A 61604-nucleotide genomic window follows, 5' to 3' on the forward strand; every position below is an offset into this window, starting at 1 on the left:
CAGATATGAATAAATATGTTTACAAAACAAGGCGTAAAGGACGTTTAACTACTATATCACTACGTGTACAAACATTCACATCTACTTTACTTTCTACAAAAATACTATCTTTCTTCTTTGGTATTGAAGACAACCGAAACATAATAATTTTGACAAATTTGGCTAGTTTTACTTTTCAAATGGCAAGTATTAGTTGAATTGAATAATTTGGCCATATGTAATGCACTTGGTCTACTGGCCGTCAAGCTACTTGGTAAATACAATAATCTCTCTTTGTTGAAAAAGGGACAAACCAAAATATAATGAAATTCATCCCCTATATCGTCGGATGAACAGATAGTACAATGCAATTCATCTGTCAAGCTTGCATCAAACCTGCCCTTATTAACGGGTAATCCATTAGATCTACATCTGAATTTACTTAACGTAATATAATCTTTCTTACACAAGACCTGTAAATACTTCTCTAACATCAAGTTATCCATAAACATTCTATAATTTGTACAGATTCTATTTGACCATGTTGCTGCTCTCCACTCTTGAATAAACACATCAAAAAGTCTAGCTTTTGAGGTGTGTGAAATCCATGCAGCACTAAATCCACCCCCTTGTGCTAACCACACATTCCCTAGCCCTGCATAATAAAACATATTTGCGATAAATAATAACCATTGTGATTTTGACGGGGAGTGCATGTCTCCCTGTAAATGCAGCAGAAATTTGAAAATTGTACATGAGTGTTTGGTTTCTTTTCCCTTGACTAATCTCAACCAGAATCCAATCATTCGACATTTGATATGGTTCAAAAGAAAACAAAAAGTCTCCTGCAGAGTCCACAGCAGCTGCATGAAAAGATACAAATGTCAGCAAATGATTAACCATATCTTTACACGGTGAATTTTGTAGTGTAAAACAGTCTAAATCTTCGGGCAAATCATGCAAATTCGAAACTTTAATATGCTCAGATAAGACATATTGTAAGGTGCACGTCACGATTCCTACACCCACGAGTCATGCAGTCCACGAGACATACAGCCCACGAGTTATACAATCCACGAATCATACAGTCCTTAAGATCGACACTAGGCAAAGAAGTCTCATGACTAATGAGTAGTTCTACGTCCGACACCCGAGGCAAACAAGGTCCAAGAGACCGATATTACAGTCATGTAGATCATGGAGTTTTATATAAACATAAACATTATGATGTGTAGAAACAATAACGAAAATACCTTTGTTTATACATTCAATAGATTCTGGGGATAGATGTAAGGCATTCAAAAAATCTTATACAAATCATTCCATTTTCATGTAAATAGATATTATATTTGCTTTCAACATTCAGCACTGTAGTTAACATCTTCATGATTTAATTATAGATAGATCGAGGAGCCCTGTGGCATAGTGGATAACACTGCCGACTCCCAATCGGAAAAACCCGAGTTCGATTCCAGCTCAGTGCATACGTCCTTGGATAAGATGTTTTAACTCCAAATGTCCCTCTCGACCAAGGTGTATATAAAATGGGTATACCTGGCAATGCTGGGGTGATAATAGTGAAAGTGCCGTCTGGAAGAGCAGTAGCAACATAGAGGCTACCAACGAGGCCTTAGGCCTGATATTGATAATGATGATGATGATGATAATGATAATAATAATAATAATAATAATAATAATAATGATAATAATAATAATAATAACAATAATAATGATGATAATTATAATAATAATTGTTATTATTATCATTGTTATTATTATCATCATACTAAGTAGGCCCTGTTGTTATCATTATTATTGTTATCACGATTATCATTTATCATTGTCATTATCATTATTGAATTACTATCGTTCTTTATTTTTTCATTATGTAATTTTTTTTGAACTTTCCCGTACTCCGATGTCCGGAATGGTGTGTTCAAAGCTCATAATGTGACTTCTACACTGTCCATGAAAAAAAAAAAGTCGCAAAACCCATGACAAATCAAAGATTTTTTCCTTGATGAGCAAAGTGAACCCCTAGTCATTGACTTGCTTGCCAACGTAGGTATCATCATGCTTTTTTATTATCATTATTTTTTTCATTTCTCTTCCATCCCAGTCAACATGATGCGCCTACCAAAGCTACGGAGGGTAGTGGTACTGAAGTGCTTCGCGTTGCTAGGCGTGGCATCTTTCCTCATCACCTTAGCGACGTCGCGAACATCGTCCTCTCGCGGAGACGTCGGGGCGCTGGAGGATGCCTCAAGAGATGTAGTGGAGAGAACAAAAGGGCGACGCGATGGACTCGAAATAAGGGCGGGAATACGAAGCGAGAGTAACAACTTGATTGAGTCAGTTTTAAGATCAGGGTAGGTGTACTGCTTAAGATTCGGCGGGAAACGCATATATACGAGATGAGAACACGGAGTTATTCATTGTCAGCAACATAATCATCATTATGGCTATCATTACTATTCATCGTTATCGTTATTTTTATCACTATTACCTGATTCATCATCATCATTGCTACAATGAGAAACGTGTGTCAAGCTTTGAATAGAAAATTTTGATAATGCGGATTCGATAGTTCAGTTTATCCATGTATTCAAATTTACGCAAACCTTCAAGCCAAGGGTCTCTCTTACAAAACCAGACTGCTTGACAGGGGTTAGCCCAAGGCTTGATCAACACAACAACAATTAGCAATAGAGACTTCCAGTTCTAAAATGAATTGTGATAGTACGTCTATTTTACGTGTGGATGAAATAGCTTGTTGCTATTTCCTTAGAATAAAATATCCATACATTTTACGACACTATATAGCATAATTGAAGTAACCTAGCCTGACAATGTATTCTCGCTCCTACTACAATAGCAAAGGTGACCTGTGATAACTTTGAAGCCGCCGGAGATTTGGCCTTTTTTAACTTTTGATATCAAAAAGTATGTATACACAACGTGGCTGAACGTGCAATCCCATGTAATCAATAGTGTTAATTCTATATGTTACGTGAAAAGTAAACACGAGCTATGTTGTCAGAATGAAGCATGAACATAATTATCCTGTATGCTCTGTCATATTTGGATCCAGAGTGCACGTTTGCTCCGGGCTCATACAAGTTTCTTGTACATCTCATGAACACATTGATTTCTACATATACATTTTGTTACATGAATCCATGCACTAAGTACCGAAATGTTAGTAACACAGGGAAACGAGAAGCATTTCCCTCCCACCTTCCTGGTAATCTTGATCCTTGTCGCTTCATCTGACGAATTTGGAAAATCAATGAGGCAAAGACACTTTATTGTTTGCTGTGCTTTATGTTTGCTGTGCATACAATTCTCACTCCTCGGAAACAAGCACATGATCAAGGTTCACTTAAAACACGGGCCTTTCTCGTTGTTGGCACCTCTTGCCCATGCGCTACACATGAAGCTGATGCATTCCAATTCATTTGTTTATTGTGAAGGCTTGAACATCGCCGCATGGCCTTGGCGAATGATGTTGCACTCCCACAACAATCAAGTGAAGAAATGGGGAAGAAAAGGAAAAAAGAAAATCAATCCTAGCAAATGGGAAAAAAAGGAAATCAGTCCTAGCAAAAGGTTGTGACTTCAAGGAAAATACATTTCCAACCACTGCTCTGATTCATGCTGTTTATGACAATACTGGAACCAACCCTAAAAAGAGGGCTTGATGAGTTCGTCATGGTCGGTCATGGGTGCGTAAAAAGGCATGTGTATGCAGTGGCGTATCTAGGGGGGGGGGAGGCAATGGGGGCACGTGCCCCGGGCGCCACTCCTTGGGGACGAAAGAAAGGGGGGAAAAACGAAGGAGAAGAAGAAAAAAAGAAAAAATGAAGAAGAAGAAAAAAAAAGAAAAAAGAATAGAAGAACAAGAACAAGAACAAGAACAAGAAAAAAAAAAAACCTCTCCCGGAAGGGGGGAGGGCGGTTGGGAGGGAGAATGGTTGGGGGGGGGGCAGAAAACCAAATCAAACAAGATAAAAACAAAACGTGATGATGACGCGGACAAATTGACAATGTCTATTGTGTTCACACATGTCATTTTATATCTAGCAGGCAAATGTTTCACGAAGCAGCGGCTGCAATTTCTTTCGTTCAGAAGCGATCGCCAATTGGATCAACAGAAAGCGTCAACGGTTTCTAACAAACGGGGGGGGGGGGGAGCGCAAAAAAGAAACACAAATCAAACAAGATAAGAACAAAACATGATGATGACGCGGACAAAATGACAATGTCTATTGTCTTCACACATGTCATTTTATATCTAGCAGGCAAATGTTTCACGGAGCAGCGGCTGCAATTTCTTTCGTTCAGAAGCGATCGCCAATTGGATCAACAGAAAGCGTCAACGGTTTCTAACAAACGGGGGGTGGAAGCGCAAAAAAGAAACACAAATCAAACAAGATAAGAACAAAACATGACAATGTTTATTGTGTTCACACAAGAATTCCACGTTCTGTAAGCTGAAATACAAATATTTTCGGCTCGCTCGCTGCGCTCGCTCTCCAAAATTTATATAAAAAAGAAGGTAAGAACAAAACGTGATGATGACGCGGAAAAAATGACAATGTCTATTGTGTTCACACAATCGTCACGTCATTTTATATTTAGCTGGCAAAATTTTTCACGGAGCAGCGGCTGCAATTTCTTTCGTTCAGAAGCGATCGCCAGTTGGATCAGAAGAAGCCGCCAAAGGTTTCGAACATGGGGGGCGAAAAAAAAAACCCAAATCAAACAAGATAAGAACAAAAGGTAATGATGTCGTGGAAATATACAAATTTTGGCTCACTCGCTCGTACTAATTTAGAGTATTTTTTCAAGTCATCAGTTTGTTGGTATAAATCGTTATCTATAAGGCCGTCACTATATCTTGGTTATAATTGTAAGATTTAATAAGCAAAAAATGACAAGAGTTCCATGTTTTGTAGGCTGAAATACAAAAATTTTCGGCTCGCTCGCTGCGCTCGCTCGCCAAAATTTATCAAAAATTCATTACATTTAAATCAACCTCAAAAGACCCCTTTTAAGTGCTTGAAAAAGCACATCATGTGCCTTTTTTTTTAAAGTCCCTACCGGGGTGGGGTTGGGGTTAAACACTTTTTCAGAAATTAGGGGCGCAATTTTCGCGCTTGTCCCGGGCGCCGTTTTCCCTGTTATAGATACACCACTGTACAACGGGGTAGCCAGGATTTTATCTTAGGGGGGGCGGTTAGTCTGCGAGGGAGCGAAGCGACCGAGCCCGAGCGAGCGGAGCGAGCGAGGGGGGGGGGGGAGGGTGTGGGAGGGGGGTTTCCCCCCTCCCACGGTGAGAACTTTTTGCATTTTGATGTTGTAAATGGTGCAATTTGGTGCTTGTTTTTGCGCGTTTCATCGACGTGAAACAGTCCCACTTGTTTAAGGTAGCAGTTTATTTTGATGTAGATTATTATTGAACAATTTGCCTATAAAATGGTATAATTTAAATACACTTCTTGTATTGATTCTTTTCACTGAATATCATGAACGCGACTGAACCCGAGCGAGCGGAGCGAGCGAGGGGGGAGGGGAGGGTGTGGGAGGGGGTGTCCCCCCTCCCACGGTGAGAACTTTTTGCATTTTGATGTTGTAAATGGTGCAATTTGATGCATGTTTTTGCGCGTTTCATCGACGTGAAACAGTCCCACTTGTTTAAGGTAGCAGTTTATTTTGATGTAGATTATTATTGAACAATTTGCCTATAAAATGGTATCATTTAAATAATCTTCTTGTATTGATTCTTTTCACTGAATATCATGAACGCGACTGAACCCGAGCGAGCGGAGCGAGCAAGGGGGGGGGGGGAGGGGAGGGTGTGGGAGGGGGGTGTCCCCCCTCCCACGGTGAGAACTTTTTGCATTTTGATGTTGCAAATGGTGTAATTTGATGCATGTTTTCGCGCGTTTTATCGACGTGAAACAGTCCTACTTGTTCAAGGTAGCAGTATATTTTAGTGTAGATTATTATTGAACAATCTGCCTATAAAATGGTATGATTTAAATACATTTCTTGTATTAATTCTTTTCACTGAATATCATGAACGCGACTGAACCCGAGCGAGCGGAGCGAGCGAGGGGGGAGGGGAGGGTGTGGGAGGGGGGTGTCCCCCCTCCCACGGTAAGAACTTTTTGCATTTTGATGTTGCAAATGGTGCAATTTGATGCATGTTTTTGCGCGTTTTATCGACGTGAAACAGTAACACTTGTTTAAGGTAGCAGTATATTTTGATGTAGATTATCATTGAACAATTTGCCTATAAAATGGTATCATTTAAATAATCTTCTTGTATTTATTCTTTTCGCTGAATATCATGAACGCGACTGAACCCGAGCGAGCGGAGCAAACGAAGGAGGAGGGGAGGGTGTGGGAGGGGGGTGTCCCCCTCCCACGGTGAGAACTTTTTGCATTTTGATGTTGCAAATGGTGCAATTTGGTGCATGTTTTTGCGTGTGTTAACGAGTTGAAACAGTCCCACTTGTTTAACAATTTGCCTATAAAATGGTATCATTTAAATAATCTTCTTGTATTTATTCTTACACTGAATGTCATGAACGCTGTCTGTTCAGCAATCAAACAGAAAAAGCATGCACACGAGGGTGTAGATAGGGGCATATCCCCTCCCACACGAAGGTGATTTTGCGTTTTCAGACCTGAAATTCAGCGATCTGGTGCAAATTTTTGGTGCAATACTTTTTCATCGAAGTGTTAAAATCACGGAATTTAGCTCTTATTCCGAATGTGCACCATCTGTGTGTATGTATAAAGTCTAGTGAGGTAGAGCTTAGGGGAAGGGGGATTCCCCCGTTTTTAGAATTGAAATAAAGCGATCTGGGTATAGCCACAGTCTACTTCTATGCATGGCGGAAGGGGGGGGGGTAGGGGAGGGCGAGCAGGGAGGAGGCGTGGGCGAGTGTTATCTCCACCCTTCCCTTCCGATGGAGCTTTTGCCTTTTTAAGGTTGAAATTGAGATATCTCGTATACGCATATCTGATGGAATCAACATTTGGGAAATCACACACACACACACACAAAAAAAAAACCTACTGATGGGGGGAGGGGGAACTGAGGGAGGAAAGGGTCGATTAAAAGGGGAAATTCCTCTTATACATGAGGGAACCTTCAGTTTTTCGGAATATAAGTGATAAGTCTTGTGCACTCAGAATTATTCATAATTCTTTTGTAAATCTAAAAAGTGTACTAAGCTAGGGAAAGAGGCACAGAGGGGGAGGGTTTGGGAGGGGGATACCCCCTCCCAAGCACGAGAGATTTTGCATATTTTGCATTGAAATTCAACGATCTGGTGCACACTTTGAGTGAAATATTCACAAAAATATCGTATTTGATGAAAGGTTGCAAAGGAGACCCGCTTCATGTGCATGCATACAGTATACACGCATTTTTTTTTCCGCCTCCCAAATCCCCGGTCCAAATCTTAGGGGGGGGGGGGGGGCGACCGCCCCCATCGCCCCCCCCCCCCCCCCCTGGCTACGCCAGTGCCACTGTACAGTGTATGGGACTTGCGGTAGAGTTGTTGGTTATACAAATTGATTTTCTTTCAAAGTACAAAGTACTTTTTGTCTCTTCGATATCTGTGCCACCTCAGCCCACTCAAACTAAAACAAAAATCCCATACATAAAAAAATACATATATACGAGTGTCGGTAATAATCAAAGTTTTGCATGAGGCGTTTTATTTGAAGAACATTATCTCCTTTTGAATATGTATAAATTGATTATACTGGGTACAGACTTTCAGAATTTATATGTGATTGGGATGAGGAATTTAGGTGTTTTCACATCAGCCCGATAAAAATCCAAGCTCGAGATATTTTCCAATTTCCCAAGTCAGAAAATAGCGCACTATTTCGAAACATCGGGCTGATGTGAAAACGCCTGATAGGCTTTTTCAAAATTTATCAAAAATCACGATAGGCGTTTTCACATCAGCCCGATAAAAATCCAAGCTCGAGATATTTTTCGCAGAAAATAGTCAGCAAAATAGCGAACTATTTCGAAACATCGGGCTGATGTGAAAACGCCTAATGAACAAAGATGATGTCATATAGTCCATGGGCCAAGACCCGAAAATGGGTTGTTGGTACTACCTGAGGTGGCAAAACCTTTTTGGCCTCAGTTTGTTTGTCAGATATGCTTATCAAGCTATGATAGCATTTCCAAATGAGTATTATAGCTTAGTCATAATAAATGATTTTTTAACCAATTTGGTCCCGTTTTTATATCCCTATACTTCTGAATCGAAACTAACCGCTATTCAAAGAAGAGCGCTGTCTTCCGTATGTCCACAGCTGTCACGCGGTGCACTTAGTCTTTATCTAGACCAATGTACCGTTATCATATCTAAAGTTCCTCATAAAAGGGATTATCTATACTGTTTCTATACTACCCTCTCAACTAATACATCAGTTTTAAACAAAAATCACTCTGTTCATTTACAATATTATTCATTATAATGTATTGTAGTGTACCGTTAATATTGTTTTTGGATTATCTTTTATTGTTGGATGGAAATAAAGCGACATTGGCGTGGTGTTAGCGTTTTCACCGTAGCGTTTTCACCGGAAAATGATGAATAATTGAAAAATACGGTAAAATTCACGAGGAATTGTTTTGTTGTTGTTGTTGTTTTTAGATGAAAGGATATACACTGTATCATAAGCTTTGGATATTCTCTTCGCCGTCTTGAATAAAGACTAAGCGCTGTGGACATCATAACCTTTGAATATTCCCTTCGCTGCCTTGAATAAAGACTAAGCGCACCGCGTTAACAACAGAACAGCTGTGAACATACAGAAGACAGTGCTCTTCTTTGTATAGCGGTTAGTTTCGATTCAGAAGTATAGGGATATAACAACGAGACCAAATTGGTTAAAACTTCATTTATTATGACTAAGCTACTCATTTGGAAATGCTATCACAGCTTGATAAGCATATCTATGCCCGACAAACAAACTGACACCAAAAAGGTTTTGCCACCTCAGGTGGTACCAATATCTGGCCTGGCCCATGGACTAATATAGCAGCCTCACATATAATCTTGGGTGCATGGGGAAGCAGAACAAAAGAAAGCATGCTTAAATTCTACACAGGTGTTAAGCATGTGGTATTGTAATGGAATGGCATTCTACTCTCTAAAAAAAATCGAGTGAAAATATTCACTCTTAAAGAAGTGAATACAAAAAAGAGTGAATTTAGAGTGAAATTGGAGTGAATTTTGAGTGAAAATGTTCATTTTCACTCGTTTTGGAGTGACCTCAGGGATCACTCCTAAATCTTCGAGTGATCCCTGAGGTCACTCCGAAATGAGTGAAAATGAACATTTTCACTCAAAATTCGCTCCAATTGCACTCTAAATTCACTCTTTTTTGTATTCACTCCTTTAAGAGTGAATATTTTCACTCGATTTTTTTTAGAGAGTACATTACTGGAATATGTGAGCCTTCTATGGCCATCATCCTTGTTCAGTGTATTATGATTTGGGTTTTCGGGAGTATTCAAACCTGCTTAAAGACCACAAAATTCCAGAAATCTATACTGGGCACAATAGAATGGAGTATTGAAAGCTTCATGTCCTCTTGCTTTCAATAGGTGTTTTCACATCAACCCGATGTTTCGAAATAGCGCGCTATTTTCTGACTTGGGAAATTAACCCGATCACGAAATAGCGCGCTATTTGATAATGTGAACACAAATTAGCGCGCTAATTGTATCGCTCTGTTCGAGAAAATTTCTCGAGTCCAACTTGGGAAATTTCTGAAATAGCGGGATAGTAGCGTGCTATTTGATAATAGGCGTTTTCACATCAGCCCGATGTTTCGAAATAGCGCGCTTTTTTCTGAAAGGGGGAATAAAAAAATATCTCGAGCTTGGATCTTTATCGGGCTGATGTGAAAACGCCTATGGATAGCAAATTACGCCTAATGTGAAAACGACTCGAGAAATTAGCGCGATGCATCCCACCATGCCTAGAGTGTGTGACCCGATCAATCGAGGCAAACTGCACACAAATCATGAGGAATTTTTGAGAGGGCGCACACATTACTGATGCTGTTTGCACATACTCAGCTGTAGAATTAGCTCGAAAAAAATCGGGCTAATTCTCTTCGGGCTGATGTGAATAAGAAATGAAATAGCGCGCTAATTCGCAATCGCGAAAAATTTCTCGAGCTTGGATTCTTATCGGGCTGATTTGAAAACGCCTATTAATTTGCCTTCTTCGCCTTGGACTACTTAACATAACAATAGCCGTTTTCACATCAGCCCGATAAAAATCCAAGCTCGAGATATTTTACGCAGAAAATAGTCAACAAAATAGCGCGCTATTTCGAAACATCGGGCTGATGTGAAAACTCCTAATGTCGGAATTTCGGAGCTTGTGTATGGCGTTCCAAGTGCATCGTAGCACTGCCGACAAGCAGGGATAGCCTGGTGGTCGTGTCGCTTTGTTAAATCATAGATCAGCAGCTGCGATCTTACAAATTTCATTTGTAGAGAGAGACATATTGAAGAAAATTCACACCTAAACATGAAAGCAATTGACTTGACTTGACTTCAGTGCAGAGGACGGGGTGTCCCTTCGCTCCCCCCTACCATGCAGTTACCCTCCTCCATTCATATATTCCCTTGGGCCTGGCATTCAACCTCCTCTAATGGTAATCTAAGGTCTACTTGGATTTATTCCTTAAAACGTGTAATAGGGTGGGGATGTTGGCCTTGGTTTTGTGAGGTCCTTTTTATGGGTGCACGTCACGAGACCGACACCTACGAAACATACAGCCCAAGAGTCATACAACCCATGAGTCAAACAGCCCACGAGTTATACGGCCCATGAGTCACACAGCCCATGAGTCACACGGCCCATGAGTTTTACACTAAGCAAACAAAGCTCCGAGACCAACAGATTAAGCCCCGTGTTGTAATGTCGAACTAATGGGCTGTTTTTAACTAGTATCGAACTTTCGTATAGCGTCGAACGCATGGGCTGTATGATTCCTAGGCTGAATGACTCGCTGACCTTTTTTTTCCAAATGTTGAATTCTTGGGCTGTATGACTCGTGGGTGTCGGTCTCGTGATATGACCAAGTTTCTATATGCTTGGAGTGGGAGACAATGGTTCGGCATCCGGACAACGTGACCAAACCATTCACGCGTTGTTTGGAAACTTAATCGTATATCGTGTTCGGAATGTTGAGCCTCTGCCTTTTCTCGTCTTCATTCACACGGTCAATCAAGTGTATTCCTACAATGGTTCGGAGGCATCTCCTCTTCGTATGTACTGTCCAACACCCCTTAGTAGGGGCCAACCGGACAGGGGGTGCGCTGGTGTTAAAGTTGCGCGGAGAGAGAAGTGTGGGGTTTAGTTGCTTTGCTCCTGGATGTATTGTAGGGTTGCTGCTTTAAAAGAGTCCTTGCTTGTGATGTTAGAAACTGTTGTTGGGAGTGAGTTCCAGTCTGTGATTGTTCTTGGAATAAACGAGTATTTATAACAGTTTTTGTTCGTGGCGATTGGGATGAAGCTTGTAGTGGATGATCCGGAGAACCCTTCGGACCGGACGCAGGGCTTTTCGAACTGGGATGGATAGGCGACCCGCAAGCGCTTCGCGGAATGTGGTAATGCGGCCTACTCTGCGTCGATGTTTCAGCAGCTCCCAGCCCAGCTCACGCTTCATTTTTGTAACACTACTGTGTCTAGAGTTCAAAATACATCGCGTTGACGTGCGTCGGCTTGTCGTAAGGTGCATCACTCTGCCTCATAGATAGCAAATTAAGGGAAAGATGAGGGCTCTGGATATTCTCACTTTGAGTGACCTTAAGATGCCACGATTGGTCCATACAGTATTCTTAAGCCTGTCAAATGCCCAAGCTGCAAGTTTTGTGTACCTTTTAATGTCAGCCTTAACAGATGGTGCATTGCCTCCTCGGTAGAAGAAGTCTAGTACTTTGAGAACTATTAATTGTGATGTTTCAACTGTGCTCAGTCATCGTTTTGTATATTATTGGGTTAATTGTCATTCTCCATTTGCTCCATGTCTTCTCCAGTTCATTGGTAGAGATCTGTAGCTTGTCAAAGAAAATTAATATCAATGAGGGTGGTGTCATCTGTGCAGCGCGTTTTGATGATGAGCAACTAACCGGTTGGAGATTTTTTTCCATTTATCACCACAGCACACTATGTTTGTTTATACATAGCCCCAATCAGGTCAACTAATACTTGATCCGTTCCAGTGTAAAGGCCCCGTCACACTACAGCGAATGCCCAACGAATGCCAAGCGAAAGCCCAATGAATTCGAAAATGTGAAACCCATGTAGATACCATTGACAGCAGGCATCCTTCTATAACTCCAGTTACTACTCGGAACCGGTTGGAGATTTTTTTCCATTTATCACCACAGCACACTATCTTTGTTTATACATAGCCCCAATCAGGTCAACTAATGCTTGATCCATTCCAGTGTAAAGGCCCCGTCACACTACAGCGAATGCCCAACGAATGCCAAGCGAAAGCCCAATGAATTCGAAAATGTGAAGACAGTTTGCATGTGTGACGTTCTTTGAATTCATTAGCTATTCATAGGGATTCGCAGAGATACGCTGGAGATTTTGGACGTGTTTAAAAAATAAAATCGGTTCCAGCGTATCTCTGCGAATCCCGACGAATAGCTAATGAATACAAAGAACGCCAAGCATGTTACGAACTATTCTAGTATTACCAATGGATGTTAACATATCTTCAAATTTTCAAATTTATTGGACATACGTTGGGCATTCGTTGGGCATTCGCTGTAGTGTGACGGGGCCTTACCCGAAAGGCCTTCCAGAGGGCTCATAGTCACATGGAGCCAAATGCAGCCAAGTATAAAAATGCGCCTTTTGTTAGCCTTCTGGACGATCTGGCGAACGAAAAAACTCAGCATCTCTGGGGCCTCTTAGGCCACAGAATCCACACGGCTTGGTCAGATAGTAGTCCATGGTTTCCATTACCTTATTTTCAAATGTTCTGCAGAAAACATTCCCAGGAAAAGAGAGAAGGGTGATGGCTGTGTAGATGACAAGATCCCGGTTGTCTCCCGCCTTGTACACTGGGGTGATAAAACCTTTTCTCCAGTCCTCATCAACAGTATTTCTTTCTGACCACACTATATTCATGAACTTCAGGAGTTGTTTTTCTCATTGGTTCTCCAGGAGTGTTTAGCGTTTTTGCAGACATTCTGCCTAAGCCGCAGGCCTTGTTGTTTTTAAGGGCTGCATTGCCTTTTCCAACTTTTGAATCAGTAGGGGGTGTATCTGTAATTGTTGCAAATACTGTCATCCCTTCCAAATCCCATGGAAAGTGTGTAAATCATTTTAAATGTGTATAAAGAGCCAACTTCAGTGATGACTATTCTTTCTCAGAGTCAAATTATTGCTAAACGGGAACATTAATGCCGCCAGAAATTACTGAAAAAGGAAGTTATACCTATGATAATCAGTTGTGGTGTCAATAATTATGTCTCTTGTTTTGGTTAGCCTCATTACCAATGTCGTTGTAACTTGTAACGGGACATTTTGCATTGTCTACCTCGCAGGTTCTTGAGACGTGATAGAGAAGTCGGAGGAACGTCTCAGGGCAAGCAGCACGAAGAAGCCCAAGAATTGTCTAGAGGATTGAAGCAAGACGACCCATACTCTCACACGCACGTGCTAGGCGGAGCTGGTGACGCAGCAGGATCACCTCTCGAGCCAGTGCTACGTTCCCATGACGGAGAACAGGAATCCAAGGTACGCGGGCAGGAAGACGTCGAAGGGAAGGATACGGTTGCGAGGCGGGAATCCGTTGCAGACGGGAGGGAAGATCCTAATGTCATAGCCGACGAAGAACCTCGAGCGAAAGTAAGTTTGGAGCGCGGCGATGACAATAACCTTTTAGTCCCACAACGAAAAGTTGCAGCAGTTGAGCCGCCGAAAGTGGCTGCGAAAGCCAAGCCTCGGAAGGTGGATCCTGCCCGAAAGGCACACTCGTCGACGATGCTGAAGAAAAAACAGGTACGGCTGATTCGGAAAACCATCCGGAACGGGAAGGTGATCAAACAAGAGCAGATCGGTGTGAAAACCTTGATCGTCGACGAAAAAGGAAATCCCGTCGAAAATCAGCGCGCTGCCTACGATGAAATATGGTACAGCGACATACTCAAGGGGAGCTATCGAGCCATGACGGTACAAATAGCCAACGTCACAAGCAACGAGTGAGTTCTGACCGCAGTATAACCCTCAAATTTTCGCAAAGAAACACTACAGGAAAGGTTTCATAGGGAGTTTAAACAATCTGCTTACCTGTTCCACTCCTTTCTTATGTTGTTTGTGTAGTGAAACGCCAATGTAATGGTGCGTCCGTTGCCCCACGTTTAAAAATCAAGAGGGTAGAGTTTTGGAAAACAGTGAAAAAAAAGTTCGTATTTGAACTGGTTTTATTTGTTGCCATACAGAAATATCTGGATATTAGGATTTAACAAGTGAAGGTAATGCATTTTAAGTGCAAGTGTGCCTGAAACTTTGTTTAGCAAACGGAGAAAATGGGGAGATCACATTCGCACTTCACTGCACCTATATTTATTATCAGAGACCCTGGGGTCTAGTGCTCACATGAGTATCACACGTTTACCTTCTACGCATTCTTGCAAACTATTACCATAAAAACATAGCGAACTTGTAGCAATGTTGGAGTGTGGGTGTCATGGTGTCAGCTTCATCCTGACAAGTTTATACAGTAGAAAATTTTAACTTGCATTTTCAAAATGTGAACCCCCCTTATGGAACAAACACAGTTTTACCACACTGTGTTCACATAGTTAACTATGTGTAAAATGTGTGAAAATACTATGTTCACAGTGTTTTCCACAATGTCAAATTACAAACTATGTGGTTCACCACATACAACTCACATAGTCATACACAGTTACCACAGGTTGCCACAAAATGGTCACAGTGTGTCCCATGCTGTAGTATGTGGGCATGGTGTGTTCATAGAGTCGTCATGAGTGGTTCATCTCCTACTTTTCACATAGTAGTATACAGATATCACAGCTACCACATGATAGTCACAGTGTGCTACACATTTCAGTCTGTGGGGAAGATTGCGTTCACGTAAAGTGCACGTTCACCACATGCTAATCTCATAGAAATTACAGTTACCACAGCTTACCATAATGATCACAGTATGTCACAAACTTTAATGTGTGAAATTTCTGTTTCCACAGAGTTGCCACAGTGTGGAATTCTAGTCTATGTTGTTCCTCATCGAAAGTTGCATAGTTTTCACTGCTACCACAGCTTGCCACACAAAAAAAAAAAACACACACACATTTGTGTCACATATTGCAGTATGTAGGAATATTGTGTCCGCCGAATTGTAATAGTGTAAAATTCTAGATCACGTGGTTTCTCACCAAAAAAGTCATACAGTGACTCGTCACCACAGCTTACCACAAAATAACCCAGAACTTTTCACATGTTGCAGCATGTTGAAATGTATAGTGTTGCTGATTTGTCACGGTAGACCGACCCAAAAGTGAATGGGGAGGGCCTGTACGTCATAAAAAAGAAGAAATAATTATGATAATTGTATGGCTGGGGAAAAACATTCATTTACAATTTACATGGGACACAGGATACTCATGTGGTATTTTGGGACATATATCACAGAGACAATACCACACAGGAGTACCGTATTTTTACATCAAAACCAGTATATCGCCCAGCAGTACCACATAGCGATACCACCAGGCAAAACCCCACAAAATACAATGAAAAGTAGGGACCACTACAGAAAAATACCACAGGATATTCTTGTGTGTGTGTTTGTTTGTTTGGTTTTTTTTTTGACATGCTATGCCACGTGACTATCACAGGACAATACCACACAGCAATACCACACAAGAGTACCAACTGGAATTAAAAAACAACAACAACAAAACGCATATTCCAGAATCTGATTAATAGGTGAGTTATGCAGTAAATTATGACAATTGATTTAAGCAGTACTTAAACTGTCCTATGCCTTGGTGTACAGCATGTGATACTTCATGTAGAATTTCTGTGGCATTCCTGTGGTATTCCTGGAGTACAGATTCGAAGTTTTTATGATGGGATTTCTTTGAACTACTGTCTAAAAATGTTATGTTATACCCAATGTCATGAATTTTGTTATGACAAGGTAATTTCATATCTTAATAACAGTTTTATCTATTCGGTAGCCGTGCCTTCATACAATACAAATAAATGACCTATACGGTATATATATATATATATATATATATTGATACACCCGATGACTTTATGGTGACTAACACAGTATGGTGGATTGTGTGGTGAATGCCATTTTGCCGGTTTGATTCACAGTGTGGATGAAACTTTTAGAGAAACAAATTTCAAAGTTCCGGAATGCAATAGCGAGTTTTGTCGAGCCTCATATATTTTATAACATACAACACGTCTGAGGGTAGTCCTGCTTGCATGGGCACCTTGATCAGGAACGCGTTCTACATCAACAGGGTGTAAAGAATATGCCATTTTGTAACTTCAGGTGATGGATCATTCGTGTCAATGCCAGTGCTTATAAATCCGCCGTAGCTTCGACAATTCCTCTTTGCTACCAAAACGCACTGCTTCCAAATTCTTTGCTGAGGAAAACCTCTTCGATGGCAAGGCTTATTTATGGCGCTTGTTTGCGTTACACAAGATACTCTACGAAAATCTCCATTATGCTGTGATATCGTTACCTGAAATCTACCTCTTTTTGCCATGTTTGAATGAACGTCCTTATATCGGATTTGATTCTACAAGTCATAACGATACGTATCATGATAAATGAAGGTCAAATATTAGAATAAGATTATTGATGTCGCGTAATGTCACTCTATTTTAAAGTTAGAGTCAGACTATAGATATGGAAAAGAGACGTAAAAAGGTGATAGCATTTTTTTCTATTTATTTGTGTGTGTGTGTGTATGTATGTATGTCCATGACTCTGTGTGTGTCCATATAATCCCACATGTTATGATACAGAACGTACTTGACGGAGGAGCTTTGGAAGTTCGATGACCCGGACTCGGAGAGGCTCTTTCTGTACAGCAAACTGCTGCAGCATGACTGGCGCGTCAACAGGACAAGTCTAGAACTCATCAGGTTGGTTGATTGCAATCTACACTCAGCAAAAAAAAGAAAAAGAAAAAAGTGAACACTTTCAATTTCATCTTTCTCATAGATTGTTTGGTTGATAGTAATGTTTTATGTACCATGTTAAAGGTAATCTAATTGGCTATCAACCTAGTAGGTCTATAAAATGGGAAGCTTTACGGATGAGTGAACACTTTCGTTTTTCTTTTCCAAGGCACAAAAGTAAAAATTGCAAAAATGAACAAGTTGTTATTCAAGCGTATATGTGCTCTTCCATTGTAACAATGAGAACAAAAGACAAATTCAAAACAACGAGAAATGCAAATCAACTTGCAAAATCAACCTATGAACTCAACACTGTCTCTGTAACCCTCCAAAGACAAAAAAAAAAGGGGGGAAAAAGGTAATAGACCAGGAGCTGGCTGCTGGTCAATTTACCCCATCAAGCCCAAAAGGTTTGACCCCTCAAAGTTACTGGGGCCACCCCCCTCATTACAAAACTGGGCGTCAGCCTGATACCTGAGGGCGGGGTCGTCCCCCAGGGACCCCCCCAAAATGGCCCCCGGCGGGTGTAATTTACCCCATGGAGCCCATGGACCAAACCTGGTCTAAAAGAATGGCCTAGGGGTGTACATAATAAAAATATAAAAACTGACAAAATATCTGGTCGGGAAAGGGGTTGCCAGACCGTCCCCCCCTGGGCCCCCCCTGGCGGGTGTAATTTACCCCACGCAGCCCATGCACCAAACTTGGTCTAATGAAAGTACTATGGGTGTACATAATGAAAATATAAAAACTGACACGATATCTGGTTGGGAAAGGGGTTGCCAGATCCCCCCCCCCCCCCCACCGCCCATTACGCCCCTTCGTGGGTTTAATTTAGCCAACAGCACCCATGGATCAAATTTGGCTGGGGGAAAGTAGGCCCCACTATGGGTGTGCAAAAAATAAAGATAAAAGCTGACAAAATATCTCACTTACAAAGAGTAATCAAACATATCCCCTACCTTTGCTACCCCCCCCCCCCCCATTTTTTAGTGTGAAGGGCCTATACGGTTTGGAGAGGTATGAATGAGCGTGTCATAAAAAGTAATAAATGGATCAATATCTACACTAGAAACATACTCAGACAGTGCAGACCTTTGCCAAGCAGCTCATTTCCACCCATCCACACATGCTAAAAACTGCCAAATTTCCCATATAAAAGCCTTTTGCTTTTAAATGCCATCAACTTCCAGCTGTGTGGTAGTGCATTATACCTTGAGCACATGCCTTTACCTTTAGTGCGCATGTATGCAAACCTCAAATTCATGCAGCTTGAACTCCCAATTCCATTGATCTCATCTGCCATAAGATAAAAATCATCAAAATTTCATAAAGATTCCCGGATCACTACCAAAATTTATATTTATCATCTGTTTTTAAAATGTAATTGTGTTATTATCATCTTTTCATACAAGTTTCATCCAAATGTGTTCTCAACCTTTCAAGTTGTTTTGCATACAAACAATAATGCAGACAATACTATATATAAGTAACATAAAACCTCAAGTGGCAGAAATAATTACAACTGTATCCAACATCCTACAGTTCAACTGTGTTACCATGCATGTGGAGCAAGCTCAGATGTACAACAGTACAAGAACTGTATACCTGTGATACAAAATTGTACATGCAGTGGGTGCATAGGCCATAGTGTGGTTAATTGCATGCATATATTTGTATGTTGTATACATTTTACTTGTTGCATGCAATTATACATTTCGAAGATCGGCAACACGTGTATCATCAGTCTGCAAACAATAAAAAGGCGGTGTTTTCCTGACCTTGGTAAGTGAACTGGGCTTTCCTATTGTAGGTACTATCATGGAGCTACAAACAATTTTGTAGCTCCATGGTACTATACTGGTAGGCCCCTATGACAGTAGTACATGTATTTCATCACTGGATGACAATTGGTGTCAGTAACAGTGCAAACAAAGAAAGGTCAAGAGTCTAGATCTTGGACTAGATCTAAGTCTCAAATATGCTATGATATGGCTAGATATCTAACGTTAGACCTACATTTCCTATACATGCTATAGCTTGTAGAGTACCTAGTACTATTTGGCGAAACCAAATGAACTGGAACAGGGGATGGATTATCAGTGAGATGTAGTGTATCATGAGTCATAACTGAGAAACCAATAAATAGTGTCAAAGTGTCAAAGGTGTGCATTGCTTTAAATTTGCATAGAACACTTAAACCCTGAATTTGTTCAAGTCACTGCACTTCCTATCATTCACAGCTAGAGTCAAAAAGGCAGAATTATACTACATTTCAATTTCTCTATCTAATAGACAACTTTGACTTTAGGATTAGAAATAGCCTTATTAATAGCTATATGTATCATAAGTGTTGAAGATGCAGATGTTCCAGTGAATGAATACTTGCAGAATTGGGTATGAAGATTAGGCCAATAATCTGAAACTCTCTTTAAATATAGCAAAAGAAATAACAAACAGCCTGATTAAAGTTGCAAATATTGTGATACCAATGTCTTAACAAGCTACAGTACATGCAGCATGTCTACCATGCCAGAAACATGGACAGAGAGCCTTAAGATTGAAGAGCTGTGCCCAAATGAAGCCTCAAATTGCTTAAATTGCAAATCAAAACCATTGGTAGTAAGATAATATTTTAAATACCTGCAAAAATATAGGAATCTGTACCAAAGGTCATTCACTTACACCTCTGTTAGAGCCAAAGCTATAATTGTGCATTGCTACGGTATTTATGCTCAACTCTGAGTTTGTTTACACTGATGTATGAGGCAAAAGTACACATAAGCTTGTTTTCACTTCAGTTGCATGGGCGTCACCAGGGGGGGTGCGTTGGGTGCGAACGCACCCCCCTTCAGACCCTAAAAAAAAAAAAAAAAAAAAAAAAAAAAAAAAAAAAAACTTCAGTCTTCGAGCGACCTCAACGCCGGACCCTAAATAAATATGGTTGTTTATCTATTTATTCATTTTTTTAAATTTTGCATCGGGGACAAAAAAAAAAAAAAAATAGTGGGCAAAAACAATTCGCACCCCTGGTTCTGGCAGCACTGATTTTATGCATATCTACTAGTACAAGTGTATACTATTTAGATAGATTTTGGACATCCTTCCCATGCTTGGTCACTTCGACGCCACCCCGCTGGTCATACCTCCCCCAGTCATGAACATAAACCGACACCCTTGACTACCAGTGGCGGATCCAGGGGGAGGGACGCACCGGGCGTCCCCCCCCCCCCCCCCCGCCCCCTCTTAATTTCCAAAGTGAAAAAGTATAGCTACAAACGGCAGTTTTGGAACTGTAAAATGTCAAAATTTTCAAGCTCGCTCACTCACTGTTATGCCAAAAAAAAAAAAAAAAATATATATATATATATAGCTTTAGAAACGGCAGTTTTTGGACTGTAAAATGTCACAATTTTCAGGCTCGCTCGCTCCGCTCGCTCGCATTTAAATTCTCCTGATATTGCTGCCAGTAATTGCCAGCAGCTGCGCACGGTGCGTCCCCCTTAATTTCGAAAGCAAAAAAAGATATAGCTTCAAACGGCAGTTTTTTTTACTGTAAAATGTCAAAATTTTCAAGCTCGCTCGCATTTAATCTTTATGCAATTCCCCTGATGTTACTGCCAGTAATTGTCTGCAGTTGCGCCCGTTGCGCCCTGCACCCCTCCTTTATCTCCAAAGCGAAAATATATGGCTAAGAACGGCAGTTTTTGGACTGTAAAATGTAAAATTTTCAAGCTCGCTCTCTTCGCTCGCTCGCATTTAATCGTTATGCAATTCACCTGATGTTGCTGCAAGTAATTGCCAGCAGTTCCGCCCGGTGTGGGTGCGACCCCCTCCCTTGATTTCCAAAGCGAAAAAATACGGCTAAGAACGGCAGCTTTTTGACTGTAAAATGTAAAATTTTCAAGCTCGCTCGCTCGCTCGCTCGCATTTAATTGTTATGCAATTCTCCTGATGTTACTGCCAGTAATTACCGGCAGTTGCGCCCGTTGCGCCCTGCACCCCTCCTTTATCTCCAAAGCGAAAAAATATGGCTAAGAACGGCAGTTTTTGGACTGTAAAATGTAAAATTTTCAAGCTCGCTCTCTTCGCTCGCTCGCATTTAATCGTTATGCAATTCACCTGATGTTGCTGCAAAAATAATTGCCAGCAGTTCCGCCCGGTGCGCCCCCCTCCCTTGATTTCCAAAGCGAAAAAATACGGCTAAGAACGGCAGCTTTTTGACTGTAAAATGTAAAATTTTCAAGCTCGCTCTCTCCGCTCGCTCGCATGTAATCGTTATGCTCTCCTGATATTGCTGCCAGTAATTGCTAGGGGTTGCGCCAGATGCGCCCCCCTTAAATTCCAAAGCGAAAAAAATATAGCAACAAACGGCAGGTGTTTTTTTTTCTCTAAAATGTCAAAATATTCAAGCTCGCTCGCTCCGCTCGCTCGCATTTAATTGTTATGCCTTTCTCCTGATGTTGCTGCCAGTAATTGCTGGCAGTTGCGCCCGGTGTGCCCTCCCCCCTTAATTTCCAAGGCAAAAAAATATGGCTACAAACGGCAATTTTGGGACTGTAAAATGTCAAAATTTTGAAGCTCGCTCGCTCCGCTCGCTCGCATGTAATCGTTAAGCCATTCTCCCGATATTGCTGCCAGTAATTTTTTGTTTCACACCGTCATTCCATAATCCATTTATAGTGGGACAACCCCCTCCCACAACCTCCCCTTGCTCGTTCCGCTTGTTCGGGCTCGGTCGCGTTCATGACATCAGTGCAAGAATTATTACTAGAAGTTTATTTGAATTATACCATTTATAGGCAAATTGTTCAATAACAATTTACTTCAAAATGTACTGATACCTTAAACAAGTGGGACTGTTTCAAGTCGATAAAACACGCAAAATACCTGAATCAAATTGCACCATTTACAACATCAAAATGCAAAAAGTGTTCACCGTGGGAGGGGGACACTCCCTCCCACATCCTCCCCCTCGCTCACTCCTCTCGCTCTTGCTTGACCGCGTTCATGATATTCAGTGTAAATATTAAAACAGGAAGTTTATTTGGATGATACTATTTTATAGGTAAATTGTTCGATATTAATCTGCATCAAAATATACTGCTTTACTTTAAACAAGTGGGACTGTTTCAAGTCGATAAAACAAGCAAAACATGCATCAAATCCCCCCTCGCTCTCTCCGCTTGCTCGGGCTCGGTTGCGTTCATGACATCAGTGTAAGAATCAATACAAGAGGTTTATTGAAATGATTTATAGGCACATTGTTCAACAACAAATTCCATCAAAAGGACTGTTTCAAGTCGATAAAAACACGCAAAAAGCCTGCATCAAATTGCACCATTTACAACATCAAAATGCAAGAAAAGTTCTCATCGTGGGAGGGGGGGGGGTGGACAACAGGCACTTCCACACCCTCCCCCCCCCCCCTTGCTCGCTCCCTCGCATGCTAACACACACCCCCCCCCCCCCCCCCCCAAGATGAAATCCTAGCTACGCCGGTGCCCTTTCCCCGCTTGGTTTCCCTCAAAAACAGTAAAAGTCTAGGGATTGAGAGCTTCCTATATTCCAAATGTCTGTCAAAAAAAAAAATAAAAAATAAAAAATCTCGTTACATTAGGGTCAAAACGCACCCCCCTTGAAAAAAAGCTGGTGACGCCCCTGAGTTGTTTGTTTTCTATACCTTGTGCAGCTCTCATAGTTTACAGGTACAAACCTTTGTTGGTTGTCAATGAGTCTGCACAAAGACTACTACATGCACCACACTGGCACTGCAGCCTCTCCTGGGAGAGGCTACAACACAGGGAATGCAAGAATTCATTCACTGGAACATCTGCATCTTCAATATAGCAATTAATAGGGCTATTTCTAATCCTAAAGTCAAAGTTGTCTATTAGATAGAGAAATTGAAATGTAGTATAATTCTGTCTTTTTGACTCTAGCTATGAATGATAGGAAGTGCAGTGACTTGAACAAATTCAGGGTTTAAGTGTTCTATGCAAATTTAAAGCAATGCACACCTTTGACACTTAAACCTATATAGGCTGAGAACATTGATGTTCTATTTATTGGTTTCTCAGTTATGACTCATGATACACTACATCTCACTGATAATCCATCCCCTGTTCCAGTTCATTTGGTTTCGCCAAATAGTACTAGGTACTCTACAAGCTATAGCATGTATAGGAAATATAGGTCTAACGTTAGATATCTAGCCATATCATAGCATATTTGAGACTTAGATCTAGTCCAATAGAAGATCTAGACTCTTGACCTTTCTTTGTTTGCTCTGTTACTGACACCAATTGTCATCCAGTGATGAAATACATGTACTACTGTCATAGGGGCCTACCAGTATAGTACCTACAATAGGAAAGCCCAGTTCACTTACCAAGGTCAGGAAAACACCGCCTTTTTATTGTTTGCAGACTGATGATACACGTGTTGCCGATCTTCGAAATGTATAATTGCATGCAACAAGTAAAATGTATACAACATACAAATATTTGCATGCAATTAACCACACTATGGCCTATGCACCCACTGCATGTACAACTTTGTATCACAGGTATACAGTTTCTTGTACTGTTGTACATGAGCTTGCTCCACATGCATGGTAACACAGTTGAACTGTAGGATGTTGGATACAGTTGTAATTATTTCTGCCACTTGAGGTTTTATGTTACTTATATATAGTATTGTCTGCATTATTGTTTGTATGCAAAACAACTTGAAAGGTTGAGAACACATTTGGATGAAACTTGTATGAAAAGATGATAATAACACAATTACATTTTAAAAACAGATGATAAATATAAATTTTGGTAGTGATCCGGGAATCTTTATGAAATTTTGATGATTTTTATCTTATGGCAGATGAGATCAATGGAATTGGGAGTTCAAGCTGCATGAATTTGAGGTTTGCATACATGCGCACTAAAGGTAAAGGCATGTGCTCAAGGTATAATGCACTACCACACAGCTGGAAGTTGATGGCATTTAAAAGCAAAAGGCTTTTATATGGGAAATTTGGCAGTTTTTAGCATGTGTGGATGGGTGGAAATGAGCTGCTTGGCAAAGGTCTGCACTGTCTGAGTATGTTTCTAGTGTAGATATTGATAACTCCTTTCTTTTGGGGGAGGGAGTGGGATGGGGCATGTGGATATATGTACACACATAATGCTTCTGTTGTCATAACTTCATCTTAATTCAAGAAGTTCCATTTATTACTTTTTATAACACGCTCATTCATACCTCTCCAAACCGTATAGGCCCTTCACACTAAAAAATGGGGGGGGGGTAGCAAAGGTAGGGGATATGTTTGATTACTCTTTGTAAGTGAGATATTTTGTCAGCTTTTATCTTTATTTTTTGCACACCCATAGTGGGGCCTACTTTCCCCCAGCCAAATTTGATCCATGGGTGCTGTTGGCTAAATTAAACCCACGAAGGGGCGTAATGGGCGGTGGGGGGGGGGGGGGGTGAGGGGATCTGGCAACCCCTTTCCCAACCAGATATCGTGTCAGTTTTTATATTTTCATTATGTACACCCATAGTACTTTCATTGGACCAAGTTTGGTGCATGGGCTGCGTGGGGTAAATTACACCCGCCAGGGGGGGGCCCAGGGGGGGACGGTCTGGCAACCCCTTTCCCGACCAGATATTTTGTCAGTTTTTATATTTTTATTATGTACACCCCTAGGCCATTCTTTTAGACCAGGTTTGGTCCATGGGCTCCATGGGGTAAATTACACCCGCCGGGGGCCATTTTGGGGGGTCCCTGGGGGACGACCCCGCCCTCAGGTATCAGGCTGACGCCCAGTTTTGTAATGAGGGGGGTGGCCCCAGTAACTTTGAGGGGTCAAACCTTTTGGGCTTGATGGGGTAAATTGACCAGCAGCCAGCTCCTGGTCTATAATGGAGGAAAATGATAAATCTTCTGTCGATTCCATAGCCAAAAGACATAAGACGCAATGGTAACAAAGATTAAATATTTTTCCAAATTAAGAAAATTTGAAATAATATTTGCTTCCTGACTTTGTCTCATGCATTCTTAACTTCCTTAATTAAAAAGGAAGTGAAAAAATTCTTTGCATTTTATCACACTTGCAGCTAATTACTCCCTATTCCATTTAGAGTTTGAGTTGACAAAAAAAAATCATTTGTTCCCCTTTAGTTTCCCACACTTTGTTTTTGTTTGAGAATATAAAGAGAAATAAGGAAACGGAAACTTATTTCTGCTATTTCACTCATGTCTGTCAATGCGTTAAATTGGTCTTTTGTAATCATTTCAGTATGTCAATTTGTTAACTTTTTGATTTTCTGCCTTGGAGGTCTGAGGACAGAAACAAACGTGTTCACTTATGCGCAAAGATTCCTTTTGTATAACCTTCCAGACTGATACCTAATCAAATAACCTTTAAGGCCGTGTCACACCAGCCTTGCGTGCGACTTGTTTAGAACAATTTTGACTACCCGGAGATCCCCGTAGATGATCCGCACATGACAGTACCTAGCATGTATCTCAAAAGTAGTCGCCCGGAGGTGCGCACGCATATATATATATTTTTTTTTTTTTACCCGCAACCGTGTTTAAGCCCTGTCACACCTTTCCGGGCAAGCTACTCGGGCTTGTTACGTGTAGAGATTTTCTAGCATACCGGACATTCCTGAGGGCGGAAAAGGATTTGTGCGAGTCAGCGCATGTGTCTTACTTGCTGGACGCGTTATACTTGCGAGTATACTGTGTGACCTTTGTACCAGTCGCGTGGGGGCTGACAACTCAGTGAAGGAATTCCTCTAATGGAATGGCTGAAATCTCACAGAATTTCATTATCTTGGCTGCATACGGGACTGCGAAGTACCTGCGTGGGAATTGCCTGGGAAGTACTGCCGCTAAGGGTCTCCTACTGGCGTTCTGCGTGGACCTCTACGGGCATTCCCGCGACTCACCCGGAAAAAGTTTTGGTCATGCTCAAAACTTGGCTGCGGTTAAATCGGACTTGCGTGAGCAACTCCGGGCAACTACGCGCTAGATAATGTCAGGTGCGGACCAACTGCGGAGAGCTCCGGGGAGTAAATTTGTTTCCCCGCAAATCAAGCCGCAGAAGTTCCCCCGTACGGTATGACAAGGCATGAATGAAAATTGCAAACATTCTTGTTCTTCTACGTGCTGGAAACTACCTCCTCGCCACAAGCCCGCGTAGCTTGCCCGGAATGGTGTGACACGGCATTTAGTATTGTGTATGACACAATGATTTTTATCAAACATTTCTATTTAAAAAAATGAACTGGAATAAATGTTTACTTTCGTCTTCTTCTTCTTCTTCTTCTTTCTTTTTTTTTTTTTTTTTTGCAGAAAGTATATACATAAAACTGGTAACAACGGAACTTTCAAAGTGCCCTACCGGCTATGTTAGTCTTTCGTAAACCAAGGAGGTTCAAGAGAATGGAGTCACGGCTGTCCTATTTCCTTTGAATCCATGTTCGATGCCGTCAGTCGTATGTTCCAAACTAGGTCTGCAGAGACTCCAACTCTCCCATTTTCGACGGGAGATCTCCCGCCGAAAACCCATTTTTGCAAAATCTCCCGTTCTCCCGTTTGAGATTTAATTTCTCTCCCCCCCCCCCCCCCCTGGCTCTTTATCTCCCGTTGGAAGGGATTTCTTACTTATTTCTATCGTATGTTGAAAAAATAAGCCTTAGATAGCACAAGAGAGCATCTAGAACCTATAGGAACTTCGCGCTTCGCACACATCAAGTTGGGGTCTCCCGTTCGCTAGGGGTTTCAGGCGGGAGAATCTCCAGATCAGAAGGTGTTTTGGGTTGGAGTCTCTGGGTCTGTCGCGCATTGACTCGTGTCTCATTGCATAATTACCAGCCACTTTCTAATTTGAGAGTTTATGTTTTATTTCCTTTTTTTTCTTATCTACCTACTGGAAAGAACACAGTGTCCCACAGTGTGAGAAACACAGTGTGAACACAGTGTGAAATCCCTTCACACTGTTAAATTCGAGCATTTTAACAGTGTGAACACAATCTGAGTCATCAATTCACTATGTGACACCAAGCATTACTATGTGAACACTGTGAAAACCGCACCACAGTGTGACATCATCTTCACACTGTTAAATTCGAGCGCTTTCACTCAGTCGACTATGTGATCACACTGTGAGCACTCTGTGGGACCAAGGAGGTTCAAGAGATGGAGTAGCAACATTTATTCCCTTTGATACCATGTTTGATGCCGCCACTAAGAAATATTTGAAGTATGTGCTAAACTGAAGCTACCTCACAGATAGGAAGACAATTGATTCATGTGGTATTGCATCATGACTCGTCACTCTCAAGTGGAAGATTATGTCTTTATGATCGTAATTACTTTTTGCTGTCCCTTTTTATGAAACATGAGCGGTACATAAAGGTATATAGACACAGGCAGGTGACAAGATGCGCAAATAAAAATTCCGCAAAAAATGATGAAATAAGAATCAAAATTACCCGACTTTACATATTTTTACACTAATCTTACATATAAATAAATAAAGAACTACCCTTGAAGATTATACCATATCAGTTTCACTTGTCGGAAGTGATCGGAAAGATGATAAAATTGACTTTCCAGTAAGGGTACAGTTCACAAATTTTCACAACGTACGGCTCAGATTTACACTTTTTGACAGAATCCTGGACACGTTTTTCATATGCCTTATCATGAGCTGAAATTTAATTTCCTTTGATACAAAAAAAAAAAAATATGTATATAGTCTACATTATGTTAGCGTTCCAAATGAATCATCTCTGTCCTCGGAAAGACGGCGGCATCGAACCCCGATCATCAAAGTCACAAATGCACCTGTGGAATTCTTTTGTACGTCAAAAGAAAACTGACAGCAGTTTGAATGTTTAGAGCCTGTTGGAACTCCATTTCTCAAACTTCATCGGTGGGACAGTGTGTTCTTTCCAGTATGGTATTGAAACCTATCTATTAAGACCGGCATTCCATGAGGGTACAGTTTTAAACATATTCACATAATACATCTCTGATTTACACTTTTGCACATATTTCTAGACCGGACTGAAATTTGTTTTATATGCTTTATCAACTGAGATTTCACTTCTTTTAATAGATAAACAAGCAAAATATCACCAACAATAATTATGTTAAAGTTCAAAATGAACATGATTAATTTTTAGACTGTTCAGCAATACGGTGGCATCGAACGTCGATCATCAAAGGTACAAACGCACATGTGGAATTCTTTTTTACATCGATAGAAAACTGAAGACTGTTTGAGTAATTACAGCCAGTGAGAAGTCCATCTCGAAAACCTCCTTGGTTAGACGTGGTGACGTGTGCGTACCGCACGCACAGTGTCACCTTTGTTGCAAACTGCCAAACTAGAAAACACCCACAGAAGAGTCTACATACATGTTTTTGTTCGCTTGTGTGTGTTTTTATGTTTCTTTGCTTTCTTTCGTTCAACTCAACACATTTTTTCTTCGTGCACGTATAAAAGGTATGTGCATACAGTAACCAACTTTGCCAGAGTTGGCATAATAAGCCAGTTCGAAGGTAGATTACGGGCACATTAGTACAAATGACCTTTCTTTTTTTCCTCAGTCGATTAGGGGCATTTTCACTCGTTTTCAGAGCGACATTATGTACAATCTCATGTTGAAGAAGAATAGCTCTTTCAGACATTTGACTTGGTTGACCCGTGTCACCTTTTTTTAGTCCTCATGTAAAATCAAGGGGTGCGACTTTTTGTTGGCTTTTTTTTTTGTCATATGATACAAATATAGTATATATGTAACATAGGCCTCGTGATTTATTATGTAACATAATGAACCATAATATTCCGAAAACATGGATATTCTCAAGTAGTTTTATTTGTTTTGTTCCTTTTTATATGTGTTTATATCTTTTATTCTTTTCAGTTGAGATGATTAAGGTAACATGCTGATATTTTACCTTCCCTTTTGCAAACAAGAACAAAAAATGTGGAATCAATCATGAATGATTCTCAGTGGATTCTTTTTATCAGTTTTTGTTTTTGCCTTTGTTAACGTGATGTGAAATCCTTTTTCACATAATCACCTATATTGTATTTATATGCTGACACTATTCTGATTTCCGTGAAATGGCACATTTCCTTTTATTTCCATTCTTTATATACCCTCGACAATCCCTCTGTCTTACAGATTTGTTGGGTCCCATGTCCCTGTGATTGTTGCTATATAATAAGTCGAACTTGATGTCCCTGTCAATGTCAGTGTCCGTATTTCCTTGTCTTTGTTTCTGTTATTGTCTATATGCGTCTGTTTCTGTCTTTGTCCTTACCTCGGTTTTTTATTTCTATTTACTATGATACTTGTTGTTGTTGTTGTTGTGGTTGTTGTTCATTTTCCATCTGTGAAGATGGCTGGCTAGCCCATATTCAGCTACTAAGCTGGTCTTCCATGGGGTCCAGTTGGTTGTGGGGTGGGACCACTTCACCGGGTGAGACACCCTGTTCTTTGCGATGAATGAATGAAGCGGGATCTTTTACTACATATTACTGAATGTAATATTAATTTATAGTAAAGGCACACAAGTTTTTGTACTTCTAGAGATGTGCCCTAGCATTTCAAATTGACCGCATGTTACTTATACAAACATATAATATTCATATTTGCTGGGAATAAACCTGAACCTCATTAACATTTTGCGTATCATGTGAAAGAATAAGCTTATTTCAGGCCGAAATGATACAGTAGGCCTACATATTATAGTGCCGTTATGTTCAATTCAAATTCAATTGGGAATGGTGACTGGGGTACATGTTTGTCGGCCTATACATTGCGCACCTGCTTTATTCTGATTCATGTTCATTCATAATCATGGCACTCTGCCAGATATATTGATACCAAGTTTTAAGACACCATTCAACAAGATCTCTGTTCCACATCGCCGGTCTTTCTTCCAAAGGACAAGAAACGCGGCCGCACACACGACTCATCGCGAAAGCTGCGTCTCGTTTTGAAACCTATACGCCGGAGGTGGTTATGGTTTCGGTTCCGTATGTTGTTTTTTTTTTTGTCTGTCTGTTTGTCTGTCTGTCTTTCTGTCTGTTTGTTTTCCACAAACAAATTGATAACGGATAAACGAATTTCACCAAAGTTGAAGGGTGTGTTTGTGAGGTAAGAAAGAAACAATCAAATAGTGAGGTCATGAGGTCGAAGATCATTGGTCATGACAGGGACATAAAAGACATGAAATAAGCTTTAATAATCTCCCAATAACTTATAGGGACGGGTGATCGGATTTTCACACAATTTGAAAAGGATTTTCATAATGAAGTAAGAATTTGAATAAATAATAGCTTGACGATCATGAAGTCAAAGGTCAAAGGTGATAGGGTCATAAAAGACATAGAATAATCCTAATCTCCCAGTAACCCAAGAACGGATGATAGGATTCTCACCAGAACTTGCAGGGTGTAGTGTGTGTTCATAAGGGAGTAAGGAATCTCAATAATCAAACAGTGGTGTAGAGTGGAACTAAATACACTTTCACCACAGTACGTCAGATGGTCCCTGTGCACAACGCCAACTATCGAGGTTTTAATGGAAAGACATACCCCTAGGTTAACACCAACAAGTGCCAGTCAATACGAAACGCCCCATGCACTTCCTCAATATCGATGTCAAGTCATCTCTTGGGAAAAGAGCAGAGATACTTTAAAAAAAAAACAGATGCTGTTGCAACAGAAACCTGGCTCGGTAATTCGATTCAGGACATCAAGATGTTCCCTAACTCATACACGGTCTTTCCCGAAGACCGGACCCATCTTAGCGGAGGAGTCCACGCGTTGCTCTGCGACCATCAGTTGACTGCTCTGAAGTTGGTGTACAATTTGTACTTCAAGAGGACTGCGAGTTGACTTCCGTTGTCTCAAGTTGCAGGAAAAAAGATATCTTTAGGTTTGTTCCGTTTCCAGACCGGATGTTGCTGACGAGATCAGCCTGGAACTCTTCCGATGTCTCCATGATCAAGGAATCATCCATTTCCAATGTCCACATGATCGTAGATGATTATTTTAACTTTCCATGTTGGGGCACTGGAAGCAGATGACAATGAAGCCCCATCCCATCTGTGCCAGATTTCACAATGCCTGCACTGGCATGCTGAGTTACCTCAGTATAGAACAGTTTGTGAAATTACGCGTAACCAACAACCCTCTCATTGTCCCACGTGTTGTGAAAGCTACTTGAGGGCTATCCGCCCATGATGCAGTCTTTTGTGGGATAGGCATTTAACCACAAAAACGGATGTGGCTTAAACATTTTTATAAGAATGTCAGTTGGGGTGGACTAAAGCGAGAGTGAATCGTATGTAGCTTGTAGGAAATACGATTGCTTGGGTGCTATCGACTTTAACACATCGTTCTACCAATTTGCCCACTAGGAGGACTCTTCAGGAATACATGTCAAGTTGTGTACATGCGATTAAAATTGTTACTCTTCTGAGCCGTCAGCCAGACAAGGTTCTTGGTATACACCCTTTCGATGTGTTGGACGCAAAGTCCACATGATGAAAGGTGATTTTTTAGGACAATGTTTTTCCTTAATCATTGTTATGTTATCAATATTGAATTTATATATACGAAGAAAAATAACATGTATTTTGATAATGAATTCGATTAAGCAACTGCAGTGTATGTTGTCAATTAATAGAACCAGTAATTTTCTTCTATTTATTGATTTATGACTCTGTTTATTTGTATTCTCCTGTTTGTAAGAATGTGCTCTAGTGTGGGGGTGAGGGTGTTTCATATTTAAAGTAAATTAGGTAAAATAGGTATTGTTTGGAGTTTTATGGATTTTAATAAACTTTGTGAGGTGGTGCTGTATCTATCCTGTTGGGAGACACAGTGTTGGTGAATGTACTTTCGTGCCGCTACAATCACTCACAATCAATATTGATAAAGTTTGCCCCTTTATACTCGCAAGTATCTTACATACTGAGTTCTGAAATACTTTTTTTTTCCATTTTCCAATGTATCATGATATCACCACATTTGTGATATTATATGTAACTCTCATTGTCTTGCTGTACCTAAATATGATAAGGAACTGAATATTTTTCATGATTTTTTGGACGTTAAAGGACTTGTATTTCTAAAGTTTATGTATGCCACGGCAATTCAGTCATGACACTGCGAGTGCAGATCCGTTCAAATCAATGTATGCCTTTGCTCTCTGTGTATCATTGTATATCGATCACCTGATAGGAGAGAGTTGGCAGAAGACGGCTTGGACTCCAGAAACACCTTGATACTGACCCGCGAAAACTCGCCCCTCGGTTCTCAGTACCCGTTCTACGCTAGCACCAGGGTGGGCGTTGGCAAAGATAATCGGCGGCTGTACTACTACAACGTAACCAAAGAGCTACGCAGATACATTCCAGAGGTAAGAACGGTCCACGAGTATGTTTCTATTGGGATGATTATAGGCATACCTTCTTAGCTCACAGGAAAAGCACATGACACTTGTATGATGGGATGTAGAGTCTCTAATGTTGTGACAAACGACAAACAATTTTCATGGAATGTTTCCGCTTTCCTAGTGTATTATACCACCCGACCCCTCCGGGCTAATAGTAATTAATATTCCGGGGAGATGGTGACACGGGGTATACTCCTCTTACAACATCGAACTTAAGACCTTTTAGGAGTAAAATCCGACAATCTGGTGCAATAAATCAAAAAGTAATACAATTCATGTTACTGGGCGAAGGTGAATGTCTAAATCGCGGTACCTCATATCAACTCTTGATCCGCACGTGCGCCTTTTCATTATGTGCTAGATAAGTCTATTAATGAGGTAGACCGAAAGGGGAACCGGGTGTGGGAGCTTTTGCACATTTAAGTGGCTAAATCGTGGTGTGCGACTTCACTGCCTTTGGCCTACCAATCCCATGGAAATGTACTGAATGGGGAAGGTTGTGAAAGGGGGGGGGGGTATCCCCCTTCCCCTCTCACCCGAAAGAGCTCTTGAATTTTTGGAACCAGAATTAAGCAATCAGGTGCATACTTTTTGCGAAATATAGGAAAACATTTCCGCTCAAAGAAGAAACAAACAAACAAACAAACAAAGCGAACAACAGTCACACTTTGAACTGGTTCCTATAAAAAAAAAAAATCTTTCAGAAAGACAACAAAATATAGTAAGTAACAATATTAAGCTTTGAAAATTTAGAGGGACCCCCTCGAAATCGAGGGAAAGGGGGACTTTCCTCCTCCCCCCCCCCCTTCCCTATGGGATCTTACCACCTCTGCCCTCAAGACTAGGATAGGGAAGGCACATTATCCTCGTTGTCTCTTTAGATTTAAAGCTGAATCACAATACAGCATGCTCACTATTGTGACATTTGTGTAAGCTTTGTTGCGACGTAGAATAGACGCAGACACGAAAACGTACACTTTTATTCACTCTAGAACCCTTGTGGGTTTCTTGTACAAGAGAAAACGTTTTTGTAAGCTGTTTATTTCCCACAGCGCTTTAGTCAATCAAGAATCATGTCACTACACAGAGTGATCGTTGGTTACGCTTTGGTGTTTTTTTTTCTCAAGCTATTTGAGGTTGTTGTTTTTTATCTTGTATCTCATTTGTTTTTGTTAAAAGGAAATCTTAAAAATAAATCCACTTTCGATAACGTTGTCTGTATAAAAAAAAGGGGGTAGTGCAATGAAACACACAGAATGTTTAAGTAAATGAGATGATATAAACATATAAAAGATGTGGAACTTGAGTCATATCTTTACCCGGAGTCAACGGTCTCAATGTCTACACCACGTGGATCTTCATTAACTTCACTTTGTAAAATCAAAAAGAAGAACTTGCATCCTTCCCATCAACTATTCTGTATACAGCCATAGCTATTGAACCAAAGGGGAACTTTAAAAAGCTCAAAGTAAGTGACGAATTGAGAGATTATACAATGTTGTTATTCATTTCTTTCATATCATTTATTAGGTTTCCACACAAATCATAAAGGGTTGTGTTTACAACATCCATCAATGACAATGTAAAGTGACAAAAAAAAATTATACGTTATAAGTTTACTATTTACAAGTACAAGACAGGGAAAAAGCCTCGAAGTGACAGGAGCATAGCGCGTTTGATGAATTTCCATACATTATTTTGTTGTTGCTTTGCTGCAAAGTATTAAGCATAAACGTACTTATTTTTTTTTCTAGAAACCAAACTTCCATTGTTGTTTCTTTGATTTTAGTAGTCTATGAAAGTCAAAAAGAGTTTTCCTTCAACACGTATTTAGGTAGCCACGTTCATTTTTATGCCTCCGCCACGAATGCATGGTGCCGGAGGCATTATGTTTTCGGGTTGTCCGTCCGTCCGTCCGTCCGTAAGGAATTTTGTGGACAGCGTAACTAAAAGACCTTTTGAGTTATCCTAATGAAGCTTGGCATGTATGTGTATTTAATAGGGGGTGAAGTTGTGCCTATCAACTTTTGGTGCACATGCTCAAGGTCAAAGGTCAAAAGGTCAAGGTCAAATACATACATTTCACTATTTCCACCATATCTATGCAATGCCTGAAGATATTTTCTTGAAACTTAGTGTATACATGAATTACCCAATTAAGATTCTCTGGTGAAAGTTTGGGGTCATGAGGTCAAAGGTCAAAGGTCAAAAGGTCAAGTAAAGATATTAAAACTTCGCTTTTTTTCTCCGTACCTTGGAATTGTTCAAGGTATCTTCATGGAACGTAGTATATATACATGTACTGACTGGCAGTGATTATCTAGAGAATTTAGGGTTCAGGGTCAAAGGTCAGGGGTCAAAGATCAAGGGCAACACTTCAAAATTTTACTATTTCCCTCATATTTATGCAATGCCAGCAGGATTATTTTTTCACTTGGTGTATGCATGTATAACTTAATAGAGATTCTCTAGAAACTTTCTTTTTCTTTTTCTTTTGCCTCAAAGGTCAAAAGGTCAAAGATCAAGGTAAAGTGCTGAACTAACTTTTCCCTCCATATCTCGGAAGTGGCTCAAGTTATCTTGAAACTTACTACATATCTATGCATGTTCTGCCTGACAGTGATTATCCTATGAATTTTAGGGTCAAAGGCCAGATGAAAATGGTGACAATGTACTTTTCAATACAGAAATTGCACTTTTTCTCCATGCCTTGAAAATTACTCAATACATGAACTTATGAATGGGTCAAAGTCAAGTTAAAGTCCTTAAATCCCCAAATACATGCTCTCCTATTCGTCCAATTAAACCTAAGTCAAGGAAGGAGAACATTCATCACATTTGTGTAATTTTAATATTTTGCCAATTTTGTGAAAATGTAATCACACATTGTCCACATGTACTACAGACCTATTAGGAGAATCATGCATTATGGCGGAGGCATACCAGTCGCCTTAGCGACATTTCTAGTTTCATTCTTTTTTTCGTCGCTTCATCAAGCCTTTAAGTTTATTTTCTCAGCCGCTCACAATTTTTCTGCAACCTTTCTCTAACTGCAAAATATTGCGGTATATTTCCCAGATCTTCTAGCTCTATCTACTCTTCTTCTAGCTTCTAGGTTGTGAGAAAATTCAACAAACTCAAGGACAAAGGCGGCGTATTCATCTAGAAGGAACAATTATTAGTCTACTTCCGTGATAACGTGGAACCCTTTACATATTCGACAAAGGATTCTTTTACATTCGAGAAGAATGGTGTACGAATGATGCGAACCGTGAAGATGACATTCCTGTTTATTCTCCTTCCCCTTTTTACTCTGGTGACATTCATGTTCTCTGCAATAGGACAAGTTCCTCGTTGGTGAAATTCATTACTCCGAGGCGAAAAGGTGTTATGGCAAACGCGATGCACGAAAGAAACAGATTCCTTTAATAGTGACTAGCAGATCAGATATTTTTTCAGCTCACTTTGTTTTGCTTGCTGCTGATCGCTGGGTTATCAAGTACATATAAAATCATTTCTTCACCTAACAATGTCATTATTATTTTTAACATTATAGATTGCTAGGATAGTATCTGTTCAAAATAATAAGTGTTACATCAGCATTATTTTCATTGTCATGATCAGTATCCACTATTCTTGTTATTATACTGTTTTTGTTCTTGTTTGTGATGATTATCTGCCCAATGGTTAAATCAGTACGCAGGAAGTTTGGCATAACACAATGCAAAGACAGGTTAATCAGGGATCGACATTGGCTTCTATAGCTCAAATGAGTCAAGAGGATCAAACACACACACACACACACACACACACACACACACACACAAATATATATATATATGTATACACAAAGTGCTGGCTATTATGGTGTAGCTGCCTCCAAACAAATATGTATATGTCACCAAAGACAGTAGATTTATTACATTTCAATTCCTAGAAATTTCCTTGACAGCAATTTTGCATTGATGAGTTTGATATCGGTATTGAGTTTATGTAGGGCCTACTTATATGGAATCAAATATTCATTTGCGATTGGTTTCCTTTGTTGGGGTATTCAATAAATGAAAGAAAATAAAAGTTTAGTAAGTGTCGACAGTAGGATACTTGTGAATCTTCTATCTGATTATGCATGTTTTGAATCATATACTACAACATTTAAGACATTAAAAGAGCAGGGACAGAACAACAGAAGTCGTATCATTGCTAGGAGGAAAGACTTGGGGTTTATTTAATTACAACACAAAATAAACATTGCAGTATCAAGGAGAGAAGGGATATCAAGCGAAGACGAACAAGCATTTCAAAAATCACTTTCACCTTGATATTATCGATGCATCGAAGCAATATTTCATAAATCTCTGTATGATGTTACCAAGCGCATTAAGACAACAAAATCAGAAATCGAAAAACTAAAAGATGCGAAGAACCGGATCAACTCCTTTGGCTTTTATTCTAACACTAATTATACTTTTCTTTTATAATGAATACCATATGATTATAGTTATTATGATTATTGATTATATGAGTATATTATGATTATTAAGTTATTCACATTATTGTTTTAATCAACTATCGGCCAGTGATTTACCCATATTTTCTAAGAAAAACACACATGATATGCAAACCATTTTTACCCTGCGAGACGAAATGTTGCATTTCAACTTCCACATACTCGCACATTTCTTAGCCTAGAAAATAATATTGCTAACATTGTCATTAATTTTGGTTCGGTCTGTCCTAAGATAATAGCTAGTAAATATTCTTCTCTTGTTATTTTTTCAACAAAAACTCACTTCAATGATACTAATGATTGTAAATTCCCTGACTAATGTGCATTGTTCTGTTAGTTATTGTCCTTTTTCATAATGCATGACATATTTACTTCTATAGTGCACGCTTGGTTTGCCTCTGGTCTCAGCGATTTGCTTCCATTGTCTCAACGTCAATTCTCTGACTTCAAGTTTTTACGAACATGGCGGTAGATATGCCTGTATACTTGTACTAGCTTTTCTTCTTCACCCACATCTGCCTCTCTCTTTTTCTTTACTTCTTTTGCCCTTTGTACCCTGCTATTTTGGATTCTATAGGTACTCAGGGTGTGTCTCCTCTCAATTATTCACATATTTTCACATATTCATATATATACGTTGGTATTTGTCAATGGAACCCACAATCACAAACTCTGCCATAAGGGTTCCTTCATATTTTGCATGTTGTTAGAATTAGTCTTTAGTGCAAGGCGTGTGCATATGCAGATACATTTAATACTTATAATCCACTGTACTTCTTCTCTCTTTTTTTGCCTTCTGTATATAGTTAGAGATGTATATTCATTACCTCGAAGTTTTGTTTTGTTTTGTTTCGTTTCCATCTAAGAAAGTGGTTGGATAGCCCATGTTCAGCTGCAATAGCTGGTCTTCCATGGGGTCCAGTTGGATGTTAGGCGGGACCACTTCAACGGGTCAAACACCCTACTCTATGAGATGAATAAATTAAGCGGGATCTTTAACGTGCATGAGTTTTGACTCTCTCACACATGCAGACATGGGATCTCATTATTTATTTCCTATCCGAGGGACAGAATGTTTTACCTCTACTAGAGGGGACAGTGTGATTACAGACAACATTGCTCAGTAGAACTCGAGAATCGAACCCGGATCTTTTGGATCGAGAGGCAGAAGCGCTACCGACTAAGCTAACTTCCTCCACTTCCTCCACTTCCTCCACTCTCCAACTATCACATGGTCCCCGCACCTGCACCCGCTATGGTGATAGGGCTTTTTCTGTTATTTCCCCGTCTCTCTGGAATAAACTTCCTCTCCATATTCGTAATGCTGATAACGTTGATAAGTTCAAGTCATCGTTGAAAACTTATCTGTTTACTCAACTTTAATTATGCTGTTTTGCTGTTGCATGTTATATCATAATACGTATATTTACATAATGCTGTATTTTATTTTAATGTCATACTTTTCTTTTTCCGGATCAATGCGCTTAGAAACATCAGTATTAAGCGCTATATAAATGTTATTCATTATCATTATCATTAACTCACCGCTCTGTATGTAAAGTGAAATATGAAAATTAACCCGCTGGAACAGTCTGCTGCGTCTATAGACCAGTGCAGTTTAAGTAGTCAAAGCAAAATAAAACAGTACTCCCATTTACGCTTCTTGATTGAGTCAAGACGCATGCCAATATTAGCCTCATCCTCGTTGCATACAGACCATATGGCTTGGTGTTTGGGGAGTTTTTTAGCGTTTCGTATTGAGCACGTTGATGAAACAGTTTGAGTGGTGTACTCAAATATCATGCGTTTTGTACTTCCTGCTATAAAGGACATTGGTTTAATACCCATTACAATCTCGAAAGTTAATTTGTTTAACGTCTGACTTGGGTTTGCTTGGCGAGACAAAAATATTGATCGATGCATAAAGAAGTCATTCAGTCGCACACATGCAAGCACTCCGTCAGACAGATACACACACACACACACACACACACATTTGTGTGTGTTTCATGATATTCTTTATTTGAGTTTCATTCAATATCAGGTACATGTTGACGATAAATCTAATACGAACACAAAAGCAGCACACACACACACACACACACACACACACAAAACGGACAGGCACTCGCACACACAAGGATTGAAAACGAGTCAATCATTACAGACCGACTGAAGAAACGTAATAGAAGCAAACTAATTACCGAAATGTGGTGTATGAATTTGAGAGCAATGTATGGATTCTTGGACGACCGAACTACAAAAGTTGTATAAGAATTTGCGCGCGAAGCGCGCCGCAAATTGTGAATGTTGACTGTTTTAATGACGTTTTAAAGTCTCGAGGAAATTTGTATTTTTGTCTGTTGCATGCAATCGCGTTACGGTATTTCATCTAGGAAATAGTAAAAACTCATTTTGCCAGGAAGTTGCAAAGTTTAATTGTGTTCGAGACTCTGCGCGCGTAGCGCGCCGCAAAATTGAGAATAGTGATTTTCCTGGTGTTGTTTTAACTTTTATTTTTTCTATTGTATACCCGCGTTAGCAGGCCTGAAGCCAGGATTTTTAAAGGAAGGGGGGATTGCGTTGATTAACAAAACGGTCCTTTGATACTGTCCCGGGAGGGGTAGCGACAATTAAAAGGTGGACACCATGCTCATACATGGACTTTCAAAATGCCCCCTAAACGAGTATTGATCATATGATTTTTTCGGGCCTTAAAAACAAGTATTCCTTAAATGTTTCCTGCACCCTAAAGAAGTACTTCATCATGATTGAACAATATACCATTTTCCCAAATTTCGGCCTTTTTGATACCCTTTGATCATTGATACGCTCGTACATCACACTTTCCATCTAATCCGTGAGAAAAAACGACCCCTATTGCGCGTTTTCTTTAGCGAGTATGGTCACGGTGTCCACCTTTCAGTTGGAGTTTTCCATCCCATTGGATGCTGTTTGGAAGATGAAACATTCACTTTACTATACAGTATATCAGCCGTTGGTATGCGAGTTTGTCAAAAACGAAAATAAATAAGAAAACTTTTTAAAAAAATTTATTGTGAATGTGAACCATTTATATTTTGCCTCCTTGTGGTAGGATATTTCCAGCATTTCCGAACTTTCAAATAATCATTTTAGATTTAATAATATTAAAGGTAGTAGATCCGATTCGCAAACATCTCCAATATCAGTCAAATGTCATATTAACCATCATGCTAAGAAGGTTTTCTTTGTGAAATTTGGAGGTCAGTGAAATTCAAAAATTAAACATCCGTTAGCCATTGGAAGAAGTTGAGTGCAAATTCAGACCTCAGGCTTAGTGCTCAGATGTTTTCCTATTTGATTTGATCTGTCTTACTGTGCACACTGGAATGGTTATTTCTTATCTATTAAATTATAGTAGCATATTTGGTTACTAGCTGTCTCTAGGCATTTTCGAATTTGGGCTGCAAAGAGATCCACTACCTTTAAGTTAGAAGAGAGATAAGTAAATAATGATAAAATAAACAAACAAAAAAGAAAGAGTTTCTTTTGTAATACTATCTGACAAACTTTTTACTTTACCATTTTACTTCATAGCTCAGCACTTTTCATTCTCTCTCATACCCTTTTACCCATTACATTTCAATGAAATACAACTAAAATGAGTTTGCGTGCCTGCATAATACTCTTTGGAAATTATAAGTGAAAATGTTCTTAGGTTTTGGCTCACTTTAAAATGAGAACCAATAGAACTGTCACAACATGAGAAAATGTATAAGTAATAATCAACACTACATTTCCGAATTTGGCCTGCAAAGAAATCCGCTACCTGTAAGTTAGAAAAGAGATTAGTAAATAATGATAAAATAAACAACAAAAAAGAATGAGTTTCTACCGCCGTATCCAGAACAGAGCCTGAAACGGTGCAGGCTCAAGAAATCGTTTGTACTGTAAAAAGCATTAGATTATGCACGGAGATCGTACAGTTACTTGATAGATGATCTTTTCTCGAATGTTGGTACTAGCAAAAGGGCTAGAAAAAGCAGCTATTATAATTCGTTAGGCATGCATAATGGCCCAATGAGTGTTACAAGAGAACTGGAGTAAGACAGGCCTTTCATTTTGTTTTGTCTCTCCTGATCGTTCGTAAGAAATGCTAACTCATGACCACCTTTTCACAATTTGATTGGAGCATGCATTGATAATGGAAAATAGTTGACATAATAATCTATCCCCAGGCATTATCATGCCAACATGTACTTATATATACATGTATACTATATCTTTGTGAGACGTAGATATAAAATGTCTCAGGTTTTCGATTATAGTAATTTCGAGGAAATTTCTTTAATTTTTATCATATATGTAAACTTGAGGCTATTAGATTTTCATCCACTTACCTCTGTTCCTGTGAAAAAATGCAAGTGTCAACCTCAATGTCATCCACGAATCGCACGTACTCGGGCGGCCAGTGGAAAAAAAAACACCGGTCACACGCGTCAAGGGCCATGGCATGCAGTGCCAATATAATGATAGCTCGCACAAATTAGGTGATACATAACATTTGTGTTTGTGTGCATGGGGACGATCCGATGGTTCATACAACAAAAGGGTTTCGTACAATTATTTTTAACATTGTTAAACGTACTCTTCCACATTTACGTAGCATATAATATGTCTTTATATTTATTTGGATTGTTATCTTGAGAATTGCTAAAAACCGTTATTATGAAAAAGTGGACCTTTCAGAATTTGGGGGGGGCATTCATTTCAAGTCATGCCCACAATCAAATCGTCTTATTTGATAAGTTTATCCCCTTCACTCTGGTGACGCCGTTAAAATTGGAATGTATATCCATTCAATCCAATGTAATTCAAATTTTACTTACCGGTAATGACATTAAATAGAATACGTCAGGTCCACTGACGTAATTTTTATTTTTCTTTTAATTGTTATGCGTACAATTCTAAAAGTTTGAGGATACAAAAAAAAAAAATGGTTACCGCAAGCACCTAACATTTTTTACTGCAACAAAAACATATCAAACTCATATCAAACTCATATCTTCAATAGCATTTTCTTTAGAAAGAGAGAATCCTCATGGTTCACAAATCCGTCAAACTATATAAATTTGATGTATGGAATGCTATCCATAATCATCCGATGCGATGACATCCTTAGTCAAATCCTTCCAAAGGAAATTATAGTTTTAATGATGATAAATATTGTGTTTTCTTGAGATTATTATAATAATAATTAATTATAATAATTATTATGATAATTATTCATATTCCTCTGAAAAAATTATAATAACTGTAGGAATGACATCCCTTTTCAAATCCTTTTTAATTGTAAATTGATGTTAATTATGATAGATATTGTTTCGTCTTTAAAATAGTCATACATTTTCTTCAGAATAAACACAATTTTCATATGTGCATCAATCACATCCTTTTCCGTTCGTATAATATCCTTGTAAAATTAAAGTTAATGATATTTTTGAAGTAAAAGCATTGGCAAATACAAGAGAAACGTAAAAATTGTTCAATTTATGTTCGCTTTCAGTACATTCATTTTTAAAACAAAATAACACAAGGCCATTGATGATTCGGTCCTCCTCCCCAGCCCCTCATGCACTTACACCTAATCTTTGAGAATAGTTTCCAAGTCGTTTTGTCACGAGGAAGGGCTGTATCTCTCAGCAAACATCTCCGCAACATGGGACATGTTATAGAAGAAAAACGCAACAACTCAATGTATTTTTATCACAATGCTTCATTAAACTTATTTATAAACTGTAAAAATTTATGTCCTCAGAACATCCAAATCTTATTGTAATTACTAGTGTAATATCGGCATTTTCATCATCATCTGCTCAATGTTTAAATTGATACACAAGGAGTTTGTAATAATGCATAGGCAAACTGGAAAAAATGCATAAACATGAGGAATATACAGAGGAAACGAGTGAAAGATAAACGCTGTAACCATCGAGGTATTAAAATAAGTCTGATTCCCACTGCGCTGCAGTCTGCCGGTTCATAATTTTTTTCATAAAACTTTCTGTTTTGTAATATCATCGTGCTCTCTTTCATGTACATTGTCGCGTCTTTTGTATAAAATGCACGCGTTTTAAGTGCTTGTGTACTTCTGCGTGAATGTATGATTTCATTATTGTGGGGGGGGGGGGTTCACCATATTCTTTAGCTGTTCTTGGATAGATGTTGGATGATATTTGATAACATAATATTATTGTGTTTTGAGTGATCCATGTTTTACAAGCCCTTCTTTTCAATCGATCACTTTTTTACACCATTATACGTTCTTTTCTTTTTTTCAACATTGCAGAATATGGATTGCTGTTCTTGGTTGATCTACCTAATTGCTCATAAATTTTATTACATAACTAGTGATCCTCAGTGCATAATGTATCTTTTACAAATTGATAGAAGAATTAGAATAATTTGTGTAATGCATGCTTTATATTTTGCCTCACTCTTTTGTTACATGAAAATAAACAATACTTCCCATGAGCACGTCAAATGAAAAACAGGCTGGTATGGGCTAGATGAGGTTTGTTTTTTGCCCTCAGGCAACGCGTCATGAACCTCGTCTATACACAAACAAACAGAAAATGAAATGATAATGTAACAGGACAAAACGCTTTTCAAACGTCGATTGAAAGGAATCATAATCAACTTTTGTCTGTCGCACTTTGAATTTTTTTGTCTCGATTACAGGTGAGTCCGTTCCAAGAGAAACACTACAAGAAGTGCGCAGTGGTGGGGAACAGCGGAAGCCTTCTAAACAGCGGATGTGGAAGCGAAATCGATTCCAGCGATATGGTTTTCCGGTACCGATGCACATTAAGATCTTTTAATTTTCCAATTACTCAATTTCGTTTTTTCATTAGGTAGAGCAACTCTCCCTTTGTATTTAACCTTTTTGTGCATAGAAAAGACAAGATGTCAACCAGTCAAATAGTCATACAGATTCATAGTAGTGTTCAATTACTTCAAGTGCATCCTCATAACAATACGTCAGAGGTGATTTTACTAGTGAATAAATCATACGAATCTATAGCTATTGTGACTGTTATAATTTTACAGGTGACTATCAATGATATGAAGAATCGGTTTAAATCTTTTTCTTTAGCAAAATCAAACAAACAAACAAATGAGCTTTGATACTCTAATTCGCCTCTTTTCCTCTAGACATCAGACACCAAAATAGCATCGTTTCCTGAAAACGTGTCAAACTTTATCATCCCATATATTGCTCTTCTGTTTGGGAACAAAATTGCTGTCTCAGAGAACATGAAAGCTCTGAGGCTTATGGATGAGAATTAAGCAATGGCCGACAATATTGTCTGATAATAGGAGGAACAAATCACATCCAATCACATCAATTTGCGAGTTGGACCAAATTATCTCTTCTTTCATAGAAATTATGTGAAAATGATGAGCTCGATCAAAATCATGTTATTTGTTGTGATTATTTTTTTATGCAGCTCTAACTTTCGGATTCAAAAAGAATTATATGAAATCGCACTTCATGTGTCGTGCTTTGTTCCAAAAGGACTCAAGTAAGGTCAACCTAAAATGCCCATACAGCAGGACTTATAACATCGGTTTCAAACGTCATCAACCAAGACCTTTTTTAAAGTGAATCGAATTTTGCTCATCCGTGCTTCGCTCTTGTCACATGTGTTGATTTTTTGCCTTCTATGCCATTCTGCGATCATATCTTTTGAAATAAGTATATCTGATGTATATATACATGTGTACATAATCTTATACTTCCTTTTTGAAAAGGTACTAAATCCATTTTTTCGTCAAATTTGACTTATTTTGCTAAAATGTATTCATCTAAGTAGTTCCATTCACCTAAGCTGTTCCACACATTAAATTCTCAAAGTATTGAAGCTCTCGTAAGACCTGATACTGAAAATACAAGAGAGAAATCAGGCAAGGAAATATCGGTTATGTTCTAAAATATGCTAAATCCATTTCTATTTTTTTTTTCCAAAAGAGTCTAAATCTTGTTGGATCCAATCGGAAACCAAATCAGGAAACAGGAAGAGAATGTGTGGTAATAAGTCATCCCACACAAACTACACAAGGTCACAGAATCTAGTCACCTATTACAAGCTTTGCTTGTATGCTTGTTGTACATCACTTTGCTGAAGTTTTGTTACAAAACATACCATGCTAAATCCATAAAACTCCCCACAGTATGAAATCATTCAATACTTAAATCAGTGTAGAGCTCCACATCACCCCGCGTTCAGAACATAAAGTCATTGCACGAAAACATATACAGGCATTATGAAATAAAAATCCAGGTTTTCCTTATTATTAAAAGTGGAGTTAGCACCTTTTGGAAAGGAACTTCTGAATTTTTTGCTATGACAACAGCGATCATTTCTTACCTTTCCCATCTATCTTTACTAGATGTAACGCTGCGCCCATAAAGAAATTCACAGACGACGCGGGAGAGAAGAGCAATTTGACTACTTTCAACCCAAGTATACTTTTCAGAAAGTAAGCACTGCTTTGAAAATGATGCTGGCATGAAAACCAAAAACTAATCAAGTGCAAATAATGGAAAGGTGGAAACGCCAAATCGAAGATAAAGAGAGGAAAAACCATCTTTCTGAATGTCGCATAGACTCATTCTATCGATTTGATTTGTATTATGCTCTTTAATACCGCCCACTTGTCTTCTTTGTGTGTGTGTGTTGTGTGTGTGTGTGTGTGTGTGTGTGTGTGTGTGTGTGTGTGTGTGTGTATAAGACTGACAGAGCCTATATAAGAAGTATACCATCGTAAATCTGTTCAACTCTAGCATTGTTTTACGTATTAACTTAATACACACTGCTATTGCTCTCGTAATATTTAAAAAAAAAAGTGATTGCGGAGCACAAGGTGATGGTTGGTGATCACGTTTCTCTCCGCATCTATAATGTGTTTTACGCCCGTTTGTGATTTGGTAAACAGCGATGGAATGTTTGTTCGATAAAGAGAGAGAGATTACTTTAACAGAAACAACCCAAAATTATCAAGGCAATTCTGCGTTCAATTGCTCCGCATGGCACACAAGCATTTGTGTGCGTCTCTCAAAGATGTCTCACAAGAGTGATAAGGGAATTGTCGATTAGCTGTTGTTAGCACCAATACCACTGAATCATCAAAGACAAGTCAAAGCACTATTGATGCAGTTTCCATCGCAAAGCACTGGATGCCCGCTCAATGTTGTCCCGCACAATGTTGTCCCGCACATGCACAAGCAATATTGTGAGAGTGTCGAAGCGAGTTACAACGTGACATTCGCCAAAAAGTGCCAAAGGAAGTGCATCACGATGCATAGTAACCGAGACCTTGATTTTTTGGTTGCTTGTCTCATTTTCCATATGAAAAGATAGATTGGTAGTCTATTTTCAGCTGCACATAGCTGGGCTTCCATGGGGTTCAGTTGGATGTGAGGCAAGCCCACTCCACCGGGTGATGCACCTTGCTCTTTACCATGTTTACCATCAATGAATGAAGCGCGATCTTTTACGTCAATGAGATGTAACTCTCGCACACACGGGACCTCCATTTTATGGCCTATGAAAGGGACAGAGTGTTTTGCCTCTATCATAATACCAGAGGGGACAGTATGATTACACGCAACATTGCTCAGTAAGACTCGGGAATCGAACCCGGTTCCCTGTACCTAATAAGCACAAATTTTAGTCGTCCGTTGTTTCTGTATATATTGATTTTGAGATGCAGACGAGAGATACTCGTATAGCTTCTCTCGAGAAACACATTGAGTCTCTACTCGACCAGCAGGACGAGTCGGACCAGTATTCTCGAAGAAACTGCCTAATATTTCACGGGATTAAGGAGAATGTGAATGAAAACACAGACGAAACTGTGATAAAGTTGTGTGCTGACAAGCTCGATATTGTCGTCGATTCAACAGACATTGACAGGAGTCACAGATTGGGGCCAAGTAAGGAAAACAAAACCAGAGGAGTGATTGCAAAATTCACAAACTACCGTATCCGAAACGAAATCTACAGAAATCGCAAAAAGCTGCGAAATCTTCAAGGGGGAGGTATCTACGTTCACGAAAGTCTCACAAAGACTAGGACAGAACTCTTTTGGAAAATCAAAACCAAGTACAGCAATCATATCGAAGCCCTGTGGACCCAAGATGGCCGAATTCTCGCCATTTTGAAAGACACAAAGAAACGAATTGCGTTCACGAAAGAAAGAGATCTGCACAAACTGCCTCCGCATAATCCCTCCGGCACAAAGGATGGAGTCAACTAACTTCCACTGAATAATTACATCTTCTATGGACAAGTTCGATAGCCGTGGCTTGCCTTTTGTTGAACCATGTCTATACGCGCCTCTTTCACTTCAAGATAAATCGCCTGGTATTCTGCTGTCAATTGAGCCAACTTGAGGGAATCTTCTTTCGGTAAAGTCTTTTGTGTTTAACTCTATACAGTTGTGTGAAGCACTCATATCGTCTGAATTGGAAACACCCCTGCCTGCAGGACCCCCACGTTCTAGCTCGTGGTTACCATGACTACCGGAAGCTGTTCACTGCAACGTCGCCCCACCCCTTTCACAAATTCCACCGAAAAATAGCGCTATCACCTGTCGGCAACAATACCCCACTCCCCTTTCGCTCTGCTTTTAATTGTGTTCTAATTGTGTGTGCTAGCCTTGCTCTACTGGTTGCGGTGCAAATGGTTCCAGCTGACACCCTCTCGCAATATCTGAATAGGATACACCCTGATTACAGCACATTACGCCGTAGGCCACGGTATTCATGATTGCCAGACGCCGAGTAGTGTATTGTCCCCATATGTATGAGTGTAATCGAAGAATAGCGCCATCACCTGTAGACACATTACCCCACCCTGCTCCGAATCGTGCTCTTTTGGCTTGCCCTCTGATTTTCGGCCGCTATGTCTCCGCTTATGATAACTCAAATATTGTGTGATTTCAGCCATCGCATTATCTGTTCTAGGATTAACCCTTGACTGTAGCACTTTATGTTCTGGCCAAGGGTTTCCACTGCATTTCCGCCCCCACACCCCTACCCTCACGAATTTCATAGATGAAGAGCGCCATCACTCGTCGATGTATAGCAGCAGTTGCTGCTTTACCTCACCCTTCCCCGGACGCGTATTTTCCTACTAACTGAACAGTTGTTTTACAGATCAGATTTTTGTTCTCCATTATGCGGTCGGCTGGTTACTGTTGGTAACCATTTCAATCATATTTAAAGTTTAAACAATTTAAAAATTAAACTATTTTTGTGAGATCGTACAACGTATCTGATGAATGCATAGTGATCACCAGAGATCACTTAGCATGCTTAGTACACGTGTTTTTAAAATTTATGTAAGATTTTGAATGATTTGTGTTTTAAATCCATAATTTTAGAACACTCATGCATATTGAAGTCTATACATTGACATCCAGTTGGAATATGACATGGTTATTTTGAGGAGTCTTTGAATACTCTGAATACTTTTATATTCTGTCTGCGGAAGATTGTGTTCCTATACTCGCGATATACATGCGATTATACTTGTTTGTGTACTTTTTTTTTCTCATGCTTTTGTGTTCTGCACAGTCAATGTTTCATTTTTGTTTCTTTTTCCCTGCTAAATGAAGTCTAGTATTTATACATTTCCATGTGTTTGTTGTAAGAAACCTGTGAAAAAAAATCAAAAAGGATTGAGATGTACTAACTGCCAGCAGTGGCTTCATATTGCTTGTTCTGGTATTTCTGAAGGAGTTTATGATGATTTGACAGAAACTTTTAACGACTGGCAGTGTAATATTTGTTTATTTAAGCAGATGCCTTTTTATATTGATTGTGAAACTGCTGCAGATGTTGATTTACATGAGGTCAATATGACACAAAGAAATTTGCCTACTTCAGGGGAACTGCATCAAGATGTACGAGGTAACAGTCTAAGGATTGCACATTTAAATGTCAATAGTCTCTTGAGACATATAGATGAAGTTAGAGCGTTTGTGACGTCAAACGACATACATTTACTCGCTCTAAATGAAACTAAAATTGATTTATCTATTTTCGATCATGAACTCAATATAGAAAATTACTCACTGGTGCGAAAAGATAGAACTCGTCAAGGTGGAGGAGTAGCGATATATGTTCATAAGTCGATTCATTTTGAGAACCTCATACATGAAAGTTTGAATGAGTTAGAAGTGCTTGCAGTAAAGGTTTATTTGAAGCGTTCAAAGGCAATGGTGTTCACTACTTCATGGGCGTCACCAGGGGGGGTGCGTTGGGTGCGAACGCACCCCCCTTCAGATCCTAAAAAAAAAAAAAAAAAAAAAAACAATCTGCGAGCGACCTCAACGCCGGACGCTAAATAATTATTCTTTTCTATCTTTTTTTATATTTTGCACCATGGACACACACACACACACACACACACACACACACACACACAAAAGAAAATCGTCGGCAAAAACAATTCGCACCCCTGGTTCTGGCAGCACTGATTTTATAATGAGAAGATTTTCTTGCTTTTGAAAGAAAACAAAAATGTTGCCCCCATAAAAATATTGGAAGGCAAGCGCACCATTTGCCCCACCCCACATAATCATAATTCCCGCGATGAAAAGATTTTCTTACTTTTTTGTTAGAATCTGTCCAATTATTTCACCCAAAAGCAGTGGCGTAACTACGGAGGGGGGGGGGTGCGCCCCACTCCCAATCCGCTGGTAAAAAAAAAAAAAAAAAAAAAAAAAAAAAAAAAAAAGATTTACCGAAATAGTAGTTCAAGTGTTAGTAAACTGCTTTTGAATGAAAGGGTGATCCAGAAATAAGATATTTTTCTATGATTTCTTTTAACCATAATTAAATAGGTATATAGTGTGAAACATTGTTCAAAAAGCCCGGACCCGACAAAAGATTGTGATTCCTGGTTGGCATTCTGCATATACAAGCAGGATGTGCGCAGTGTACTCAGTACATCCGAACGAAGAGTCGCTACAATGTTGCGCAGTGTGATGTAGAGTGTACACCTTTGTACCTTACGCTTCGTTATATCAAAGCTAGATCATTGCATTTTGCAGTGTTGCTTTACATACTAGTCTATGTAAAGATGTCTTGCATTGCCAATAAAAAGACTTGACCTGGGCTAATTTTTCCATGTATATGATACACACACACAAACAAACACGCACAATTAGTTTAGGGGATGCTCTAAAGTGCAGACTTTGGACACCATTCCCCGCTTGGTCACTTCGACGCCACCTCGCTGGTCATGATACCTCCCCCAGTCATGAACATAAACCCACACCCTGGACTACCGGTGGCGGATCCAGGGGGAGGGGCGCACCGGGCGTCCCCCCCCCCCCCTTTAATTTCCAAAGCGAAAAAAAAATAATAAAATAGCTGCAAACGGCAGTTTTTGGACAGTAAAATGTCAAAATTTTCAAGCTCGCTCGCTCCTCTCGCTAGCATTTAGTCATAATGCCATTCTCCTGAAGTTGCTGCCAGTAATTGCCGGCAGTTGCGCCCGGTGCGCTCCCCGCCCCAAATTTCCAAAGCGAAAAAATATGGCTAAGAACGGCAGTTTTTGGACTGTAAAATGCAAAATTTTCAAGCTCGCTCTCTTCGCTCGCTCGCATTAGTTGTTATGCAATTCACCTGATATTGCTGCCAGTAATTGCCAGCAGTTCCGCCCGGTGCCCCTCCCCCTTAATTTCCAAAGCGAAAAATATGGCTAAGAACGGCAGTTTTTGGACTGTAAAATGTAAAATTTTCAAGCTCGCTCGTTCCGCTCGCTCGAATGCAATCATTATGCTCTCCTGATATTGCTGCCAGTATTTGCCAGCAGTTGCGCCCGATGCGCCCCCTTAGATTCTAAAGCGAAGAAATATAGCTATACAAACGGCAGTTTGTTTGTTTTTTACTGTAAAATGTCAAAATTTTCAAGCTCGCTCGCTCGCTCGCTCGCATTTAATTGTTACGCAATTCTCCTGATGTTGCTGCCAGTAATTGCCGGCAGTTGAGCTCGGTGCCCCCCCCCCCCCCTTTATTTCGAAAGCGAAAAATATGGCTCCAAATGGCAGTTTTGGGACTGTAAAATGTAAAAATTTTCAAGCTCGCTCTCTTCGCTCGCTCTCATTTAATTGTTATGCCATTCACCTGATGTTGCTGCCAGTCATTGCCAGCAGTTGCGCCCGGTACGCCCCCCCCCCCCCCCTCCTTTATTTCCAAAGCGAAAAAATATGGCTCCAAATGGCAGTTTTGGGACTGTAAAATGTCAAAATTTTCAAGCTCGCTCTCTTCGCTCGCTCGCATTTAATTGTTATGCCATTCACCTGATGTTGCTGCCAGTAAGTGCCAGCAGTTGCGCCCGGTGCGCCCCCCTTAATTTCCAAAGCAAAAAAATATGGCTACAAATGGCAGTTTTGGGACTGTAAAATGTCAAAATTTTCAAGCTCGCTCGCTCGTTCGCTCGAATGTAATCATTATGCTCTCCTGATATTGCTGCCAGTATTTGCCAGCAGTTGCGCCCGATGCGCCCCCTTAGATTCTAAAGCGAAGAAATATAGCTATACAAACGGCAGTTTGTTCGTTTTTTTACTGTAAAATGTCAAAATTTTCAAGCTCGCTCGCTCGCTCGCTCGCTCGCATTTAATTGTTATGCAATTCTCCTGATGTTGCTGCTAGTAATTACCGGCAGTTGCGCCCGTTGCGCCCCCCCACCCCTCCTTTATTTTCAAAGCGAAAAAATATGGCTCCAAATGGCTGTTTTTGGACTGTAAAATGTCAAAATTTTCAAGCTCGCTCTCTTCGCTTGCTCGCATTTATATATACGGAACAATATATACGGAACTCGATACGGAACAAACTCAAACTGAATGATGACAAAAGTGAATTTATGATAATTGCATCAAAACATCTGGCAGCAAAGGTCCGTAGTCAGTCATTACAAATTGGATGTGTCAATGTACAATCTGTGTCAAATTGTAGGAATCTTGGAGTTTATTTTGACCCTGAAATGTCAATGGCGACACACGTTACAAACACATGTCGATCTGTATATTTGCAACTACGCAATATTCACAGTATCAGAAAATCCTTATCAAACAAAGTTGCAGCCTCTGTTATTCATTCGTATGTTTTGTCTCGTATTGATTATGGAAATGCATTATTGTTCAAGGCTTCATCTTACCAACTGGCCAAACTACAGCGTGCTCAGAACTCTGCTGCTCGGGTCCTCAGTGGAACATCTCGCTTCTCCAGCATTACCCCAGTTCTAAAAAAATCTTCACTGGCTACCAGTATCCAAGAGGATAGAGTTTAAAATTCTTCTTCATACATGGAAAGCAGTACATTCTTCAGCTCCAAAATATTTGCAAAACCTTGTTTCAGAATACGTCCCTGGCAGAAATCTCCGTTCATGTAATAGTAAACAATTAACAGTTAAAAGAACAATCTCGACTCTCGGAGAAAAAGCCTTTGTTTCTGCAGCCCCATCTCTCTGGAACGCTCTTCCACTGAGGATCCGATCAGCAGAGACCATTGAAACATTTAAAAAGCTTTTGAAATCACATATGTTCGCATCTTGTTTCGATTGAATTTTCAACGAATTGTTCATTGATGTGTATATCTCTACCTATCTCTTTCTTCTTTTTCAACCTTCTTATGTACAATTATGACTACGATGTATGCTATTGTTTTCATAATTACGTCCCTCTGCGCCTCAGAATAGGATACTAGATCGAAGGCGCATTACAAATGCTGTACTTATTATTATTATTATTATTATTATTATTATTATTATTATTATTATTATTATTATTATTATTATTATTTATATATATAATTGCTATGCCATTCACCTGATGTTGCTGCCAGTAATTCCCAGCAGTTGGACCCGGTGTGCCCCCCTTAATTTCCAAAGCAAATAAATATGGCTACAAACGGCAGTTTTTGGACAGTAAAATGTCAAAATTTTCAAGCTCGCTCGCTCGCTCGCATTTAATTGTTATGCAATTCTCCTGATGTTGCTGCCAGTAACTGCCAGCAGTTGCGCCCGGTGCGCCCCCCCCCCCCCCCTTAATGTACAAAGCACTAAAATATGGCTATATAACGGCAGTTTTTGGACTGTAAAATGTCAAAATTTTCAAGCTCGCTCGCTCCCCTTGCTCGCATGTAGTCGTTATGCCATTCTTCTGATATCGCTGCCAGTAATTTGTCGTTTCACACCGTCATTCCATAATCCATTTATAGGGGGTACAACCCCCTCCGGCACTTCCACACGCTCCCCCCACCCTTGCTCGCTCCCTCGCATACTAACCCCCCCCCCCCCCCTCCCCCCCCCCCCCCCCCAAAAAAAAAAAAAAAAAAAAAAAAATGAAATCCTAGCTACGCCGGTGCCCCTTCCCCGCTTGGTTTCCCTCAAAAAACAGTAAAAGTCTAGGGATTGAGAGCTTCCTATATTCCAAATGACTGTCCAAAAAATATCGTAAACATTTAGTGTCAAAACGCACCCCCCTTGAAAAAAAGCTGGTGACGCCCCTGTACTTGGTACCGACCCCCCTCTTGTAATATCGGTGTCTTTGATTTATATGAAAATTTCCTTGGTTATGTAGACAGTTTAGGTTGTGATACAGTCCTGGTAGGAGATATAAACTGTGATTTACTGTCCCAGCCTTTATCTGGTGTCACCAAAAGGTATATTGATCTTAATACTACGTACGCGTTGACACAGATAAATTGCACTGAACCGACCCGGATAACTAATCTTTCTGCTACTTTGGTTGATCACATTGTAACTAACAATCCCTTTAAAGTGAAGAGTTTTGATGTAATTCACAATGGAATGAGTGATCATTCGATTAGTATTATGACTTGGAAGTCTGATATTTCATTTTCTTCAAGAATTATAAATTTCAGAAGTCGGAAAAATTTAAATATTGATGACTTCAGAATTGATATTCACAATCAACCGTGGGAAAAGATTAGAGAATCTGAGTCTATCGACGAAGCTGTTGAATTATGGCAGAATTTGTTTCTAAATGTTATTGAAAAACATATGCCTGAACGGTGTAAAAGAGTAAAAGATAATTTTTCACCTTGGATGACTTCTGATATCTATAGACTTATGAAGAAACGAGATAAAGCTAAAAAGAAAGCATATAAATGTAAAGATGAAAATATGATGAATGAGTATCGAAAGTTACGAAATAAAGTTACAGCGGAAGTTCGGAAAGTAAAGAAAAAATATTATGTTGATAAATTCTCCCAAAATAGTAAAAATTCCAGATCTACTTGGAGTTTGTTGAAATCTATCATACCAAATAAGAAATGTGATAGCTCAGTCCATGTGAATTCTGATAATTTTATTGAAACTGCTGATCATTTTAATGAATTTTTCGCCACAGTGGGAAGTACTTTAGCAGAGCAAATTCCTGATGCACCTTTTATTCACAGTAAAGCTAACTCTGTTAATGATATATTTGAATTTACTTTGGTGACGGAAAGTGAAGTTTGTAAAATCATTCGTAGTTTGAAAGAGGTTAAATCCATTGGTTTTGTTAAGATATCTGTTTATATGCTGAAATTATGCGCTTTTGATATATCACATAGCATTGCTGATTTGATTAATCTATCTCTGTTAAGTGGTAAGTTTCCCAAGCCATGGAAAAGGGCAAAAATCATTCCAATTCATAAAAACGGGCATAAAGATTATCCCTCAAATTATCGACCTATTTCAATATTGTCATGTGTTTCAAAAATTCTCGAACGAGTTGTTCAAAGACAGATACTAGCTTACCTACACAAAAACAATATTCTGACGTCTGCGCAATCTGGTTTTAGACCACAACACTCCACTATTACTACCCTTATGAAAGTCACGGATGACTGGCTTCATGCAATTGATAGAAATGAATATACAGGAGCTGTTTTTGTCGACCTCAGAAAAGCTTTCGACACAGTGAACTGTGATATACTAATGAAGAAGCTTAAGGAAATAGGCATTGATGGTACCCCCGGAGCTTGGCTGAGAAGTTATATGACGGACAGAGTCTGCCAAACATTGGTCAACTCCAAACTTTCCTCCGAATCTAATATAACGTGCGGGGTCCCTCAAGGGTCCCTTTTAGGACCACTGATTTTTATAATCTATATCAATGATTTGGTACAATATATTAAAGTATGTAAAGTGCAATTATATGCCGATGACACCGTTTTATATTTTTCTCATTCTTCAGTATACAACATTGAACTTGCTCTTAATCTGGATTTAGAAAATGTGTATAACTGGATGTGTCAAAATAAGTTAAGTGTAAATTGTCAGAAAACTGTATGCATGTTATTTGGAAGCAACCACATGATGTCCAAACAAAATGTTTTACGAGTCTCGCTACACAACACTCCTCTGAATCAAGTACGTGTTTTTAAATACTTAGGTCTGTGGTGTGATGAAAATTTAAATTGGAAATATCATATTGAAAAGATGTTGATGAGTATTGGAAAGATGGTAGGTTTTCTCGGTAGACTAAGACACTCTGTAAGTGAATCGATTCTGAAATTAATTTATAAGTCATTGATTCTTCCTCACTTTGATTATGGAGACATTATATATGGGTCATCGTTTAAGAAACACCTAGATAAGCTACAAAAATTACAGAATAGGGCCGGCCGAATTATATTAAGATTACAACCTGATTCTCATGTTTCTGTTCTTGAAATGCATAACGCTTTGAATTGGCAACTCCTTGACCAAAGAAGGCATCATCACTCCCTTACTCTTATGTATAAGATAATGAACAATTTAACTCCTTCTTATTTAAAAGATGAATTTGAAATTGTAATTCATTCCTACCCCTCCCGTTTTGGGCAAAAATTAAGACTTCCCAAACCTAGAACTGAATATTTGAAGAAATCATTTAAGTATAAATATGCTAAGGAATATAATGACCTTCCCATGGATATCAAAATTTCCCCCAGTGTTCATATATTTAAATCTAAAATAAGTATGTTTAAGGTCACTGCCCCGTTGATTTAATTTTTTTTTTCTTTTTGCTGATGAAAAAGAGTTATTACAGAATTATTTGAATTAGTACAGATTATTGAAAGTTATGATTTATCATTTTTCCACTCCCTTTCATTTGTATCCTTCTCTTTTGCTATTCGCCATTCGATGTTGTTGTTGTTGTTGTTTTCTTTCTCTCAACCTATGTATACTGTATTTCAAATATGTACATTTTTACAAGAGTTATGTATTTCACAATGTCACATTGTATTTGTATAACTTCCATGTTCTGGACCCCATGGAAGACCAGCGATGCCATGTTGGCATCGCTGAATATGGGCCATCCAGCCGTTGTTGTTTTTATACGGAAAATAAAATCAATCAATCAATCAATCTGTTTTGTTTTATTTTGTTTTGTTTATATTTCTTTTCCCCAAAAAGATTCAATGCCCTTGCCAGACAAGAAGACTACCTTGCATTTCGAAAGAACATCTCGCAGTACCACGGCTACATCTGGATGCCTTGCATCGGGGCCGCTGCGCTCCACAACGTTTGTTTGTCCACGGTGCAGGACGAGGCGAACAACCACGAGGACGATCCCCACCTCGTAGTAGGGAACCCCAAAGAGTTCGTCAATTTCTGGGATTTCTGGAAGCGGAGAAACTTTACGAATCTGCCGTCAACCGGTACCATTTCCATTTTTGTGATTGTCCTTAAATTCATTTTGTTTGAAATTCCATTTCAGTACTTTTTTGGTTTCTGCAAATTCTTTATGACAAAATTCCTTAAAGGAAATACATATTCATTATCATCATGATGAAACTAAGTGTAGTTACAATTTGGCATCATGATATAACATAACACAGTCTGATCAAAATCAAGCGTTCTTGTATTTTCTAATGTTTTCTTATGTTCGATTGGATTTGACTTGTTTTGATTTAATCTGAATTTATTTCCACTTTGTCTTCACCTGAACCAAAAAGTCATTGAGTTACAATTATTATAAAATTGAATTTTGTTACAAATAATCTAAACGCATACTCCGATAACATAATATCACATTTGCAACAAATGATAAATATATGGTAGCCATATAAACCAAAGTGGGGGAGCCTAAGTCAAAAGGAAGGCCTTTATTACTTAGACTACCGAAAACTGAATAACATAACAAACCCGTCACTTAAACACATAACAACAACAAAGTATATACCAGAATGGTATAAAGAAAATTTCAACAAAGAACTGAAACTGAAACTCTACATGATGACAGAAAGATGGGATGAGAAGATACGAAACAGAAGGAATAGATTTAATAAACTGAGATGAGAGGAGAAAGAAGAGGTGGACATGCAGAGGAGATGATATCGAGCAGAAGGATGGATAATTTCAACCTTTGTAATAATTCATTTATAAATTGTCCCTTGAAATAAATCCAAGGAGATATTAATTCTACCCTAATTAATTATAGAGTTTAGGCCCTGTAAATGACAGAGGTGTGGAGATAAATTTGTACAATATTCCAGTTCCTTTCGATATGTAAGGAGAGGCGTTGTTTACATGCTGGTACCATGATGCCTGTGTGTGACAATAACGAGAAATTTGACATATCACTATAAAAGATCAGATTTTTTATGATGATATTTTGTGGTACATTTACGCTTCTCTGAGTGATTTGAAAATACAGAACTTAAATTTGACTCGTGTTTAAAGATTTCACTTACATTGCAATACATATTTGAATCCTAATGAATTCATTACATTGATCAGTATTCTTTGGCGTTCGTAGGCATGCTAGGGGAAAGTAAAAAGATTGGGCAAATTATTTGTATAGGGCCCCATTTTTTTTTCTCTCTCTCTTCTTTCGTTCTTTAAAACAACAACGAAAACATGGTGAATAAGATGAGCGAAAATGAGAGGAGAGTTTTTAGTATTATTATAGTGTTCATCAAAAAATAACTGTGGACCTAGCAGGAAACCTTTCTGGATCTCCGCAATCAATATAGGATGTTGGATTTTTTTTAATCATTAATAGAAACATAATGCTGCCTACTTGAGAGGTAACTTTTAATTAATGACCTAAGGATGCCCCGTATTCCACAATTTTGACATATAATTTGTGGAGTAAAGTTCTGTTACCAACGACATCAAACGATTTTTTTATACTACTATCAATAATCGAAGACTTTTCTGTGAAAGGAAAATAAATTTGTGATCTTCTCTAGTAGTTAAGTTATTAAAAAAAAAAAAAAAAATCTGTAGAGATTTTTTTTTTTACTTCAGCCACATTGAACTTTGGCAAATATTTAATCCGAAAAATAATCCAATCTGTTGTGCAATTTTTCTTTCGATTATTTTGATATGCATGGTAAAAGAATAAGAGAACGATGAGTTTTGGTTACTTCTGGTAAGATCATTTCTTCTTCTATTTTTAAAACAAATTACAATTACCTTTGCTTTTCATAAAAGATCAGGACAACATTCAATAGAGATTGGTTAATTAGAGGTATCTTCCCCTGCCAAAAGTATATTACGAACTATTCTTTCTGACAGGGTTCTACATAGTCCACGTAGCCCTGCAGTTGTGCGAAGAAACTCACGTCTACGGTTTCTGGCCCTTCCCTCTGCGGCTGGACACGGGGTTCGAGCGGGTACCTTACCATTATTTCGACGACATACTGCTGAATAAGAAACACGGAATGAGCACCGAATTCTCCAACCTCGTGCAGTACCACGAGCTGGGACTCTTACGACTACACACGGGGAAATGCCGGGGACGATAGCGACGAGTCGCTGGGGTAATTTATCCACCTGTCAGCTGCTGTAAAGCCAAGGTCTCGAGCGTGCAAGTACACAATTGGTAATTACTGAAGTGGACACTTATGGACACGCATGTAACCGTCCTGAATGGTGAGACATTCTTGTCGTGTACGTTAACTCCGTGGTTACTCTGAAACAAGGTATGAACATTTTTGAAAATTAGACTATAAATCAGGATTAATCTGCTAAATATTTGCTTTCTCGTAAGTACGTGTATTTCGTACATGAATTGATTGGGTGATGATTTCCCAGTGTAATGTACGCTACAACCGCAGATGCATTTTCCTTGATATAAGAAAGTGACTATCATTCTTTTGCGTATGTAGCTTTAAAATTTGTCACTGTTTTTATTCAAGTTGACAGTCGGCGGTGATGATGAGAGCAAAGCAAGAAAACACGTCTAAACTATTTTTGTGACTTTTTTTACAGAAACAGGTGCATGAATCAAGAAGCGATGAATGTCTACTATGCAGTAGTCTTGTAGTTTAACCAAGAAATAGTATTGATTGAAGGACGAGATAGTGGATAGAAGTTGTTGGTGATCATTATTGCGAAAATAACGATATCGCCAAGTTTCGTGCAGACAGCCATTTGATTTAACGACACGATGGGATAAGTGGAGAATAGCCTTATGACTAAAAGAAATCATGAACAAAAAAGCAAGCTTAGTCCTAAGTATAATGTGACAGTCAAGGTGTTTAAGAATTTTTAATGGGATGAACATAGTGAGAACTTCAAAACACACTCTCACTTACTGTGAAAAGTGCATTATACAGGATATGCTGAAAGTCGGTATCTTTCTCTCAACCAACTACTACGGCTTGACTATTTGCAATAGCGCATTAAGAGAAAGCACACTTCAATTTGGTTCTGTTTTTTGCACCAAATACCTGTCCTTAAACTCGTCAGCGGTCATTCTGATATCAGTACGACATGCATCGTGTGTATCTTGACTATATGTATATCTATTTCGAAACATTGCGACGTAACGGAACATTCGATCGTTTAACATGGTACAGAACAATGTCAACTTTTTACAAAGAAGTTTGTTGCGACCAAAATCACAGTGACAATGATCGCACAAAAACAATGAATCAATATTCAGGTGGTTTATTAACAGCAATATTTCAGCTGCAAATCATGTCCTTACCACTTATGATCGGATTACTTAAACTATTTATTATGTTACAGTTGAATGTTATAATCACTTATATGAAGCGTCCAAAGGGGGAATACACTACGTATGAAAACGAGATATCTTAAGGGGAATTCGTTTCAAAGGGGAAATTTTTGATTCCCTTTAAGGGTTTTGCAATGTTTTTCAACGCCTTATCATTGATCTGGGGCCTCAGGAATACTCCCCAGTAGGGCACCGATGACGTAGTATATGTGTAGATTGAAGACTGTACCATCAATACAATTTTATGGGTGATTGGCAGCCATGCCAAAAAAAAAAAAAAAAATAGGGTTTATACATCGGATGTGCACAGAAAACGGGTCATTGAGGGAATTCAGGTACAGTACTCTCCGCGTAATCGGGTATCGCTTAAACGGGTACTCCGTTTAATTGGGTAGTAATGTCAGAATCAGTTCCAATGCACATTAAAATTACCTGATAATCGGGTTGCCTCTCCGCATAAATGGGTAAATAATTTTATTCTTATCTCATTTCTGCCCACATTTCATCGCCTATATAACACTTAAAGAAATCACGAATGTCAAATTTTCCACGGCTAATCGCATTCTCTGCTTAATTTTGCAAAGCAGACCGATCATTTAGGGAGTGATTAAACATGAAAGCACATGTACACGTACCAACTTGTCACACGTAAACGAACATTACACATGTAGCTGGCACTCACAATTGCATAGACAGACAGGTGTTTAGTGCAGTGTACAATGCATGTACAGTCATGTACATACACATTGTGTGTGTCCATTGTGAATGAGCCGGGTTCTTCTGTTAATCGGGTACTCCGCTTAATCGGGTAAGAAACGCTCTGCCCGAGCCTACCCGATTATGCGGAGAGTACTGTATATCTGCTTTTTTTTTTTTTTTACTTTTTTTATTATCAAGATATAGAATTTAGTGGAATAAGATGTATTTGTGCTCTTGTCAGTTCAATGCTGAATTGAGCCCATATCAATGCATAATTTTTCAAAAAGGGTGATATTTGCATTTTTTCTGAATATTTGCATGCCTTTTATCAAAAATCCCCAAACTATTATTTATTCCGCATTTCCTCTTATGACTAGAAATAGCTTTATAAAGTATATATTATACATGTATATAGCAATATCACGATAGAGGAATGCATTAAATGAAAAATGCTTTGGTATTGTATAAAAAAAAAAACATTTTTTTTTTTTGGGGGGGGGGGGGGCTCACCCTTCGTCAGGGATAAAAGTGCTTATGAATTTTCACAGTGGTATCAGCGGTATGCTAGTACTGGCAATAAGCACAAAAATATGAATATAGCGGCAGCAAGGGGCTTAAACCCATAATCATGGCCAGGCCCG

At 39.2% G+C, this 61604-nt stretch overlaps 1 protein-coding gene across 1 annotated transcript; it reads left to right on the forward strand.

Annotated features, from left to right (window-relative positions):
- Positions 1–2103: 2103 nt before the first annotated feature.
- Positions 2104–59240, forward strand: LOC139716525 (uncharacterized). Its single transcript, XM_071628065.1, has 8 exons — positions 2104–2348; positions 13610–14266; positions 17085–17204; positions 32516–32693; positions 43963–44075; positions 45676–45765; positions 56709–56953; positions 58818–59240. Exons 1-8 carry the CDS (start codon positions 2104–2106, stop codon positions 59045–59047), a joined length of 1878 nt encoding a protein of 625 aa, XP_071484166.1. The 3' UTR covers positions 59048–59240.
- Positions 59241–61604: the final 2364 nt, after the last annotated feature.

The sequence above is a fragment of the Diadema antillarum genome, unplaced genomic scaffold, assembly GCF_040938485.1.
Source record: "Diadema antillarum isolate AM-2024a unplaced genomic scaffold, OU_Dant_1.0 scf00000066, whole genome shotgun sequence".
NCBI classification, from domain to species: domain Eukaryota; kingdom Metazoa; phylum Echinodermata; class Echinoidea; order Diadematoida; family Diadematidae; genus Diadema; species Diadema antillarum.

Bases quoted from the DNA above. Each gene is read 5' to 3' on its own strand.
- LOC139716525 (XM_071628065.1), top strand. From the start codon at position 2,104: ATGATGCGCCTACCAAAGCTACGGAGGGTAGTGGTACTGAAGTGCTTC. The intron at 17,205-32,515 runs GTTGGTTGATTG...ATCACCTGATAG, and splicing joins ACAAGTCTAGAACTCATCAG to GAGAGAGTTGGCAGAAGACG. The intron at 32,694-43,962 runs GTAAGAACGGTC...TCTCGATTACAG, and splicing joins TACGCAGATACATTCCAGAG to GTGAGTCCGTTCCAAGAGAA.